Source organism: Nerophis ophidion, linkage group LG10 (genome assembly GCF_033978795.1).
Source record: "Nerophis ophidion isolate RoL-2023_Sa linkage group LG10, RoL_Noph_v1.0, whole genome shotgun sequence".
In the NCBI taxonomy this organism is placed as follows: domain Eukaryota; kingdom Metazoa; phylum Chordata; class Actinopteri; order Syngnathiformes; family Syngnathidae; genus Nerophis; species Nerophis ophidion.
Window position 1 is genome coordinate 14,679,023 of NC_084620.1, and position 72,089 is coordinate 14,751,111.

General features: G+C 40.1%; 1 protein-coding gene and 1 long non-coding RNA gene across 2 annotated transcripts; both read left to right on the forward strand.

The window, feature by feature from the left end:
* The first annotated feature begins 6,856 nt into the window (after window positions 1-6,856).
* LOC133560248 (uncharacterized) lies at window positions 6,857-49,603 on the forward strand. Its single transcript, XR_009808408.1, has 2 exons — window positions 6,857-7,079; window positions 47,620-49,603. It is a non-coding gene; the product is annotated as an uncharacterized LOC133560248 (long non-coding RNA).
* LOC133560247 (caspase activity and apoptosis inhibitor 1) lies at window positions 39,872-46,109 on the forward strand. The gene is made up of 6 exons (XM_061912564.1): window positions 39,872-40,045; window positions 40,207-40,398; window positions 41,367-41,451; window positions 41,533-41,572; window positions 41,644-41,702; window positions 45,596-46,109. Exons 1-6 carry the CDS (start codon window positions 39,941-39,943, stop codon window positions 45,958-45,960), a joined length of 846 nt encoding a protein of 281 aa, XP_061768548.1. The 5' UTR covers window positions 39,872-39,940; the 3' UTR covers window positions 45,961-46,109.
* Window positions 49,604-72,089: the final 22,486 nt, after the last annotated feature.

Below are 72,089 nucleotides of genomic sequence, written 5' to 3' on the forward strand. Positions count from 1 at the left end.
TCGTTACCAGAAAATGTTTCTGAAAGACAAGAGCAGCAAGTCATTCCCAGCTATCCGTAAAGACTCAGGCTCTGCCTCCAAGAGACAAGCTGGACCCAATTCACTGGCTTTTCCCTCCTTGTTTCCACATAAACCTCCTGTTGGGTTTACATTGCTGGGGAACCTACTTAGGAGGACCATGTAACCCATCTCCTAAACTCCCCTTTCCAACCTTTACGTCTGCTCCTGCAATCTCCGGGAGCTTCTGGTATCCACTTACTGAGGCGGGGGGGCTAGGAGTAGCAGCTGTGCAGCTGAGGACGCAGTAGAAAAATGGATGGATGGATATATAGAAGTCTCTTTTTATGCATTATATTTGGTTAGTACTTATTTTTCTAATCAGCCTGACCTAAGTCTGAGGTTTATGTGTAAAATAGATAATCTTTGTGTCCAACACATGGTTTCATATCATATGACAAGGTTGTAAACTGTAAGTAGGTTAGTGCATGTGCCTCACAATACGAAGGTCCTGAGTAGTCCTGAGTTCAATCCCGAGCTCGGGATCTTTCTGTGGGGAGTTTAGCCAACTCAGTGGCCTACTGGTTAGAGTGTCCGCCCTGAGATCGGTAGGTTGGGAGTTCAAACCCCGGCTGAGTCATACCAAAGACTATAAAAATGGGACGCATTACCTCCCTGCTTGGCACTCAGCATCAAGGGTTGGAATTGGGGGTTAAATCACCACAAATGATTCCCGGGCGCGGCACCGCTGCTGCCCACTGCTCCCCTCACCTCCCTGGGGGTGATCAAGGGGATGGGTCAATTGCAGAGGACACATTTCGCCACACCTAGTGTGTGTGTGACAATCATTGGTTCTTTAACTTTTTTGCATGTTCTCTCCATGACTGCGTGGGTTCCCTCCGGGTACTCCGGCTTCCTCCCACCTCCAAAAACATGCACCTGGGGATAGGTTGATTGGCAACACTAAATTGGCCCTAGTGTGTGAATATGAGTGGGAATGTTGTCTGTCTATCTGTGTTGGCCTGGTGATGAGGTGGCGACTTGTCTAGGGTGTACGCTCCCTTCCGCCCAAATGCAGCTGAGATAGGCTCCAGCACCCCCGCGACCCCAAAAGGGACAAGCGGTAGAAAATGGATGGATGATTAAAATTAACAATAAGATGACTAATTCAATATTTGAGTGGGTTCCGGACTCCTGTAGTGGAAAAGTTGGTTCCTGAGGTCAAAAAAGTTAAGAACCCCAGCAATAATTGGTTGTGATGCTACATTTTTAAGGTCGTAAAGGGTAATAAACTTTACTTGGTAGTCCTGCAAACAGCCCTATGGGGAACATGGTGACTGTCTGTGTTGTCATTTGCAGGTCTTCGTGTCAGTTATTATATTTTTAAACCTCTAAACAGTTGAAGCTCAAAAGCCGTTCCCAGAGGACTAGAATCTTCTCTTGTGCTGTCCGTCGTCAAAACCTAGACCAAATATTTGCATGAGAGCCCTGAGCGATGAGATCTGTGTTGGCAAACGTCGGCTAACTCTTCTGCAGCTCTTGCAAGTCGGGCCAGGAGCAGACTATTTTGGACGCATGGCTTGTCAAACTCCGTATGAGGTCTGTGCTCTGAGGAGCGCTTAGAAGAGGGAGCATTTTTTTTTAGCTACGTACAGTAAATGTAAAAAAAATATCTAAAATAGAATAATGAATGTGAATTACTTAAAGAATAATACATTATGATTATTATTATTATTGTTGTTGTTGATAATGCTAGAGATGATTCCTAGAGCCCAAAAAAAGTCTGCGGGCTATAGAGCGTTTTCTGTTCGGGCTCCAGTACTCTGGAATGCCCTCCCGGTAACAGTTCGAGATGCTACCTCAGTAGAAGCATTTAAGTCTCACCTTAAAACTCATCTGTATACTCTAGCCTTTGAATATACCTCCTTTTTAGACCAGTTGATCTGCCGCTTCTTTCCTTTTTTCTCCTATGTCCCCCCCTCCCTTGTGGAGGGGGTCCGGTCCGATTATCATGGATGAAGTACTGGCTGTCCAGAGTCGAGACCCAGGATGGACTGCTCGTCGGGACCCAGGATGGACCGCTCGCCTGTATATCGGTTGGGGACATCTCTACGCTGCTGATCTGCCTCCGCTTGAGATGGTTTCCTGTGGACGGGACTCTCGCTGCTGTCTTGGATCCGCTTGAACTGAACTCTCGCGGCTGTGTTGGAGCCACTATGGATTGAACTTTCACAATATCATGTTAGACCCGCTCGACATCCATTGTTTTCGGTCCCCTAGAGGGGGGTGGGGGGGGGCCGCCCACATCTGAGGTCCTCTCCAAGGTTTCTCATAGTCAGCATTGTCACTGGCGTCCCACTGGATGTGAATTCTCCCTGCCCACTGGGTGTGAGTTTTCCTTGCCCTTTTGTGGGTTCTTCCGAGGATGTTGTAGTCGTAAGGATTTGTGCAGTCCTTTGAGACATTTGTGATTTGGGGCTATATAAATAAACATTGATTGACTGATTGATAATGCTAATAGGAAGCGTGTAGCATTTTTTTTAAATTTACCATATATGTTACTTTTGTGGTAAAATATGTTGTTTATAAACCTATTTGTCATGTCTTGTGATCATGGTTTGTTTAGTTATGTTCTGTTACTTCAAGACTCCATTAGTTCCTGTTTTTTTCACTCACTTGCTTTGTCACCATGGCGACCCATTAGTTTCACCTGCCTCACGTGTTGGACTCACGCACCTGTTTTTAATCACAGAGACTATTTAAGCCTGTCACTTTCTGTTGGTCGTTCTGGCGTCATCACTCTGTTTGTGCTCACTCCCACTCTGCTTCATGCCGTGTTTACTCTTTCATGCAATTTCATAGTTCATGCTACCCTGCTCACGTCATCGCAAGTAAGTTTTGTTTATTCATGCCACAGTTAATGTCTTTTGTTCCATGTCCACAGTTTACGTCATAGTGCTTTTTTGTTTCCTTAGCCAAGTTTTTGTCTGGGCCTTGTGCGCGCCTTTTGTTTTCACTTTTTATACTATTATTAAATCATGTATTTACCTTCACGCCATGTACAATCCAGTTCTTTTGCATCTCGGGAAAACAATTTACGCAGGAAACTGCACCATAGTTCAAGTTATGACACTATTAAAGTATTATGGTGGCAATACAGTGTTTTTACCAAGTATAGACATCTTTAGGCAAAATATAGGAGGGTAATGTACAAACCCTGTTTCCATATGAGTTGGGAAATTGTGTTAGATGTAAATATAAACGGAATACAATGATTTGCAAATCCTTTTCAACCCCTATTTGATTGAATGCACTACAAAGATAAGATATTTGATGTTCAAACTCATAAACTTAATTTTTTTTTGCAAATATTCATTAACTTAGAATTTCATGGCTGAAACACGTCCCAAAGTAGTTGGGAAAGGGCATGTTCACCACTGTGTTACATCACCTTTTATTTTAACAACACTCAATAAACATTCAGGAACTGAGGAAACTAATTGTTGAAGCTTTAAAAGTGGAATTCTTTCCCATTCTCGTTTTATGTAGAGCTTCAGTCGTTCAACAGTCCGGGGTCTCCGCAATTGTATTTTACACTTCATAATGCGCCACACATTTCCAAAGGGAGACATGTTTGGACTGCATCCGGGGGTGAAATGAAACTACCCGCACTCTTTTACTATGAAGCCACGCTGTTGTAACACGTAGCTTGGCATTGTCTTGCTGAAATAAACATGATAACGTTGCTTGGATGACAACATATGTTGCTCCAAAACCTGTATGGACCTTTCAGCATTAATGGTGCCTTCACAGATAAGTAAGTTACCCATGCCTTGGGCACTAATACACCCCCATACCATCACACATGCTGGCTTTCAAACTTTGCGCTTATAACAATCCGGATGGTTATTTTCCTCTTTGTTCCGGAGGACACCACCTCCACAGTTTCCAAATATAATTTGAATTTTGGACTCGTCAGACCACAGAACACTTTTCCACTTTGCATCAGTAACCTATGGGATTTTCCAAATAAGTGTTTGCTGAGCATTCCTCAACTTTATTAGTATTTATTGCCACCTTTCCCAACTTCTATGTAACGTGTTGCTGGCATGAAATTCCAAAGTTTATGATTATTTGCAAACAAAAAATACAATGATTTGCAAATCATTTTCAACCCATATTCAGTTGAATATGCTACAAAGACAACATATTTGATGTTCAAACTGATAAACTGTTTTTTTTTTTTTGCAAATTATCATTAACTTTAGAATTTGATGCCAGCAACACGTGAGAAAGAAGTTGGGAAAGGTGGCAATAAATACTAATAAAGTTGAGGAATGCTTATCAAACACTTATATGTGTCAAAGTTAGTTGTTGTCTAACTCCAAGAGACAGAGAAGGAGGGAGGCATTTTGCTGGAAAACATGATTTAATTTAAATACTAAGACATAAACAAACAAAGGGTTTGAACAAAAAGCGTGCACGTGGGCGGATAACAAACAAAAGGCCTAGCGTGGAAGCTAACAGGTATCTAGCAGGAAACAGAAGTCGTACTTGTAAGATGAAAGAACAAACTGGAAGCAGGGAACAAATAACAGTAAGCTACAAACATCAAACGAATATAGCTTACTGCTACGCTGCAAAGACACGACAAGGTACGACACGACAGGAGTGATAATATTTGACGAGCGACAAGAAGTGAAATTGACAAATCAATAATCCAGCACAAACTGGAGGAACAAAGCAGGTAAAATAGGAGCGGACTGATTGACAGCAGGTGTGGCCACGTGCCAATCAGCCGCAGCTGAGAGGAAACAAAGCACTCTGGGAGACAAACAGGAAGCTGAACCAAAATAAGAGTGCTGACAGGAACTAAGGACAGGAAATACTAAACACACAGAGGAAAACCTAAAACACAACCAAACTGTCAGTGGCAAGCCTGACAGTAGTCCCCCATCCCATAACGGATACCAGACGTTTTACGAACCCCTCCCTTCCCAAGAAAAAAACAACAGTCCAAAGTCAAGGGAGGGTGGAGGGAAGACAAGGCGGTGGGCTGCCAGGCCAAGTGTCCCCGCACCCAGCGGGGATGAGTAAAGTGGCAACGGCGAATAGAACGACGCTGCAATTTGCGAAGCGGTCGCCCATGAAACGACCACCTCTGTGGCCGACAAGGGTATGGTGGCGCCCTCAGCTGGCCCACCGGAAAGGATGGTGGCGGCCCCTGCTGCTGGCCCACCGGAGAGGATGGTGACGCCCCCTGCTGCTGGCCCACGGGAGAGGATGGTGGCACCCCTGATGCTGGCCCACCGGAGAGGATGGTGGTGGCGCCCCTGTTGTTGGCCCACCGGAGAAGATGGTGGTGGCGACCCCTGCTGCTGGCCCACCGGAGAGGATGGTGGTGGCGACCCCTGCTGCTGGCCCACCGGAATGCATGGTGGAGTCTGCTGGCCCACTGGAGTGCGTGGTGGAGTCTGCTGGCCCATTGGAGTGCGTGGTGGTGCCGTAGGTTGCAGACCCACCGGAGATGATGGCGCCGTAGGTTGCGGACGCACCGGAGGTGATGGCGCTGTAGATTTCAGACCCACCAGAGGTGATGGTGGTGTCTGCCGGCCTACCGGAGATGATGGTGGTGTCTGCCGGCCCACCGGAGAGGATGGTGGTGGCGCCCCTGCTGTTGGCCCACCGGAGAGGATGGTGGTGGCGACCCCTGCTGCTGGCCCACCGGAGAGGATGGTGGTGGCGACCCCTGCTGCTGGCCCACCGGAATGCATGGTGGAGTCTGCTGGCCCACCGGAGTGCGTGGTGGAGTCTGCTGGCCCATTGGAGTGCGTGGTGGTGCCGTAGGTTGCAGACCCACCGGAGATGATGGCGCCGTAGGTTGCGGACGCACCGGAGGTGATGGCGCTGTAGATTTCAGACCCACCAGAGGTGATGGTGGTGTCTGCCGGCCTACCGGAGATGATGGTGGTGTCTGCCGGCCCACCGAAGATGATAGGCGCCGTCTGTTGCAGACCAACTGGGACGCAAAGTAGCTGTGCCTCCCCATCTGCACAGCTACTGATAGCCCCCCCCCTCAAGGGACTGATCCAAGACATCCCCCGAGAAGCTAACATAGGACAGGGATGGGTGGGAGGGATTGCAAAATGATGCAAAGTGTTTCCTCGATTTGTCCATTAATTCTAAAACTTTGTTTAGCCTCTTCGACAGACAACTCTGCAGGGTTTGGATTTGGTTGGATTATTCTGTCAAAGTTAGTTGTTGTCGAACCCCAAGATGCAGAGAAGATGGGAGGCATTTTGCAGGAAAATATGATTTAATTTAAATACTAAGACAAAAACAAAAAAGGGTTCAAACAAAAAGCGCGCACGTGGGCGGATAACAAACAAAAGGCCTAGCGTAGAAGCTAACAGGTATTTAGCAGGAAACAGAAGTCTTACTTGTAAAATGAATGAACAAACTGGAAGCAGGGAACGAAAAACAGTAAGCTACAAACATCAAATGAACATAGCTTACCGCTACGCTGCTAACACACGACAAGGTACGACACGACAGGAGCGATAATATATGACAAGAGCGACAAGAAGTGACATCGACAAATCAATAATCCAGCACAGACTGGAGGAACAAAGCAGGTAAAATAGATAATTCTGGGAAATCCCTTATTTTTCTATTGTGTTGCTAGTGTTTTAGTGAGTTTAACAGTACCTGATAGTCGGAGGTGTGTGTCCACGGGTGTCTTGACGCCAATGTCTCAGGGAAGTCGATGGCAGCTTTATGGGCGGCACAAGCTCAGCTGACCTCCGGTAAGAAGCGACTTTTTACCACAATTTTCTCAAAGAAACCTCCTGGTTGACATTCGGTCGGGTTCCATGTTTGCTGTGATCCATAGTAAAGCTTCACCTCTGGGAATTTTAAACAAGGAATCACCGTATGTTTGTGTGGCTAAAGGCTAAAGCTTCTTAACTCCATCTTTCTACTTTGACTTCTCCAATATTAATTGAACAAATTGCAAAAGATTCAGCAACACAGATGTCCAAAATACTGTGTAATTATGCGGTTAAAGCAGACAACTTTTAGCTGTGTGTGTGTGTGTGCAGCGCTCACATTTCCTAACAGCCCGTGACGTCACGCGTACATGTCATCATTCCGCGACGTTTTCAACAGGAAACTCCGCGGGAAATTTAAAATTGCAATTTAGTAAAGTAAAAAGGCTGTATTAGCATGTGTTGCAACGTTAATATTTCATCATTGATATATAAACTATCAGACTGCGTGGTGGGTAGTAGTGGGTTTCAGTAGGCCTTTAAATTAACATGTTTTTTTGGAGGCAAACTGTAGTGTTTTTGAAACATTTGTTGTATTAATACAGATAAAAATATTGGGTTTATAAGCAATGTTTGTAGCAAAATAGTGTGTATTTTGAACAAGATATACATTTCAGCGAGGCAAAATCTGCATGTCTTGTAATGTCACAAAGATATATGTGGAAAATGATGCTGATTCTGGTTGCTATAGCAATCTGCCACACACGTTCTTGTAATTGTGATGATTGATCCCCTGTTGCTTTACTGCTCTCTAGTGGCGACTTTGTGCATCACCTAATGTTCTTGTTCAAAAGATAAAATGACACCTTGTTCTTATATTCAACAGTTTGTAATGCAAACTCTCTATTCACCTATTTTTTTACAGGCTGTGAAACAAACTGAGTCAACATTGATCAATGGACAACATTATTACTTACTGATCAATCAATAAATACAAAAAGTATGTCTTTACAGTACACAGACACATGGTGAAGTAGGAAAAGGTGACTTAGAAGGCATCTATCTATGGTAAATTATTCAATTAATAGTGTCAAATATGATGTTTTTAGAGCAATGTATCATTGTATTGTTCGAGGCAAATATATTTGATGGCAAAAAATAGTAGACTGATGTATTGTTTTCTAATATTTAGTGCATTGTGTGGCTAAATAAATGTCAAAAAATTGCTAGTATTTTGTGATTTGAAAAAAAAACAACTGCAAAATGTGACAAAGTACAGGAATTGTTGTTAATTATCGAATTGCTTTGTGAAGATATATAAAAATGTGGCATTTTTGCTACCTGGTCATTACAAATTTGATTTTTTAATTTTTTAATTTTTTTACTAAATTGTTGATAGCAATGATAAAAAAAAAGAATTTAAGAAAATGAGAGAAATTATGATTTTCCTCTTGTGGCTTGGTGGTAAATTCAGCTTTTTTTTTTACAGCAGAGTGTGAAGCGGCATGAGAGGCATGCACAGGGGCGTGCCCAGAGATGCGCTTAGTGGAGCGCCCTGAGGAATGCACAGCGCCATGCGCTTGCGCCGTGACAGTACCCGCTTCCTTATGGATTTAATCCAGATGTCCTAGGAAACGAAACAACAACAAAAGCAGAAAACAAGATTAAGAGTCAAGGGAGGGCAGGAACTGGTGGTGAAGCGCCAGCCCAAGTGTCCCCGAACCCACCGGGGACGAGTCTGGTGGCGACTGCGAGTAGAATGCCGCTAAAGCAGGCGAGGCGGGCGACAATGGAACGGCCACCTCCTTGGCCGTTGGGAAGGCAGACGCGAGTGGCGCCAGAACCACAGCAGTCTAAGACTTCCACGCCTACGTCCTGGGCATCGCTGGTGTTGGCGCAAAAAAGCGTCCATGCACCTGCAACAGAGTGCGCCACGTGCGGGCGCTTGATGTCCGCCTGTGCGGCCGGCCAGCCGGAGGTTACAAGTGCGGCACCGTGGGATGTTCCGCCGAAGACAAGGAGGATGGCGGTGCCATGGAAAGGCGTGCCGGAGACGAGGAGAACGATGTCATCGGAACCAGAGATAAGGAAGACTATGTCGTCGGAGCCAAACACGAGGAAGACTATATCGTCAGAACCAGAGACGAGGAAGACTATGTCGTCGGAGCCACAGACGAGGAGGGCGCTGTCATCGTAGCCAGAGATGAGGAGGACGTCGTCGTCGGAGCCAGAGACGAGGAGGGCGCTGTCATTGGAGCCAGAGATGAGGAGGACGTTGTCGTCGGAGCCAGAGACGAGGAGGACGTCGTCGTCGGAGCCAGAGACGAGGAAGACGACGTCGTCGGAGCCAGAGACGAGGAGGACGTCGTCATCGGAGCCAGAGACGAGGAAGACGACGTCGTAGGAGCCAGAGACAGAACAGCATGCTGAGGAGGTTGCTGAGGTGCTGAAGCAGGAGCTGGCCAAGGTGTTGGCACGGAAACCCGCCTGGTTGTTGGCGCGGGGACCCGCCTTGTTGCTGGCACGGGGATCTGCCTTGGAGCGGGTGCTGGCGCGGGGACCACCCGCCTTGGAGCGAGTACGGGAAGCATTCTTGGAGCAGGTGGTGGTGGTCTGGCTGGAGGTTGCGACTTAGCCTGCCAAAGACGAGGTAGTGGTGGTCTAGCAGGAGGTAGCCGTTTTGCTGGTCGCAGCTGTGCCACCCCACCAGGACAGCCGTCAACACCATCCTCCCCCTCAGAAAGCGGATGCCAGATGCTTCCTGTCAAATGCAGAACAGTCGCAAAGGGTGGGAGGCAGTAGGACAGGAGGCGGGTAGATTCCTCCTCCTCTCTAGATTGTTTAAACCGTCTTTCTGTCCTTCCCACGGGAGACTGTCGAGCAAGAGTCACTAGAGGTGAAGCTTGAGACAATGGGGCAGAACATCCCGGTAGCAAGTCGAAGCCCTTCTGAATTGTCTTCGTCCTTGCCAACGTGACCGGCACAATGGTGCGGACCCCACATCATACTCTCAAGCTCATCCAACGAATAGCGGAGGGCCTACGCTACCATTGCGTTTAACGCACGCCACGTACCTGGTACATACCCGCAGTCTGCGTCGTGAGGATTGGACACTAGGCGGTTCCATGCATCCAATCCCTTGGCCGCGTGGTATGCCTTCATACACCTCGTCCTCTGAGGAATACCACAGTGGCAGCAGATCTGCCTTCAACTGTTGAAACATGTTCTGTTTTTCATGGTTGGAGAGAGCTACTCCGCCTGGCCAGGTCAATCCACTGCGTTTAGGGCTCATGGCCGAAAGGTAGGGAACCGTGGGGGTCGAAAAAGGGGCGGGGACTAAGGTGTATTGTGCCGTCTGGTTCTGGCCAGAACGTATTGTTATGGTACGGTGGAGAGGGAGACGACACAGCATATATATATATATATATATATATATATATATATATATACATACAGATAATGAAGTGCACGGTTAAACCAAAATGTATACGGTGTGACTATGTGTAGCGATTATCTGAGAGTTACCAGGAGTTGTTGAAGGTGCGTGTTGGGCGAGGTGCGGAAGTCCAACGAGGGCAAGGCAAGCTCAGCAGTCCAGGGACAGGCAGGAGGTCAGGGGCAGGAGTGAGGCGTCAACATTCAGGAAGGCAGCCAGGGAACCAGAAGGAATTTGGAGAGACAAGACACACACCTTGAAACCAGGAAATGGAGGAATACTGCTGGATGGTGACACAGAACACAAGACGATGAGCACAAAAGAGGGGAAACACAGAGCAAGTAAATGCACATAGAGCCAGAGACATGTAAGCTAACTGGACAGGAACAGGTAGCTACGTTCTGGCCCCGGAACGCTGGTTGCGCTGGCTTAAGAAGCATGGAGCCTCATCAGCGTCAGGTGTGTAGTTTGCAGGAGAGGAGTGCCCGTGGGTGTGTCTGGAGGTGTGCTTCGCGCAGCACATAGCAGAGTGAGAGGCGGCAGGAGAGGCACGCGCAGAGGTGTTCCTGAGGAGTGCGCAGCGGCATGTGCTGACAACTATGTTGTCTTTTTTGGGTAAGGGTCACTTGTTGGACCAGCCTGGACAGACTATACAGTAGAAAAAGGATTTACAATGACCCATTCCAGGGTGGTTCTCCCGTGAGAGGAAGAGGGCGGATTAATCATTTTGCAATGCAGTCTTCTGAAAATGATGGAAAGCGTCACTCTACATAGCAACTGCCGTTGTGGTTAAAGTTGGAATTGCCACAAAACACACTTTAAGATATTCAACATCTACTGCCCTCTGGAGAATAAAGTGGATAGTGCAACCTCCCCAATTTGTCACTTTTCATGTGTCAGGTAAACGGCAATGAATGCCACCATATGAATCCCTTTCCTATTGTACATACACACAATTCACACATTATTATGAACCTGAGAAAGGATCCATGAGGGGAAAACAAAGAAGGCAGAATTACATAAAGCCTGTGCTTCTCTACGGTGTAAAGACCTGGAGAACATCAGTCATCTTCGTGAAGAAAATCCAGTCAACACCTGTCTCAGACGAATCCTAAGAGTACGCTGTCTGAACACCATCGATAATTTAAGGCTGTGGCAGCAGCGTGTAAAGGAAGAGATCCTCAGAAGACGCTGGAGTTGGGTTGGCCATACCCTTTTCAAACCTGCATCCAACACAGCAAGAACACAATTAAAGGAGGCAGTGCAGGCCAAGGAACAGCTGGAGCTGTGACCTGGATGCAGATGTGAAGAGGTCTGGCCTTACATGGGCACAGCTGGACCGGGATGACTGGAGAGCTCTTGCCTGTTCCCAAAGCTGGGCGCTAGGCGTCAGTAAGTAAATATGTATGTAGTAGTTCCACCTTCAAATACAGTTTATTATTCATTTTGAAGGTAATCATTTTTAATAGCATGCTGTATGTTGCCATGGAGACCCCTAATTACCGACATTGGTAGTCTATAAGAGTTTTTGGACAAGCCAGGGTACTTTTTTTTTTTACATTTCATTTTCTTAAGCTGTGTTAATTGATGTGAGTGTTAATGCTAAAAATATCTTTATTGCATACTTTGGTCGGTCTTTTGCTGTTTGTTGCCATGGATACCCTAATCACAAGAGTGTTAGACCAGCCAGGAAACCTATTGGGTTTTCCTTGCCAGGGTTTTTGAGCCACATGTACAAAACACAAAACCAGTGAAGTTAGCATGTTGTGTGATTTGTAAATACAAACAAAATACAATGATTTGCAAAGCCTTTTCAACTTATGTTAAATTGAATAGACTGAAAAGACAAAATATATAAAACTTTATTTTTATTTTTTTTGCAAATAATCATTAACTTAGAATTTTATGCCAGCAACACATTGCAAAAAAGTTGGCAGAGGGGCATTTTTACCACTATGTTACACGGCCTTTCCTTTTAACAACACTCAATAAACGTTTGGGAACTGAGGAGACCAATTTTTTAAGTTTTTCAGGTGGAATTATTTCCCATTTTTGCTTGAAGTACAGCTTTATGCAACAGTCCGGGGTCTTCGTGGTGGTATTTTACGCTTCATAATGCACCACACATTTTCAATGGGAGACAGGTCTGGACTAAAGGCAGACCAGTCTAGTACCCGCACTCTTTTACAATGAAGCCACGCTGTTTTAACACGTGGCTTTGTGTTGTCTTGCTGAAATAAGCAGGGGCGTCCCTGATAACGATGCTTGGATTGTCATACATGGACTTGGACGAGGATAGTTTTCCCGAGGTGCGAAGCGAATGGAGTGGAAAAGGCGATGGCGTGAAAGTAAAGACATCTTTATTTTCACACTAAAACTAAAATTAGGAACCAACAAAAAGCGCGCATAATGGCGGTACAAAAACTGACTAAGGAAACAAAAAACTAGCACAAAGGCAATTGACTATGAATTATAAACAAAAACTTACTTGACATGGAAACGTGAACGAGATATAGATCATAGCACGGTGCGTAGCAGGTGGTTGATGTGAGAAGGAGATGATGTTGCCAGGCTGACTACCTGGTAACTGTGGCTTAAATAATACTATGGTGATTACAAACAGGTGTTAGACATGAGGACAGGGGTGTGGCATGAGGACAAAGTGAAAACTAATGAGTTGCTATGGTAATAAGACAAACAAGGAAGTGCATCAACAAGAACTGAATGTCCAAAAAACAAAACCAAACATGACCAAAACAAAATACGATCCCATGGGCGTGACATGGATGGCAACATATTTTGCTCCAAAACCTGTATAGACCTTTCAGCATTAATGGTGCCTTCACAGATGTGTAAGTTACCCATGCCTAGGGCACTAATACACCCCCATACCATCACAGATGCTGGCTTTTGAACCTTGCGCCTAGAACAATCCGGATGGTTCCTTTCCTCTTTGGTTCAGAGGACACAACGTCCACAGTATCCCAAAAAATTTTTAAACGGGGACTTGTCAGATCACTTTGCATCAGTCCATCTTCCATGAGCCCAGCCCAGCAAAGCTGGCGGCTATTCTGGGTGTTGTTGATAAATGGCTTTCGCTTTGCATAGTAGAGTTTTAACTTGCACTTACAGATGTAGCAATGCACTTTAGTTACTGACAGTGGTATTCTGAAGTGTTACTGAGCCCATGTGGGGATATCCTTTACAGACTGATGTCTGTGGGATCGAAGGTCACGGTGTTGGTTTTCAGCCTTGCTGCTAACGTGCAGTGATTTCTCCAGATTCCCTGAACCTTTTGATGATATTGTGGACTTTTATTATGGAATTTTGTTCTTAAACAATTTGCTCAGGCATTTGTTGAAAAAGTGGTGATCCTCGCCCCATCTTTGTTTGTGAATGACTGACCATTTCATGGAAGCTGCTTTTATACCCAATCATGGCACCCACCTGTTCCCAATTAGCATGTTCACCTGTGGGATGTTCCAAATAAGTGTTTGATGACCATTCCTCAACTTTTTCAGTCTTTTTTTCCACTTGTGCCAGCATTTTTTTTAAACATGCTGCAGGCATCAAATTCCAAATTTGCGAACAATAACATAGTTTACCAGTTTGAACGTTAAATATCTTGTCTTTGCCGTCCATTCAATTGAATATAGGTTAAAAAGGATTTGCAAATCATTGTATTCTGTTTTTATTTACGATTTACACAACGTGCCAACTTTACTGGTTTTGGGTTTTGTAGATTTATTGTGATAAAATATAATGTTTTTATGATTTATTTTAATGTTTCAAAAATATAATTTTTATAGACAAAATGTTTCCTTGAGTACGTGTGGTGTTTTTGTGGCACAGTAGGTATAACAAAATGTGTTTTTCAAAGGAAAAACTTGGTATTTTTTGTTTTTAAGCCTTGCACAGAAACAAATACCTGAAATCAGTGATGTAGCATTTTGACCATTAAAAAAAAACACATTTCAACAAGTGCTTTTGTGCAGGTAGTATATTTTTTTGTCAAAACGTCAGTTTTTATGTCAATGCCAGGCATTTTTGTAACAAAATATAATGAGCATATCTGGAGTTTGTGACTTTTTTATTGGGTTTCCTTTTGTCAAAGTAAATTGCTGACTGTTGTGTTACTATCAATATTTGTGTAGATCACACGTCATTGCAGGATGAACTTCATTGCTCTTTTACAATGTGCTTCTTCAGAATACAATAGAATTGAGTTGTTAGGAGGGACGTGCCAACAAAACCAACGTTGGCAATGTCACCTTCTGCTGCCTCGCCACGTAAAGAGCATGCTGTGGGCGCTGCGTGACCTTCGGCCTCAGGACAGATGGCAGGTCCGGACCCTTGGACTAGCTAATGAGCGAAACGTGCCAAGTGTTGTAGGACACTGGGGCATGGCCCGGGTCGCTCACCTTGGCCTCGGAAACCTTTATTCCATACTTTTGGTATTGGATACATATACTGTACACTTAGTTAGAGCAAAGATATGCAACAATCCCACCTTAAAACTACAGTATATGATGATATAGAATGATAACATTTGAAAACCCTAATTTGGAGTTTGTATGAGTGTTGGACCAGCCAAGACCAATCTTAAGGTTTTACAAAAAAATATACAATTATAGCTATAATATGTAAAAATTCTACCTTTATAATACTACTACATTGGAGTTTGAATGAGTCTTGGACCAGCCAAGACCAACCCTAAGGTTGTACAAAAATTATACAATTAAAGCAATTGTACGTATTATAACAATCCTACCTTGACATGCCGCTATATACAAACCGTTGTCATGTGAGTTGGGAAATTGTGTTAAATGTAAATATAAACTGAATACAATGATTTGCAAATCCTTTTCAACCCATATTCAGTTGAATATGCTACAAAAACAACATATTTGATGTTCAAACTGATTAACTTTTTTTTTTTGCAAATAATCATTAACTTTAGAATTTGATGCCAGCAACATGTGACAAAGAAGTTGGGAGAGTTGGCAATAAATACCGATAAAGTTGAGGAATGCTCATCAAACACTTATTTGGAACATCCCACAGGTGTGCAGGCTAATTGGGAACAGGTGGGTGCCATGATTGGGTATACAAGCAGCTTTCATGGAATGCTAAGTAATTCACAAACAAGGATGGGGCGAGGGTCACAAATTTGTAAGCAAATTGTCGAACACTTTAGAACATTTCTCAACGAGCTATTGTAAGGAATTTTGAGATTTTACCATCTACGGTCCGTTTTTTCTAGGCCTTCACTCTAAATTTCCTCATCCACGAATCTTTCATCCTCGCTCAAATTAATGGGGAAATTGTCGCTCTCTCGGTCCGAATAGCTCTAGCTGCTGCTGGCTATGATTGTAAACAATGTTCAGATGTGAGGAGCCCTACAACCAGTGATGTCACGCACACATCGTCTGCTACTTCCGGTACAGGCAAGGCTTTTTTATTAGCGACCTAAAGTTGCAAACTTTATCCTCGATGTTCTCCAGTAAATCCTTTCAGCAAAAATATGGCAATATTGTGAAATGATCAAGTATGACACATAGAATGGACCTGCTATCTCCGTTTAAATAAGAACATCTCATTTCAGTAGGCCTTTAAGTACAGTATCTAGGCCTGTCAAAAAAGCTTTAGTTTCCGATGTATTTCAGCATCATAAACTACAAGTTCAAGAGTCACTAACTGATGAGTTGTCCACTGTCCTATGCAAATCTAATCAATTAGGCGTAGCTATGGCAAAGGATGGCCCCCTTTCTACTGCATTTAAACGTAAACAGTACTATACATCTCACTTTTCTGTTTTAGAGCCAGTTGAGTACGTATTAGATGCCCAGTGGAATAAGACCAAGGCAAAGCTGTAGCCAACATCTAGAAAGCCAGGAGAGCTGAAGTTTACAACATACCACTGCACCCAAAAGGCGAAACCACAGAAAGCTTGGAAAGAGAGAGAATGGCTTTGTTGTCAGAAATAAAAAAAGTGTGTCAATGAAGTGCTGATAAAATGGAAAAAACCTTCTCCCACAGACGACGAGAGGTTGTTGAACAGAGACCCATGATAGAAAAATTCAAAAACCGGTGACCTGCCCTATTCCAGCCGAGTGAAGTCATTTAACTTGTATTTTTATGTATTGATATTTAACTGTAAGAAAATGGCAAATTTTTCTAAATGAATTTTATCAAAATGTTTTTGATTAATGAGGAGTTCTTGCAGATCACTACAAAGCCACTGCAGTCAAAGTTTATGTCACAACTGGACCACGTTTCACTCAAGCTGATGCAGATCTTCAAAAGCAAAGGAGGAGTGAACGGGCAACGAATCAAAGAAGTTCTGGCAAACAGATTTGGTAAGTAGAAAAGGTAGAACTGTTGATATATGTGTGTGTTTGCGTGTGTGTGTCTGTATATATGTATATATATATATATATATATATATATATATATATATATATATATATATATATCAATCAATCAATCAATGTTTACTTATATAGCCCTAAATCACTAGTGTCTCAAAGGGCTGCACAAACCACCACGACATCCTCGGTAGGCCCACATAAGGGCAAGGAAAACTCACACCCAGTGGGACATCGGTGACAATAATGACCCAGTGGGACGTCGGTGACAATGATGACTATGAGAACCTTGGAGAGGAGGAAAGCAATGGATGTCGAGCGGGTCTAACATGATACTGTGAAAGTTCAATCCATAATGGATCCAACACAGTCGCGAGAGTCCAGTCCAAAGCGGATCCAACACAGCAGCGAGAGTCCCGTTCACAGCGGAGCCAGCAGGAAACCATCCCAAGCGGAGGCGGATCAGCAGCGCAGAGATGTCCCCAGCCGATACACAGGCAAGCAGTACATGGCCACCGGATCGGACCGGACCCCTCCACAAGGGAGAGTGGGACATAGAAGAAAAAGAAAAGAAACGGCAGATCAACTGGTCTAAAAAGGGAGTCTATTTAAAGGCTAGAGTATACAAATGAGTTTTAAGGTGAGACTTAAATGCTTCTACTGAGGTGGCATCTCGAACTGTTACCGGGAGGGCATTCCAGAGTACTGGAGCCCGAACGGAAAACGCTCTATAGCCCGCAGACTTTTTTTGGGCTTTGGGAATCACTAATAAGCCGGAATCCTTTGAACGCAGATTTCTTGCCGGGACATATGGTACAATACAATCGGCAAGATAGGATGGAGCTAGACCGTGTAGTATTTTATACATAAGTAGTAAAACCTTAAAGTCACATCTTAAGTGCACAGGAAGCCAGTGCAGGTGAGCCAGTACAGGCGTAATGTGATCAAACTTTCTTGTTCTTGTCAAAAGTCTAGCAGCCGCATTTTGTACCAACTGTAATCTTTTAATGCAAGACATGGGGAGACCCGAAAATAATACGTTACAGTAGTCGAGGCGAGACGTAACAAACGCATGGATAATGATCTCGGCGTCTTTAGTGGACAGAATGGAGCGAATTTTAGCGATATTGCGGAGATGAAAGAAGGCCGTTTTAGTAACGCTTTTAATGTGTGCCTCGAAGGAGAGAGTTGGGTCGAAGATAATACCCAGATTCTTTACCGTGTCGCCTTGTTTAATTGTTTGGTTGTCAAATGTTAGAGTTGTATTATTAAATAGAGTTCGGTGTCTAGCAGGACCGATATTCAGCATTTCCGTTTTTTTGGCGTTGAGTTGCAAAAAGTTAGCGGACATCCATTGTTTAATTTCATTAAGACACGCTTCCAGCTGACTACAGTCCGGCGTGTTGGTCAGCTTTAGGGGCATGTAGAGTTGGGTGTCATCAGCATAACAGTGAAAGCTAATACCGTATTTGCGTATGATGTCACCTAGCGGCAGCATGTAGATGCTGAAGAGTACAGGGCCAAGGACTGAACCCTGGGGAACTCCACACGTTACCTTAACGTAGTCCGAGGTCATACTGTTATGGGAGACACACTGCATCCTATCAGTAAGATAAGAGTTAAACCAAGACAGGGCTAAGTCTGACATACCAATTCGTGTTTTGATACGTTCTAATAAAATATTATGATCGACTGTATCGAAAGCAGCGCTAAGATCGAGGAGCAGCAACATAGATGACGCATCAGAATCCATCGTTAGCAATAGATCATTAGTCATTTTTGCGAGGGCTGTCTCCGTGGAGTGATTTGCCCTGAAACCGGATTGAAAGGTTTCACATAGATTGTTAGACGCTAAGTGTTCATTTAAGTGCCCCGCAACAATTTTTTCAAGGATTTTTGAAATAAAGGGAAGGTGAGACACCGGTCGGTAGTTTACCATGAGGTCAGGATCGAGGTTAGGTCTTTTAAGAATAGGATGAATAACCGCTTTTTTGAATGCTAGGGGAACAGTGCCCGAGGAGAGTGATAAGTTTATAATATTTAGCTCTGATGGACCTAATAATACAAAGAGCTCCTTGATCAGTTTCCCAGGAAGAAGGTCAAGTAAACATGTTGTCTGTTTTATTCCATTTACACGTTGTAACAATTCCTCTAATGTTATTTCCTCAAAACGAGAGAAACTATTTTGGAGGGCAGTATCCGCCGTATATACAATCGTATCTGTGTTACTATAACCCCGTTGTAGCTGGGACGCATTGTCTTTAATCTCCTTTCTAATGACTTCAATTTTCTTACTAAAGAATTGCATAAAGTCATCAGCTGAGTGGGTTGAGCTACTGGAAGGGGTCCCTTGTTGGGTTAGCGATGCTACCGTACTAAACAAAAATTTAGGATCGTTTTTATTACGGTGGATGAGATTTGAGTAATATTTAGCTTTAGCTAAGGTAAGCATGCGTTTATAAGTTATTAAACCATCACTCCATGCTTGATGGTGCACCTCAAGTTTAGTCGTGCGCCATTTGCGTTCCAGCTTTCTACATAATAATTTCTGAGCTCTAGTTTCTTCTGTAAACCACGGGGCGCGCTTTTTTTGGAGCCTTTTTTAACTTTAGCGGTGCTATGTTATCAATGGTTTCACGCAGGGCGTCGTTAAAGTTGTTAGTGAGGTTATCAATAGAGCCCACATACTTTGGGAATGGTGCCATTACCGAGGGCAGTAGGTCAGCAAGAGTCGTCGTTGTGGCCGTATTAATGTTGCGGCTGCTATAGCAGTTATTATTATTATTAGTTTGACGAACATGCGTCTGAACCTCGAATTTTATAAGGTAATGATCGGACAATACTTTAGTATACGGGAGTATCGTAACTTTGGAAACGGTGATACCCCTGACAAGCACTAGGTCTATCGTATTACCGTTGCGATGCGTGGGTTCATTTATTATTTGTGTGAGACCACAGCTATCAATTATAGTCTGGAGCGCTACACACGGTGGGTCCGATGGGGTATTCATATGGATATTAAAGTCCCCCATTATGATTATATTATCGGCGTGTGTCACTAGATCAGCAACAAACTCTGAGAATTAATTGATAAAGTCCGAACAGGGCCCTGGGGGGCGGTAGATAACAGCCAGGTGTAGAGGCAGCGGTGTGACAGACCTCATACTAAGCACCTCAAACGATTTATATTTATTATTTATGTTAGGACTAAGATTAAAGTTTTCGTTGTATATTAGTGCGACCCCCCCACCCCTTTTAAGCGGACGGGCAATATGCGCATGTGTAAAGTTAGGAGGACATGCCTCATTTAGCGCAAAAAAGTCGTTTGGTTTAAGCCAGGTTTAGCTGAGACCGATGACGTTAAGATTGTTGTCTCTGATAATATCATTAACTAATAACGTTTTGGGAGACAATGATCTTATGTTTAAAAAACCTATATTATAGGTAGTCGGCTGTTTTAGGGAATTTTTGATCAAATTATCCGTAGTAGCAATATTAATTATGCCCAGTGCATTTAGTATAGTTACGACCATATCTAGGAATTGATACGACAGGAATTTTCCGATTGTTTGATTGTTGCTTTGATAAACTGCACGCATCATGGTTAGCCACCTCAGTATATATATATATATATATATATATATATATATATATATATATATATATATATATATATATATATATATATATATATATATATATATATATATATATATATACGTATATATATACACATATATATATATATATACGTATATATATATATATATATGTGTGTGTGTATATGTATGTATATATGTATTAGAGCTGCAACAACGAATCAATTAAATCGATTATAAAAATTGTTTTCGATTAATTTAGTCAATTCGTTGGATGTATGCAATGCGCATGCGATGAGGCTCTTCCCCCCCCCCTCCCAAACCTTTATCTATAAACTGCAACATTTACAAACAGCTGAAAAACAATGATCAACAAAATATAAATGTAAGTTCATAAACTGTGAAAAGAAATGCAACAATGCAATATTCAGTGTTGACAGCTAGATTTTTTGTGAACATGTTCCATCAATATTGATGTTAACATTATGTAACATACAAAACTCCACTTGGAAGAGTTGGTGTTTTGTCGCAACTTGATCATAGTTTACTGCGACAGGTTCACTATTATATGCTATTGGGGCCCAAAATCTGTTCTTAAGAAGACCCAAGAAAACTGAGTGGTTAACACCAATAACTGTTAACCAAGGGGTACTGGTTTCTAGTCCTGGTCAGGTCAAGCGCCAACTCGAAAATTTCCAGTTGGAAAAGCTGAGTGGTTGACACCGTTGGTCAACAAGCAAGGGGAACTGGGTTCAATTCTCGGTAAAGAGTAAGTGTTTTGTTTCACTATCATTGTGGTTTAGTGTAACCGGTTCTCAAGCCGAGTGGTTAAAGCAGCTATCTTCCAATCAAAGGGTAGGGAGTTCATCGGTCAGGTTCATCCATTGGTAACTTGGAAATCTCCAGTCACAGTTTTATATCATAGTTTACTGTGAACGGTTCGCAATTAAATATGTTATTGGGGCCTGAAATCTCTCTTTCAGTAGGCCAAGGATAGCTAAGTAGTGGAAGCAGCTACTTCCCAAACAAAGGGTACAGGGTTCAAATCCCAGTCATGACCATCCATAACCAGGAAAGCTCCAACCGGATGAGGTAGTATTTTATATCATAGATTACCAAGACAGGTTTGCAATTAAATATGTCATTGGGGCCCGAAATTTGTCTATATGAAGTACAAGGGTAGCTGAGTAGTTCAAGCAGCTATCTACAACTCAAAGGGGTCTGGGTTCAAATCCCACCCAGGTCCATTGGTAACTATGAAAGCTCCAGCGGCAAGAGTAAATATTTTATCTCATTGTTTACTGAGACAGATTCGCAAATACATATGTCATTGGGGCCCGAAAACTATCTTTAAGACATCCAAGGATAGCTGAATGGTGAAAGCAGCCAGCTCCTAATCCAAGAGTACACGGATCAAATCCCTGCCAGGTTCACTGGTGATTATGAAAACTCCAGCAGCAAGAGTAAATGTGTTATATCATACCTCACTGAGACAGGTTCGCGATTAAATATGTCATTGGGGCATGAAATCTTGTCTAAAGAAGACCAGGGATAGCTGAATGGTTAAAGCAGCTAACTCCCAATCAAAGGGCACTGGGTTCAAATCACAGGCAAGTTGATTGGAAACTAGGAAAGCTATTGTTTTGTATCATAGTTTACTGAGACAGGTTATCAATTGAATATGTCAATGGGGCCCGAAATCTGTCCATAAGAAGACCAAGAATAGCTGAATGGTTAAACAGCTAGTTCTCAATCAAAGGGTCCCGGGTTCAATCCCAGTCAGGTCGATCGGCTTGTCAAATTGACTATTTGTTGGTCAGACCGAGGAGAGCTGATTGGTCAACACTCACACTGATTAATTATTCATGTTCCTATTCCCACCCATCCCAGCCAGGAATTACCGATGGTACACTTACCAACTTTAGCCTCAGACTTTTGGACTATAGACTATCGATTATTACCCATACTTACCTTTTTAACCATAAGTTAATTAACCAGCTACCACTTAGCTTTACTATATGAGGGGGAGGTGATACACCCCCACATTGTCCAGCACCCTACACTGTCCTACATTCCCACCCCTGCATTCTTTGACTAGGCAAGCCAATTGACCTGACTAGGATTGAACCCAGGACCCTTTGATTGGGAGCTAGCTGTTTAACCATTCAGCTATTCTTGGTCTCCTTATGGACAGATTTCGGGCCCTAATGACATATTCAATTGACAACCTGTCTCAGTAAACTATGATACAAAACAATAGCTTTCCTAATTACCAATCAATTTTCCTGGGATTTGAACCCAGTGCCCTTTGATCGAGAGCTAGTAGGTTTAACCATTGAGCTATCCTTGGTCTTCTTTGAATGGGATTTCGGGCCCCAATGACATATTTAATCGCGAACCTGTCTCAGTGAGCTATGATATAAAACATTTACACTTGCTGCTGGAGTTTTCATAGTTACCAGTGAACCTGGCAGGGATTTGACCCTTGCACTCTTTGATTGTGAGCTAGCTACTGTAACCACTCAGCTATTCTTAGTCTTCTTAGAGGAAGATTTCGGGCCCCAATGACATATTTAATTGAGCACCTGTCTCACTACTGAAAAAGAAACACTGAGTCCTTACTGAGATTCGAACCTAGTTCCCCTTGCTCGATGGTCAACAGTGTTAACCACTCAGCTGTCCTGGGTCTTATTAGGCTGTGATTCGGGGCCCTAATGACAATCGTAATCAAGGACCTCTTTCTCTCTCATTTTACCAAAACTATTGGAGAGGAAGTACTAGCAGACATTCCATGCAGTGTAGACCGACATAAAACCCACCCAGAGTTAAATTGCTCTCACTACTGATGTTTGGACAAGTGTAGCCTACCTTGGCAATACATGCCACTACATTGGAGACGAATGGAACATGAAGTCAATCTCCCTTACCACCATGCCACTAGAGGAAAGACATTCAGCATCCAACATTGCAGAATGGTTGGAATAGGTAAGTAGCCAGGTTTGAAATTCCCCTAAGCAAAATAATTGCTATTGTGCAGGACAAAGGTGCACTTTATAAAAAAACAAAAACTTTTTTGTAACACTTGCCTTGTTTTATTTGGCAAGTCGAAAGGACATGGTGCCAGTATGCTGTTTTTTTAAATAAAGTATTGGAAATGTTAGAAATGTAGTTTGTCTCTTTTATCCGATTATTAATCGATTAATCGAAGTAATAATCCACAGATTAATTGATTATCAAATTAATCGTTAGTTGCAGCCACAATATTTATATATGTATATATATATATATATATATATATATATATGTGTGTATACATATATATATGTATGTGTGTGTATGTGTGCGTATGTATATATATATATATGTATATATGTGTGTGGTTATATGTATGTATGTATGTGTGTGTATATATATATATATATATATTCATATTTATACTTACTTTATGGTTGTGTGCCCTAGTCAGAAATGTGTCAAAGATGCTATGCTCTAGTCTTCAGAAAAGCTGTATTGGTTTATCTAATTTTCTTTACACAGTCTCATCAACTTGCCCCCCCTCCCTGTTCCACTGTTGCACCAATATTTAGCTAAATTCTGTTTTGATTTTTCACCCCTGCTTTAGTGTGACAACATAGACATCAGGAGGGAGTGCGTCCTGAGAAGCCTTGTTGTCTATCTCAAAGAAGATCCAGACACTTTGTTCAATGAATATCTGGTAAGTTAATAGTTTTTGTTACTCAGTAGCATGAAATAGTGTTACCCATTCTTATTTACATATATTTTGGTCCTTTGAGCTCAACACACTACAACTTTTTGAATAACTGGCATTTTGTAAACAATGGGGTTCATTGAATTTAAATATTTTGTTTGAAATCACTGGTAGTTGCAAGAAAAGACAGAGTCAGAGTCTACTAAGCTGGTAGTGGCAAACGGGCAGAGGCTCTGTGGAGTAAAACAACTATTTCTGTCCCACAGGTCCATCTATCGGGATGTGGTTGCCTAAAGGATCGTGTTGCAGCAATTGCATGTTCATGGCTGCTTGCTGAAGTTATTTACGGGCCAATTTCAAACATTATATTATTATTATTTTATATATATGGTTAACTTTCCAATCACGTTTAACTCGTGATACATAAATGATTGATTTGACAAGCAATGAGGACTTAAAAAAAAAAAGCTAACTGATTTTCTGCTAGCGGTGTTCAGCATTTTACCTAACACAAGTGTTCTGTTTTTGTGTGGTTGTTCAGGCCTCCGCCACTGAGGATGCAGAAAGGGACATTGCCCTCACAGTCATGGGGATAAACATCATCCATGGAGATGGCGATAGGCAGCCAGAGGATGTTGGAATTGTTATGGAAGGCATCAAAGTCCTGAGCAAGGTGGACACCGTCATCATGGGGATCATAATGATGTTTGGGGCTCATTTATGCCCTTGATCTAAGCGTTCCAGACAACCTCAAGTACACATTTGAGTTTTTCCAGAAGATCCAAATGAACCTGGATGGTCACAAACTGAACACAAAGATACAGAAGCTGAAAATCAAGTTGTTTACATGAGAGGTGAACACTTCTTGACAAAAGTTCATCATCGGATCTTTATTTTTGGTTGTATTTTTTTTTGCCTTCATTTTCACCCCATTTAAAGACAATCTATGACCTACAACATTTTGAACTTGAGAATTGGACCTAACTTTACCTCCCCATTTTATCTCTGAGTGTGACTATCCTGCACACTTCTCGCATCCATTTCTCTTCTCCGTTTCATCACTCAACCCTGGATAAATGGATTAAGTTCGATTCAAGACTTTGGAATTTTATTTTGTATTTTTTGAATAACTAGTACTGTTCTCATGTTTTGTTTTTACTTGCTTACATTCAAAGAATATTTGCTGCTAGCATCCCATTAATATCAGATTCCTGATCTGTGAATGTTAAGTTTTTCTTATTTATTTTTGTTTGTTGCCAATTTGATCCATGTTGTTTTCTTTTCTTTAACTCTAGTACATTGAGGCTAATGGCTGCATTAGCACACTTGTGCAGGACTCAAATGTGTTTTTGCAGTTTCCTTTGTGGCGCTGAGTGTTAATTTTACACCACTTTAAGCTATTTTGGAGAACTGTTTCTCGAAAAGTTTTCCTCGAGTTATTTAAGAAAAGGTAAAACTGTTTCTTGGTTTTTTATATCTGGGCTTTCTATCAAGTCAATTTGACATATTTGTTCATATAATACTAAGTTATTAGTCTGTGTTGGTACGCAAATCTGACATTGGTCTTTATGTAAAATTGACTTCTTGATGTTTTGTTTTCACTGAAACTCAACATTTTGGTTTGTGTTTTCAAGTAACTTTGACATCCTGTGGTGTTATATTCAAGATTGTTGAATTAAGGATTAGTCTACATTAAAAAATACCAACCAGGTTTTGTCTGATGTGTTTTATGGGATCAAGGGTGATTTTTAGCTTGCTTAATTTCCAATAAATTTTGAGTCGGGCACATATAAATATATTTCGCTTAGTAACCAAAATAATTTCATTTTAGCTGTATTTGTTAAAAATTTGTCTGACAAATGTAAATCAACTTCGCTTAGTTATTGCAATAATTTCATTTTGGCTTTATTTAATAAAAATTAGTTGGACTAACTCATTTTTATTGTGTTGTGAGAATGTACTAATTTTGAGTTGGGGCAACATGTATTTGTTGGACGGAAATCCTGCCCTCATTTTAATCGAGTTCATCAAATGAGTCATTTTTTTGAGTGTAGCAAAATGGATGAATATTCCTCATCATCAAGGATCCTCAGGAAGTGATCACAAGATCACCTCCCGAGGGCCTGTCCACCGTACACACTTAAAAAGGAAAAAAAAAATAAGTAAAAATTACAGGGCTTGATCAATACAAAACAATAATCACAACAAAAAAAAAGAAGCAAGTCATCCATGACAAAACCATATCAAAAGTGACACAAAAAAACAATTATAGTGTAGAATCAATACAAAAAATAATAACAATAAAAAAAAAGGAATACAACTGCAAAAAAGATGGCAGTTTTGTTTTTATTTAAATGTCTATAAGTTATGATTCAAGTAAAGGTTTCCAGGTTATTTCCCATTTATTCAAATTTGTAGAGTTTATAAATCTTATTTTTTCAAGAGACATTACATTCACAAGTTCATTTAACCAGTTCCTGAAGTTGGGTGCAGATGGGGTTTTCCAGTCTCTGAGAATTAGTCTTTTGGCCAAGACCGTCCCAAGCAGCAACACAGTTGTAATATATTTTGGAAGCTTTTGTGTTTCTAAAGACCACCCAAACAAGATTTTATCCCTGTCAGGGACAAGTTTTCTCTGATATACCCCCGAGTAAAAAAAGAAAATGCTGGACAAAACGAGTGAGACAATGATCCTTCAGCAGATTTACATTTATCACAAAGTAGAGATGTATCAAGATAGAATGTGTGTAATAAAATTTTAGAATAGTAAAAACGATGAATCACTTTAAACTGCATGAGCATTTGTCTGCTGTTAATTGAGCACTTGTGAATTTGAAAGATTGTCTGTTCCCATTGCTGATTGGGTATTGTTTTTCTTAGTTCCTGTTCCCATGCTCTTTTAACACTGTCTGCTGATGTCACGGGCATAATGAAGCAGCTGGCAAATTTAGCGATAAGTTTTTACTTGTGAGTGATAAATTTAATAATTCCAAGAGAGGGTGTTTTTCATTTACCAGCTGAGACTTTGAAATGTTTTCTTTAATAAATGTTTTTACCTGCAAATAGCAAAACCAACTGGATTGGGACAAATTGAATTTGATTCGCAATTGCTCAAATGACGCAAGACTGTCCTCGACATACATGTCTTTTATGCATTTATTTCCATTTGAATACCAGTCAAAAAATGTTTTGTCTGTTATCAATGGAATAAATGTGTGATTGTGACATATTGGTGAATACATAGTTACATTGGAAATATTCAATTGTTTTTTAATTTGAGAAAAAAATTGATAGAATTTCATACTCATACACTATGACTTATTGATTTAATTGAAGAGACTGGTTTAGTAAAAAGTAGAGATAGCAATGATGTATAGGCAGTGCCGGCCCAAGCCTCCATGGGGCCCTAAGAAAAATTAGATTTTGGGGCCCTCTATTTCTGCCAGTAGTATTGATTTTTAATGATTCACTCCCCTACTATAAACTCATTGCGGGCCTGGCAGTGTTGTTTACATTATCCTATTGTCAGCCTGGCATATGGGGGTGGCCCAGTTAAGAACATAAATAATACCAATGGATGAACAAATGATGTCCAGAGTGCCACATATGGTTCCTAATCTTAAAATGTAGAAAACATTCAGCTACAAGAGTGGCCTGGGGTGGAACAGTCCAAGGGATAAAGCTTTGTAATTACTGTAAAAGTGTCATCTTGTCTCATCAGTCTTGCACATATTAGTCTTTAATTACTAGTTTATATTTTTAGTTAATTGTTCATATTTAATGTTTACTTTGTACAAAGAGATCACAGTCTACTGAAGTTAAATTCCATGTGTGTTAAACATAACTGGACAATAAAGCTGATTCGGATTCACTTTATTATTTTTGGTAACAAAAACCTGAAACAGCAATGTGCAAAAATAATTCGTAGTGCAAGAAAAACAATAAAGTGCAACAATAAAATCACTTAAATATATATAAAAAGGAACAAATTCGATTGTACAAAAAACAACATTATTAAATTCAATATCAAGCAAATACTTAAATAATATTAATGAACATAGTTACCAGAAACAAGGTAACATAACGGTTTATAAACAAATATAAAGTTACTACATGTTCAAACTATGTAAATGTTCATAACGATGTGCAAACATTTTGGGGGGAAAAAATCCGAATAAACTACCTTAATTCACACATTTGACCATCACATCACAGTTTTGTCCCTCTGTTCTTCACCACCCACACCACTCCACCCACTCCTTAAAACCGGTCCTCGCTGGCTTTTCTGGAGGCAAAGTCATTTATGACATCACTGTAAGAAATCTGATGGCCGACTTTGTTATTAATACTATTCACTGCCAGTCCACTCAGTCTTTCTTGAGCCATGGAAGAGCTCAAGTAGTTTTTTATTCATTTGAGCTTGGAAAAGCTCCGCTCTGCAGATGCAACAGTCAGAGGAAGAGTGCAGGATATCCGCAGAGCTACCCAAAGATTTGGGTACAGCTCAAAAAATAAAAAATAAGAATTTTTTGTTAATTGCTTTTGGGGGCCCCCTGGTGGCCGCGGGACCCTAAGCAAGTGCTTAGTTCGCTTATGCCTTGGCTCTGTGTATAGGGTTTGACTAATGACTGCAGTTCCGATTTCAACCATTGGGGAACAGAATTAAAGGCCTACTGAAATGAGATTTTCTTATTTAAACGGAGATAGCAGGTCCATTCTATGTGTCATACTTGATCATTTTGCGATATTGCCATATTTTTGCTGAAAGGATTTGGTAGAGAACATCGACAATAAAGTTCGCAACTTTTGGTCGCTAATAAAAAAGCCTTGCCTTTACCGGAAGTACAGGTAGCAGACGATGTGCGCGTGATGTCACGGGTTGTAGGGCTCCTCACATCCTCACATTGTTTACAATCATAGCCACCAGCAGCAAGAGCGATTCGGACCAGGAAAGCGACGATTTCCCCATTAATTCGAGCCAGGATGAAAGATTCGTGGATGAGGAAAGTTAGAGTGAAGCACTAGGAAAAAGAAGAAAAAAAGGCGACGGCAGTGGGAGCGATTCAGATGTTATTAGACACATTTACTAGGATACTTCTGGATAATCCCTTATCTGCTAAATGTGTTATTAGTGTTTTAGTGGGATTATAAAGTCATACCTGAAAGTCGGGGGGTTTGGTGACCGCCAGTGTCTCTGATGGAAGCCATGGAGGAGCCAAGAAAGTCGTAGCTGCCTCTGACAGCTGCAGGAGGACACAAGCTCCGCTCATTTCTCCGGTAAGAGCCGACATATTACCACAATTTTCTCACCCAAACCTGCCGGTTGACATGTGGTGGAGAAAAATGTTCGCTTGACCGCTCTGTTCCATATTAAAGCTTCACAACTGACAAAGAAACACCGGCTGTGTTTTGGTTGCTAAAGGCAGCTGCAATCCACCGCTTTCCACCAACAACATTCTTCTTTATAGTCTCCATTATTAATTGAAATAAATTGCAAAAGATTCAGCAACACTGATGTCCAAAATACTGTGTAACTAAGCGATTAGAGCAGACGACTTTTAGCTGTGAGTGGTGCTGGGATAAATTGTCCGCTCCAACCAATAACGTCACAAGCACGCGTCAACATAAACGTCATAATTCCGCGACGTTTTCAACAGGACTCATCGTGGGAAATTTAAAATTGTAATTTAGTAAACTAAACCGTCTGTATTGGCATGTGTTGCAATGTTAATATTTCATCATTGATATATAAACTATCAGACTGCGTGGTCGGTAGTAGTGGGTTTCAGTAGGCCTTTAAGAGATTCATTCTTTGGGAACCCCATCTTCCAGTAGGTCAATGCGTTCGGATTTCATGCCCAATAATAATTTTTGAACATTAGGGGCTTCGCGGTGGAAGAGGGGTTAGTGTGTCTGCCTCACAATACGAAGGTCCTGCAGTCCTGGGTTCAATCCCAGGCTTGGGATCTTTCTGTGTGGAGTTTGCATGTTCTCCCCGTGAATGCGTGGGTTCCCTCTGGGTACTCCGGCTTCCTCCCACCTCGAAAGACATGCACCTGGGGATAAGTTGATTGGCAACACTAAATTGGCCCTAGTGTGTGAATGTGAGTGTGAATGTTGTCTGTCTATCTGTGTTGACCCTGCGATGAGGTGGCGACTTGAGTGTAAACCGCCTTCCGCCCGATTGTAGCTGAGATATGCACCAGCGCCCCCCGCGACCCCAAAAGGGAGTAAGCGGTAGAATATGGATGGATGGATGGAAGACCCAGTCCCCCTTCCTTTGTAGATCTAAATAAGTGCTTTTTGTATATTCTGCGTATTTTACATCCCCACACAAAATCTAGAACTAAAGATTCAAGTTTTTGGAAAAAATCTGCAGCAATTAGAATTGGTAAATTTTGAAAAAGATAAATACATTTTGGCAGAGTGATCATTTTGATAGCATTCACTCTGCCTAACATAGAGAGAGGTAGGGTCTTCCAATACTCAATACATGCTTTCAGTTTCTCAAAGGCTTCAGTAAAGTTCAACTTTAGTATTGATTCAGAATTTTTAGATATTTTTAAGCCAAGATAGGATATGTAATTTTCTGAGACTTTAACTTGATTTTGACTGATCTTAACTCCTAGGAACATAAGCTCACTTTTGGACCAGTTTATTTTATAACCAGATATTCTACCAAAAGAGTCTACATATTGTAAAAGAAGTGGTAATGCAATTTCTGGCTCAGTAAGTGTAACAAGTACATCATCTGCATAAAGTGAGATGAGACTCTCTTATGAGCCCACTAAAAATTATTTAATATTAGAGTTCATTCTTAAACCAATAGCTAGGGGTTCGAGGGCCAAATTGAAAAGTAAGGGCGAAAGGCAGTCGCCCTGTCTCACGCCGCGATGTAATTCAAAACTATCCAAAATAACATTATTAGTTATGACATATGATTTTGGTGCAAAATTAATTATTTTAACCCATTTAATAAAATGTTCTCCCAACCCAAATAATTTGAGAACATGAAAAAGATAAGCCCACTCAATTGAATCAAAAGCTTTATGAGCATCCAGAGTCAGGACGGCGGCCTTTTTGTTTCCTGTGCAGTCTGGGTACAACAAGTTCAGTAATCTCCGTACATTGCCAAAAGAAGGTCTGTCCGGGTTGAAACCGACCGGATCCGGATGAATCATTTCTGTTATGTGGTTGCTTAACCTTGTTGCGAGTACCTTAGTTAGAATCTTATGGTCTGAATCATGGGTGTCAAACTCTGGCCTGCGGGCCAAATTTGGCCCTTGAGGCAATATCAAATTAAAATTAGAGATGGTCCGCCGCTGTAACACCACATTCACCGCTAATACTCATACTTGTCAACCCTCCCAATTTTACCGGGAGACTCCCGAAGTTCAGTGACCCTCCTGAATTTCTCCCGATTTCCACCCGGACAATAATATTGGGGGCGGGCAGTAAAAGCACTGCTTTTGGCGTTCTCTACATGTCGCCATAAAAACAGCGTGCCAGCCCACTCACATAATATATGCGGCTCATACACACACAAACTTGGTCAACAGCCATACAGGTCACACTGAGGGTGGCCGTATAAACAAGGTTAACACTGTTACAAATATGCGCCACACCGTGAACCCACAGCAAACAAGAATGACAATCACATTTCGGGAGAACTGTTGCGATCCGTGACTCGGATCTTCACATATCATTGTTTATTTTTCCATCTTTGTTCTCATTATCCGTTTGATCCGTTTATTTCCCGTTTAGTCCATCACCATGGTTACTTATTAGTTTCAGCTGCTACTCCCGGTTCCTGTACACCTGTTCTTTGTTAATCACCTTCCCTTCATAAGCCAGCCTCTTCTGTTTATTCTTTCGGAGACTCTAGTTTGTTTTCACGCAACGTAACGTCAGGTATGCTTTTCTCGCTAGCTCATTAGCTCAGCCACCTAGTCATCTTTAACTCACATGCTAATCATCTTTGTTTTTACTTTTTATGCCTTCATGCTAAGTCTTAGTTCTTTATATTTCCTAGCTTTCACGCTAGCGTCTTTTGTTTCCCTCTTTATTAGCTCCAGTGTTTTTTTTTCAGAGCTCACCTTTTGTTAATAAATTTGTTAGATCCTACCTTTGTTGTGTTCTTCGTTTGACGCATCCACGAGGGAATCGAACCCGGTACCGCAATGCCGAACCGGCGTTACAAGAACATCTGCACCGTAACACAACATACACACAACCGGACAAATACATAGAAACCCTTGCATCACTAACTCTTCCGATACGCTAAAATATACACTACCGCTACCACCAAACCCCGCCCCAACTCAAACCCGCCGCCGAAAAAAGGCATTAAATTTGTGTTTTTGTTTTATTTGACATGCCATTGATATGTTTTAATTATTATTATTTGAAACTGGATTTTGCATGTCACTATAAAGTTATATAAGGTCAATATTCAATGCAAAACTTGTTTGGGTCCCTATTAAAGAGTTCATTTGTTCAACCTTGGCCCGCGGCTTTGTTCGGTTTTAAATTTTGGCCCGCTCTGTATTTGAGTTTGACACCACTGGTCTAAATTGAGCAGGGAGATAGGTCTATAATTGGCTGGATCAAGTGGATTGTTTCCTTTTTTTGGTAATATGAGCTTCATACAAATAGCTTGGAAGTTTATTGTTCACGAAAGACTCATTTAACATTTTAAGTATTATAGGGGACAGTATTTCACTAAAAGCTTGATAAAACTCTGCACCAAATCCATCTGGACCAGGGCTTTTATTCACGGAGAAAGATTTCAGTGCTTTTTGCAGTTCTTCAGTTGAAATTGTGTTGTCTAAAGAATTCTGATGCTTTGGACTCAGTTGAGGTAGGTTTAATGAGGTAAAAAAAATATTTTAAATCATTAGCCGAGATTGCTAAACTAGATTTATACAATTCTGAATAAAAGTCTTGGAAGACATTATTGATATCCTGTAGATCTGTACATGTTTCCCCTGTTTTTGAGCATAGTTTTTGAGTAGCAGCTTTGGCTTGATCTCCTATGAGCTGTCTAGACAGAAGTTTTTGTGGTTTATCGGATATTTCAAAATGTTTTTGTTTTTTTTCAGCAAGGGTTTAGATACTTCCCCGTGAAGAAGAGAGTTGTATTCATTTTTCAGTTTCAGAATCTTATTGTAGTCAGACTGCAAAAGATAATTTATATGAATTTCTTCCATTTCTTTTATTTCTTTTTCTAATTCTTTCTGCCTTTTTCTTGTTTCTCTTTGTTTTGAGCTTTCAAATGAAATGATATATCCTCTCACAGTAGCTTTGTGGAGTCTGAGACTGTTGAACGACTGAAGCTCTACATCAGGGGTAGGGAACCTATGGTTCGCGAGCCAGATGTCGCTCTTTTGATGACTGCATCTGGCTCTCGGATAAATCTGAGCTGACACTGTTTAACATAAGTAATGAATAATTCCACTTGTAATCAAAGTGTTAAAAATAACGTTCAAAATATAAAACATGCTCATGCATTTGAATCCATCCATCCTTTTTTCTACCGCACTTGTTCAAGAAGTTGCATTAAGGGTAAGAAGTGATTTATTTATTATTGATTAGTTTAGGGTTTGCCCTCCGGGGGGTTCTTCAGACCACCAAGCACCGACATGAGAGCCTGTTTCAGGGTTGCAATATTTTTTATTTTTCAATAAGTCTCTCTGTTGCTTTCCAGGAGTTGTATTTTTTTCTTTCGTTCTCGCTCGCACTCTGGCTCCAGCCCCAACCCCCGTCTCTCCTCCTGGCTGCTGCTTATAACAGAGCGACAGGTGATTAGACAACAAGGCCCAGGTGGGCCATTTACGCACCTGCCGCTGATTTCGAGGCCGGTCCTGGCACACCCTGCTTCGCTGCAGGCCCGCAGGCCACGCCCCCTCCACAGTTAGCTTCAGAATAACAATTCTCTAATTCTAATTAGGGCTTCACGGTGGCAGAGGGGTTAGTGCGTCTGCCTCACAATACGAAGGTCCTGCAGTCCTGGGTTCAAATCCAGGCTCGGGATCTTTCTGTGTGGAGTTTGCATGTTCTCCCCGTGAATGCGTGGGTTCCCTCCGGGTACTCCGGCTTCCTCCCACTTCCAAAAACATGCACCTGGGGATAGGTTGATTGGCAACACTAAATTGGCCCTAGTGTGTGAATGTGAGTGTGAATGTTGTCTGTCTATCTGTGTTGGCCCTGCGATGAGGTGGCGACTTGTCCAGGGTGTACCCCGCCTTCCGCCCGATTGAAGCTGAGATAGGCGCCAGCGCCCCCTGCGACCCCGAAAGGGAATAAGCGGTAGAAAATGGATGGATGGATGGATAATTCTAATTAATAATAATTAATAATTAATTAATAATAATTAATAATAATTAGAGCGGTCGGGCAAACATGTTTCTCTGTGTCGGCCAGCAGGTTTTTGGATGGAGAAGTTGTGGTATTGGGTCGGCTCTTGCCGGGGACTTCGGTGGATTGTGGGACCTCCTCCTGCAGCTGTCAGGGGGGCGTCTGTGGTCTTGGCTCCTCCGTTGGCTTCTCTATGGGACGCTGGCGTTTGCCGCGGCCATCCGACTTTCAGGTGTGGCTTTGGAATCCCACTGGAACACTATTGAAACGGTGAGCGGATGGGGGATTTTCCAGGGTTGTCCTTGTAGATGTGTCTAGTAACATCTGAAACGCTACCAGGACGGCGTGGCGCAGTGGAATAGTGGCCGTGCGCAACCCGAGGGTCCCTGGTTCAATCCCCACCTAGTACTGATCTCGTCATTGTCGTTGTGTCCTGAGCAAGACACTTCACCCTTGCCCCTGATGGGTGCTGGTTAGCGCCTTGCATGGCAGCTCCCTCCATCAGTGTGTGAATGTGTGTGTGAATGGGTAAATATGGAAGTAGTGTCAAAGCGCTTTAAGTGCCTTGAAGGTAGAAAAGCGCTGTACAAGTACAACCCATTTATCATTTATTTATTTAACAATGTTATTTCAAATAATAGGAGAGCTATTATACTCTAGAAATGTTGGTCTTACTTAAAAATGCACACGTTTAGTTGTGTTCGGTGTTGAAAAAAAATATTATATGGCTCTTACGGAAATACATTTTAAAATATTTTGATTCTTGGTTCTCTCAGCCAAAAAGGTTCCCGACCCCTGCACTACATAAAACAAGAATGGGAAAGAATTCCACTTTCAAAGCTTCAAAAATGTGTTTTTTCAGTTTCCAAACGTTTATTGAGTGTTGTTAAAAGAAAAGGTGATGTAACACAGTGGTGAACATGCCCTTTCCCAACTACTTTGGCGCGTGTTGCACCGATGAAATTCTAAGTTAATTATTATTTGCAAAAAAAAAAAAGTCTATGAATTTGAACATCAAATATCTTGTCTTTGTAGTGCATTCAACTGAATATGGGTTGAAAAGGATTTGCAAATCATTGTATTCTGTTTATATTTACATCTAACACAATTTCCCAACTCATATGGGAACGGTGTTTGTAGGAGCGTTGGACAAGCCAGTTCCCGTCTTAAGTTATGTTAGCACCAGCTTTACATGCCAACATTACACCATCCTCTTTCTTTTGATGCTATAAAACCAGTTAAAGCCCCAAAACAGCGCCATCTTTGGAGCACGTGGTGCACTTCTACTGTGTTGCCGGGATATTGGGCACGTCTCTCAGAATAATGCATGACAGTTGAAGACCACAATCACTTTTCTGAGCGCCCTGAGAATAAATACCTCTCTTAGAGCGTCAATCAAAACTCTTAAGTTACTAGTGACCTCGTTCTTTTCATTTGCCGCCCATAGGAGCCGATTCGGTCTGGGGGAGTCTTTCAGTGATGGGAAGGGACGGACGAAGCAGTCGGAATATTAGTCACGGTTAAATCAAGGGGCTTATGGGACTTTAAATAACATGTGTGACAGTTTAGAATGACAGTAATATGTCAGACGGGGCCGTGTCAGTCATGCTTAGCGGCTGCCTGTCGACTTGATATTTGGAAAAATGCAAAATGTTGTCAACTGCATATTGCATACTTTTACTGTTAAATGTCATCAACATCTGTCTATGCTAAAACGTATTTTGTTTAGGAGTTATTTGATATAATGCAAAATTACAAACTACAATGTCCGTGAAACAAGTACAGTTTATACTTTGGTAGTAAAATAATGTTTTTTTTCACCACCACTGTGTCAAAAAAATAGCACACATTCACGTTTCCATAGTCATAAAAGGCATTTTTGTGTTATGTTTCGATGTGGGTGTTGTTGGTCTGCACCCCAGGATGCAGAGGCGGCAGGCAAAATGCAGGTACAAATGTATTTAATGAAAAAAACTAAAATAGTGGAGAGGAAATTAAATAAAATACCGGACGCTAATAGCGTGTTATTGGGGGGAAATATTGTCGTATTTTGTTGTTAAAATATTGTTTTTGAGTCTAGTATAGCAATTAGGTGATACAAAATATTGTTGGTTAGCCACCAGCAATACTATTGTGGCAAAATATTGCGAAATGTGGTATTTTCCTTTCTGTAGTTGGCTATTTCCTGCTGTGTTTCACTTGTACCTATTATTTTTTGCCTTGAATGTGGCCTATGCACTACCAATTCCTCCGTTTCAATAAAAGACAACATTACAGTTTGTGCGGTCTGCATTCCTCTCTGATACAACATCAGTGCCAGCTCCATCATTGCCTTCTTAACAGGGTGCACAGGAGAGCAGATGTTGCAAAGAAAACAGACCGTTGTGATGGTGATCGATGCGCAACCGCCCACCCGATGCAGCACATAATGCTACGGATGCCATCAGGGTAACAACCTGCATTATGTGGAGACAGCTGTCGCCATGGCGCCCGGGCCGGACTAGATCGCCGAGGCTTCTGGGCCTTATTTCAGACAAAGGCGGGAACGGCAATAAGAGTGATTTATGACTTGCGTATGCCGAAACCACCTTGAAAGTTTCATCTTCTCTATCCATCTATCCACTTTTTACCGCTTGTCCTTCTTGCAAGGCGGCTAGAAATAAATATGCAAATAAGCAGTGACCTTCAAACTGTGGGACGTGGGCTCCATCTAGTGGTATCTCAAATAATCACTTAAAGGTCCTGCAGTCCTGGGTTCAAATCCAGGCTCGGGATCTTTCTGTGTGGAGTTTGCATGTTCTCCCCGTGAATGCGGGGGTTCCCTCCGGTTACTCCGGCTTCCTCCCACTTCCAAACACATGCACCTGGGGATAGGTTGATTGGCAACACTAAATTGGCCCTAGTGTGTGAATGTGAGTGTGAATGTTGTCTGTCTATCTGTGTTGGCCCTGCGATGAGGTAGCGACTTGCCCAGGGTGTACCCCGCCTTCCGCCCGATTGTAGCTGAGATAGGCGCCAGCACCCCCCGCGACCCCAAAAGGGAATAAGCGGTAGAAAATGGATGGATGGATGGATAAATGTTGTAATGATGTGACTTGAGCCATTATCAAAGGTTAATCAGCCTTCCCACTATACAATCAAGACACATCCATCCCGTCCATTTTCTACTCCTTGTCCTTAATTTAAATTTTAAGTATATTTTAAGTCACTAAAACTGCATTTTGCCATTTTAGTACAATGTTTATTTAACTTTTATTTCCAATATATTGCAATGTATTCATTATTTAAGTGCAATATTTCATTGTCCTATATTCAAACAGTGTTACTGTTCACTGTGTATAATGTTACAATGGCAAAAAATATTAAATATAATTGTCAAATGAAATGCTGCCTTGTGTTTAGTTAATACTTAGGCCTACGACGCTACTGTATTTTACTGTTGTTCAATGTGGTGGTATACGGAGAGACATTTTTTTCCTGAGGTGGTACTTGGTGATGAGAACCAATGCAGTACAGCAATGGTTCTCAAATGGGGCTACGCGTACCCCTGGGGGTACTTGAAGGTATGCCAAGGGGTACGTGAGATTTTTTAAAAATATTCTAAAAATAGCAAATATTCAAAAATCCTTTATAAATATATTTATTGAATAATACTTAAAAAAATATGAATGTAAGTTCATAAACTGTGAAAAGAAATGCAACAATGCAATATTGATTTTTGTGGACATGTTCCATAAATATTGATGTTAAAGATTTATTTTTTTGTAAAGAAATGTTTAGAATTAAGTTCATGAATCCAGATGGATCTCTATTACAATCCCCAAAGAGGGCACTTTAAGTTGATGATTACTTCTATGTGTAGAAACCTTTATTTACAATTGAATCACTAGTTTATTTTTTATGTCTCTGGTTATTTTTTTATATTTTTTTCCAAATAGTTCAAGAAAGACCACTACAAATGAGCAATATTTTGCACTGTTATACATTTTCATAAATCAGAAACTGATGACATAGTGCGTTATCTCTTTTTTTCAACCATCAATGCTTTGCTCTGATTAGGGGGTAATTGAATTAAAAAAAATGTTCACAGTGGGTACATCACTGAAAAAAGGTTGAGAACCACTGCATTATAGTATATTATCATCATTATCAATCTTTGTTGCAGACCTTAAGATCCATTAAACATATAAAAAATAAAATAAAAAACATTAAAAACAAAACAAAACACTAAAACATTAACAAACAAAACAATAAAAAGAAACATAAAGCTCTAATGTCAGTTTCTAACATACAAACATGTGTGCCAATGGTTCCACAGTCCAGATGAGTATCTAGCAGAACTGCAGCCAGGGTTCGTTAACACAGTGATTATGTCATTTTCAGACTCAGATGCCCTACACATAAACTTACACATAAGGTTGCGTAGCAACGCCGAGAAAGTGGGCATCATATATGATATCTGGATGGTGGAAAAAAAAAGAAAAAGTAAGATTTTAAAGAGGTTGATTTAGGTTGATTGGCAACACTAAATTGGCCCTAGTGTGTGAATGTGAGTGTGAATGTTGTCTGTCTATCTGTGTTGGCCCTGCGATGAGGTGGCGACTTGAGTGTAAACCGCCTTCCGCCCGATTGTAGCTGAGATAGGCACCAGCGCCCCCTGCTCCCCCAAAAGGAATAAGCGGTGGTAAATGGATGGATGGATGGATTTAATAGAATTAGGAACCACATTTAGTAGCGTAGACGGATGTCAAAACTTGATTCATATCAATATTATGGAATAGTATTCTTTATTTTAAAAATTGATTTTACATCATTAAATGCTTCAATTGTTTTCTTATATTCTTCTGAAAAATATTATTTCAAACCATTATTTCCATGGTTCTCGTACCTAGGAGTCTTGTTCACGAGTGAGGGAAGAGTGGATCGTGAGATCGACAGGCGGATCGGTGCGGCGTCTTCAGTAATGCGGACGTTGTACCGATCCGTTGTGTTGAAGAAGGAGCTGAGCCGGAAGGCAAAGCTCTCAATTTACCGGTCGATCTACGTTCCCATCCTCACCTATGGTCATGAGCTTTGGGTCATGACCGAAAGGACAAGATCACGGGTACAAGCGGCCGAAATGAGTTTCTTCCGCCAGGTGGCGGGGTTCTCCCTTAGAGATAGGGTGAGAAGCTCTGCCATCCGGGAGGAACTCAAAGTAAAGCCGCTGCTCCTCCACATCGAGAGGAGCCAGATGAGGTGGTTCGGGCATCTGGTCAGGATGCCACCTGAGCGCCTCCCTAGGGAGGCGTTTAGGGCATGTCCAACCGGTAGGAGGCCATGGGGAAGACCCAGGACATGTTGGGAAGACTTTGTCTCCCGGCTGGCCTGGGAACGCCTCGGGATCCCCCGGGAAGAGCTGGACGAAGTGGCTGGGGAGAGGGAAGTATGGGCTTCCCTGCTTAGGCTGCTGCCCCCACGACCCAACCTCGGATAAGCGGAAAAAGATGGATGGATATTATTTCAAATATCTGTAACTAATTTTACTTCATAACAAAAAAAAATAACACCTAGTAGAAGTACCACCATATTGTGGTTAGAGGGCAGCATTTCCCTGTCCTTGTCCCTAATATTGACGAAGGAGAAACAGCCGCTGTCTGATGACGTCACCAATCAGCGACGCTCACCCCAGCGTGACCGATGTATTTTGAGTTCTCTGTCGCCCTAAAATGCTTAAGAAGAAGTCAAATAGCGGCGAAAAGAAGCGAAAACACACTTCGTCCGTTGAACGGCATCGTGGGAGTAAACGTAGAAGCGCTGAATGTAACGTAGAGGTGAGATTTCCTAAGCGTTCATAGAAGCTCAGTGTCGTGTTGCGTTTGGAGACCATCTGTAGTTTACGTCTCAGAAGTTATTTAGGTTTGCCTTAAAACTCTCTGAAGGCAGTTTTAGTTTGACGTGTAAAATTCATGGCAGGACACGTTTGTTCACCCAGGACTCGAAGGAAGAGCTCGCCGAATCAGAGCTGGACAGGGTCGGCAGTGACATCGAGGAAGGGGGACTGGATCTCGCGGTGCCATTTCAACCCATCACGGCGTATACGAGCGACAAAAAGGAGATGTTGGAGCAATGCTTCCGCGTGTTAGGGGAGAAGAAACTACGGAGGATGATTCCCGATGAATTTAAGGTGAAATTAATAATTATCCTATTGTAAAGATTTTTTCTAAAAAGGCCAAGGAAAGGCTTCGTTAAAGAGCTGTCCAAAATACGAGGGACACTGAACGCTGCATATGCTGCGCTTGCTAGCTCTGTACTGTACTTAAATGTATATCAGTATTTATTATGATGTATACTATTGAAGTAAAATCGTTTGTATAACAATTAAAATACGCTTATGTTATGTAATTGTGAAATAATCGACTTTAAGTTTAGATCTTCTTTATGTATATGTTCCACTTTCATGCCATGATTTTCGCCTAGTCAAGGCTCTCTAAGTGGCAAAAATCAACTAAAAAACAACATGCTTTTATGTAATTTGTATTCGATTTAAATTAGTTAATCATTAAATGTATGATTGTACTTTTGCCTTAATTTGATGAAACTATACAATCAACATACACTATCATGTCACCATGTTTTTAATTTAAAAATTATATTTCTGTTTTTAGTTTGAATGTATCATCAGTTCTAATGGACTTGTAAATGAAAATAAATCATGCACCTGGGGATAGGTTGATTGGCAACACTAAATTGGCCCTAGTGTGTGAATGTGAGTGTGAATGTTGTCTGTCCATCTGTGTTGGCCCTGCGATGAGGTAGCGACTTGTCCAGGGTGTACTACGTCTTCCGCCCGATTGTAGCTGAGATAGGCACAAGCGACCTCAAAGGGAATAAGCGGTAGAAAATGGATGGATGGATGAAATTTTTTAAAAATAACTATATGTTTTGATATATATGTTTGTGTATGTGTTTATATTAAGAAGTTATATCTATTTTTAACTAAAATATCTAATCATAACATTGTTTTATTTTATCAATAGATTTAATAGTTAATATCATATTCAAGGTTCATTTATTTTGGACAAATTAAGGACATTTAAAAAAAAAAAAAAACTATCCCATTAGCTTCTCTGCATTTGTTACTTTGACCCGCAGGATTGTAACTTTGAGGAAATCCGAAAACTGTGTTGGGATCAACTTGAACCAATTTCGGAGCGAAACATCATGCAGATCCTATCTGGTATGGCTATTTTGATGTTTTTTTGTTTTTAAGCTTTTCACATGCTTTACACTAATAGCTTTACGTTTTTGTTGTATTCAGGAGAGCAAGTGACGAAAGAAAATCAACCCTCAGAAAGCCAGTAAGTTCCTTAAGCAAAGGTTTGTAGTTTTTTATGGTAACAATTTTCAATGAGAGTTTTGTTCTGTTCAGACAAGAAGACATTGCGCTGTGCGTGAAAGACTCAACAAAACGTGACATCACCAAACAAGGTAAGTTTACGCATGTTAAATAAACTTGTAAGTAATTGTACTGGGAATAATTCACAGCAAAATGACCAGAAATTTATTTTATATTTGCGCGCGGTTTGCGTTTTCGTTGGATTTTTTTCCGCGGCACTTGAGAAGCAGCCTCGACAACAGAGAAGACAAGCACAAGAAAGGAAGAAGAAGAATATACGTTGGATGTTATCGCGTTCAAAGCAGGAAGTTGGAGTACGCGTCACTACTCTTTGTCAAAGTTCATAAGGTAGAGTGGCTTACTTCTTTTTACACTTAATGACATGTTGTAAAGTCACAATGCTATTTATGTTAACCTAGTGTCTTTTGCGTTTTATGGCTTGCAGTACTTGACTTCTTTTTACACTTGAAGAATCTTGCAAAGCAGCAATGTGATTTGGTTTTATACAAACTGTTTTCATTGCTAATAGAGGTGAGCGAATGACTTTTGTCATTGAAATCCTACTTTCGGTATAGTTTGTAACCGATAAAACTGTTCGTGTGCCAACGTGACTCTGTCATTTTTTAACATTGTAGACCAAATAGTGGTTAACTTTATATATATATATATATACAGTGCATGTATATAGGTGTGTGTGTGTGTGTGTGTGTGTGTACGTATGTGTATGTGTACATATATTTATATATATGAATGCTAAACATTTTCTAAAGTAGCATGCGATCCCTTATGTCGTGTTTTTGTGTGCGAACATTTTTTTTACAGTTTTGTAACGCTTTGTCACGAAAGACCGCAAGACATGCATATATATTTTTTCTAGCTTGTAATGAACAATATTACTTTTTTCAAGCTCATACCAATAACTTCCTGTTTCTTAAGATTGATACCAACCGTATGTATGTAATTTTTAAACATTTGGGTTTCACTGTAGTTTGTGCACACATGGAGGTAAGAAAGACTCAAAGGTGGATTTGATCATTTATTTTAAGAATTACAATGCATGAAAAGAAGACATGTTTTTTTGTTGTACATAGGGATTGTGGATGTTAGAAAAGTGAAGTTCCCGTTTAACAGAACACATTGTCTATATTTTTCACGATTATTAAATGTATCAATCAATCAAAGTTTACTTATATAGCCCTAAATCACAAGTGTCTCGAAGGGCTGCACATGCCGCAACGGCATCCCACATCAGGGCATGAAAAAACTCAACCCAATTGGATGACAATACAAAACCATGGAGGGGACCGCAGATGTGGGGACCCCCCACCCCTGGGCAACCGGTACAATGGACGTCGAGTGGATGTAGTTAATAGTGTGAGAGTCCAGTCCATAGTGGATCTAACATAATAGTGTGAGAGTCCAGTCCATAGTGGATCTAATATAATAGTGTGAGAGTCCAGTCCATAGTGGATCTAACATAATAGTGTGAGAGTCCAGTCCATAGTGGATCTAATATAATAGTGTGAGAGTCCAGTCCATAGTGGATCTAACATAATAGTGTGAGAGTCCAGTCCATAGTGGATCTAACATAATAGTGTGAGAGTCCAGTCCATAGTGGATCTAACATAATAGTGTGAGAGTTCAGTCCATAGTGGATCTAACATAATAGTGTGAGAGTTCAGTCCGTAGTGGATCTAACATAATAGTGTGAGAGTTCAGTCCATAGTGGATCTAACAAAATAGTGTGAGAGTCCAGTCCATAGTGGATCTAACATAATAGTGTGAGAGTCCAGTCCATAGTGGATCTAACATAATAGTGTGAGAGTCCAATCCATAGTGGATCTAATATAATAGTGTGAGAGTCCGGTCCATAGTGGATCTAACATAATAGTGTGAGAGTCCAGTCCATAGTGGATCTAACATAGTGTGAGAGTTCAGTCCATAGTGGATCTAACATAATAGTGAGAGTCCGTCCATAGTGGGGCCAGCAGACGATCATCTTGAGTGGAGACAAGTCAGCAGCGCGGAGAAGTCCCCAACTCATGCACAGATGAGTGGTCCGCCCTGGGTCCCGACTTTGGACAGCTTGCGTGTCATCCGTGGTTTCCGAATATGGTATTATTTCGTGAGGAGGGCTTTTCACAACCCTGAATAGGCAGGCGCGCACAAACATACACATTCACACAACACCATCCGTGGTCTATATGGCGTACTGTCCTGGAGCAGGGTGGACCAAACTGTTTGGTATTCTACCGAGTACTGTTGCATCCCTTGGCAACACATGGGCTGTCTTCCTCTGAAGTAATAAATACGTCCCGCACAATCGATGCCATGTTTAACACTGTGAGCTCAGGGCAAGTTTAGGACCTCCTACCAAGTTGGAGTGCTTGATTTGTTCATCTTCACAGCAAAGTATGGCTACACTAGCATCATTAGAGGATTTTTTAAATTTTTATCTGAGCTACTTTTTTATGTTATTTCATGTATCAGTGGACCGTATTAATTCCTAATATCAGCCCAATAATTATCATTTACCCCTAGTTTTTGCAACCTTTAAACTTTAACAATGCACTAAAACAACACAACTCATTGCATGTTTGTTGTTAGGTTGTGTGCGTTTTGTTTTTGTTTGCCAATATTGATTAACTTTTAACTTAACTTTTTAATTTTGAAATGAGCATGTCCGAAATACTGTTATCAGTTATAGAGGTATTTGAAAAGAACATGATTTATTAAAGCCTTTTGACATATCAGCGCCATTTAATGATAACTTGACATTAATTGTTTACATATGGCTCCTTTAACTAAAATTACAGTAGATTTTGTCAACTAAAGTATAAATGATAAAGGATAAGGCATTTTTAAAGTTTCCTTGAAACCACCTTTTTTAGACGACCTGCAAAGGATCTCAATAATAAAGATAACAAAAGTAGACCTGCTCTCAATGAAAATATCAAGTCAGTTTCACAATAATAATAGTATATATGTTTAATATGACACAGTACAACAACAGAATAAAGTAACAAATCAAATCTGCACTGCACTTGGGATCAATGCAACTCTACTGTTTCTCAGCAATAAAAACGACAGTAAACATAACATATGAATATAATAACACTGTCTTGTTTTTTATATCGCCATTTATGAAATGTGTCCATATGTCTACGCTTCATCTTTCTCCAGGCGTAGACATTGCAAGGTAACCTGTTGAAATATTGCAACATAGGGTATTGTTTTCACAGTGGAAAATCCAACAGGCCTACTTCACAAAGCCGCCACATCTCTCATATTTGATACATTTCCACATCAAAACAAATTGGATTTCCTTTCTGTCAATATTTTCGTCTCGTTTTCATTTGTTGATGAAACAGGTCAGTTCCTTTCATCAAATTTGTTGTGAAGGTGAAATTGGTTTTATTAGTTGTCTCCTTTGTTGTCAGGTAGTAAACAGGTTTTTGACAAACACTATGATGTCAGCTATTAATCAACAAAATGAACGCTGCCATGTAGCAACACAACCCATTTTCTGTTAGTCATCATAAAACGATATGTAGTATATCTATATTTTGTATTGTTTTTCTTTATACTAATAACAATTTTTAACATTTTACATTTTCTGAGAAATGATTTCTGACTAGTATTGCAACTCCTTATTTGTTAGTCGTAAAAAGAGGCTAAGTTTTATTTGTTTAATTGTGTTTTGCCAGTCCTTTTAACATTTGTGCAATATTTTTGTCATTCCAAAAATGTTTCATATGTTTGTGTTTTTTATGTAAATAGTTGTGGTTAACATATTTTTACACTAACTAGTTACTGTTAACAATTTTCTGTTAATGTTGCATGATCGTCACGATTTAACCCTGAAGCAAAACATTTCCATTAATTTAAATGGGAAAACCAGTTAGATAATCTTTACTAAACTGTATTAAAATACTGTAATGCTGTATTTTGTATTGAGCATTACCCAGAATATTTTTTTTTTCAGAGGCTGTTGCCTCCAGTGAGGACAGTGACGTCCTAAGCATCAATGCCGACACTAGTGACATCGATGCGCCCAAAGATGAGCAGCCCGGGGACAAAAATGTCGAAGAGCAGTGTGTGCCGAAAGCTGAAGCCATTCAAAGCGACATCGACCGAAGCGTCAGTGAGATATTAGCGTCCAAGGACAAAGAAGCTAAAAAGGCAAGCCCAGCTTTGTCCGTCCATGACGCTCCGGACTGTGCTGCTGCCTCTGTTAGCGCTGCAACATGTACGCCATCACTTCGGCAGCTGGAACTTCTTGAATTGGAGATGAGGGCGCGCGCTATAAAGGCATTGATGAAAGCAAGCAATGGGAAAACAGCTAGCTAGGGATAAAATGCTAAAGTACTGTGCAAACAAAAAGTATTCACAGCACTTCAGTTTTTCCACATTTCCAAAATGGAATAAATTATTTTTTGTCCTAAAAGTTCTACAGACAATACCCCATAAAGACAAGGTGAAACTTGTTTTTTTTTAAACTGAGAAATCTCATTTACATAAATATTGACTGCCTTTGCTCAATACTTTGTTGATGCACCTTTGGCAGCAATTACAGTTTCAAGTATTTTTGAATACAATGCCACAAGCTTGGCACACCTATACTTGGGCAGTATCGCACATTCCTCCCAAGCTCCATCAGGTTGGATGTCAAATGTTGGTTTTCATCCACAATGTCTCTGTACATGGCTGCATTCATCTTTGTCTAGTCAGGGAGGTGACCAAGAACCCGATGGTCACGCCGTCAGAGCTACAACATTCCTCTGTGGAGAGGGGAGAACCTTCCAGAAGGACAGCAATCCACCAGTCAGGCCTTTATGATATAGTGGCTGGACAGACGCCATTTCCTAGTAAAACCGTTGCTAAAATAATCCTGAAAGACTCTCAGACCATGAGAAACAAAATGCTGTGGTCTGTTGAGACAAAAGATTGAAACTCTTTGGCGTGAATGCCAGGTGTCATGTTTGGATGAAACCAGGCACCGCTCATCACCAGGCCAATACCATCCCTACAGTGAAGTAAGGTGGTGGCAGCATCATGCTGTGGGGATGGTTTTCAGAGGCAGGAACTGGATAAAGGGAAATGAGAATGCAGCAATGTACAGTGACATCCTGGATGAAAACCTGATGGAGCTTTAAAGGCCTACTGAAATGAGATTTTCTTATTTAAACGGGGATAGCAGTTCCATTCTATGTGTCATACTTGATTATTTCGCGATATTGCCATATTTTTACTGAAAGGATTTAGTAGAGAACATCCACGATAAATTTCGCAACTGGAAAAAAGCCCTGCCTCTACCGGAAGTCGCAGACGATGACGTCACACGTGTGATGGCTCCTCACATATTCACATTGTTTTTAATGGGAGCCTCCAACAAAAAGTGCTATTCGGACCGAGAAAACGACAATTTCCCCATTAATTTAAGCGAGGATGAAAGATTCTTGTTTGAGGATATTGATAGCGACGGAGTGGAAAAATAAGAAGAAAAAAATAATTTAAAAAAAAACCGCGATTGCAATCGCGTTGCATTGAGACGGATTCATATGTTTTTAGAGACATTTACTAGGATAATTCTGGGAAATCCCTTATCTTTCTATTGTGTTGCTAGTGTTTTAGTGAGTTTAACAGTACCTGATAGTCGGAAGTGTACGTCCATGGCCGGGTGTTGACGTGCAGTGTCTTGGGGAAGTCGACGGCAGCTGTACGGGAGGGAGGCACAAGTGGCGACTTTTTAACCACAATTTTCTCACCGAAACCTGCTGGTTGACAAGTGGTCGGGATCCATGTCCGCTGTGATCCATAGTAAAGTTTCAACTCTGTGAATTTTAAACAAGGAATCACCATGTGTTTGTGTGGCTAAAGGCTAAAGCTTCCCAACTCCATTTTTTTGCTTTGACTTCTCCAATATTAATTGAACAAATTGCAAAAGATTCAACAACACAGATCTCCAAAATAATGTGTAATTATGCGGTTAAAGCAGACGACTTTTAGCTGTGTGTGTGTGCAGCGCTCATATTCATAACAGCCCGTGACGTCATGCGTACACGTCATCATTACGCGACGTTTTCAAGAAAAAACTTCCGGGAAATTTAAAATTGCAATTTGGTAAACTAAAAAGGCCGGGTTGGCATGTGTTGCAATGTTAATATTTAATCATTGATATAGAAACTATCAGACTGTGTGGTGGGTAGTAGTGGGTTTCAGTAGACCTTTAAAGGTGCTGCCAAGAGAAATGTGCGAGACTGCTCAAAGTAGGTTGTGCCAAGCTTGTGGCATCATATTCAAAAAGACTTGAGGCTTCAATTGCTGCCCAAGGTCCATCAACAAAGTATTGAGAAAAGGCTGTCAATTCTTATGTTTATTTGACTTCTTAGTTTTAATACATTTGCATTTATACCATGTTAGAATGAGGCTGTAACGTATCAAAGTGTGGAAAAGGTGAAGCACTACTAATACTTTCCATATGCACTTTATTTGTTTTGGTATCTTATTTAAATGTTTCATATCTAATCACCCAAAAATGGACCATTGGAAGCTCTTTTGGCCCTCAGGTTTACACCACCATGTTTTTTTAGTTTCCTACCATCCGAGTGTAGCTGGGATAGGCTCCAGTCCCCCTTCGGTCCCAAAAGGGACAAACGTTAGAAAATGTATGAATGGATGTTTTTTTTTTTTTAAATGAGCTGTTGTAAATAAAAAAAACAACTAAACGCCATCTTGTGCAAATAGTGTATTTTTCTCTCTCCACGAGGTGGCGTTGTTACTCTGCCTTAACACATTGCAGGGTTTCCTCTGCATTCTGCAATAACTTTGAAGCAATTGTGTGCAGATGCATATCTCCCTGGAGGGGATTTTCATTTAAAAGGCTTATTTCAGCTCCCTGCAGGGTTAAATGTGTTATTATATATGCAGTTCATTGATTTCTGGGGGATGGATGCAAAATAGTTCTACTGAATGTGCAGTTTTTTGTCATTTTACTGCTATTATGACGAAATAGAAGCATGACGCATAGATCAATATATATTACATTATACATTCGACATTATTACTATACTTTTTTGTGGTGGATTACTAAAATTCAACTTTAAAGAAGTGTAGTTAATTTGACCTTTATTATCTAATTTTTTTTTAATTACATTTTTTAACTTTAACAGCCCGCTGTATTAATTTGTATTTTTTAGATGAATTCTCTCAACAAAAAGAATAATGGAATAATACGTACCCATAATACATTAATAACAGTCTTCAAATATATTACTTATTTAAGATCAACATTTTAAATACAGTACTATAAAACTACAGTCCAAAAATATTTTAATTGAGTCCCTTTTTATTTGCTCAAAACAAAAATTGTTTTTGTGCGTCAGGAAATTGAATGGAACGACATGCTGACAGGCAATAAGTAGCAGCCTTTAAGCGAAATTTAATTTTCTGGCAGCAACATTTTCTTTTCAGTTTTTTTTTTTTTTTTTATATCAAAGGGGTTATATTTTCTATTAAATAGCCAATTTTGCAACAAGGTTTATTGCTGTTCATGTCCTTTTTTTGTGCAAATGTAGGTATAAGTCATGCAATTTGGAATCTTTTTTTTAATTTTTTTTTTTACGTTGTTTCCTCTCGTGTGTAAACACCACCAAGTGGTTTACCGAAACCACTGGTTTTAGTTCTGGATAGTGATACTATATGTAATTATGGTGACTATGTGTTTGATTTTGTAATGAGCAAACCATTTGAAACACTTGTTCCCATTATGTATGCCATAATGGTACTCCCAAGATTTGCCTCTGTGTATACACCATCCACTCTTTGGGTGGCCAGTGGAAGTAATTTGCATACTCTACACTAAACTTGTGAAATGATGTTTGCATAGTCAATGAATCAGCCTCGCAAGTGGCGTTAATGATCTTAGGAAATTAACCATTTGTCAGGTGTGGGCTAAACGGTTTTGCACACTAATAAATGTATTTCTGGGCGATTAAGCATGGTATGCTGAAGGGACTCAAGTATTAATCAGAACATTCCCCTGTAAGCCTCAGCAATTACAGTTTTGTTCCACCTTTCACAATTAAAGGTCACAGCAAAGTAATAAGTCACTTACAAACGTAAAAGATACATCATGTGTCGAGTGGTCCAGTGTTGATAAATTAAGCAATTCAGAGCTGAGAACTAACGACCTGTCAGAAAGAGCAATCAGATGTGTGAAGGATGGTAAGTTTTTTAAAAAATTTTCAAAAGTCAAGATCCACTACCTTGTGCAAAAGAAGCACCTTTCCACGCCAAGTATGTTTAAATGCCAGGGGACGATCCCAAGAGACAACGCAGGCTGGAATCTGGTCATATCCAAATGTGTTGTAGAGGTCATCTGAGTTGGAAGCACCTGCAACCCGCCACCCTTTCTCACTAACTATGATTCGTATCACTCTCCAGAAAGCTTGATTGGCAAAGGAAACTATTCAAACAAAGGGGTCCCATGAGGACCTGAGGATTTTCCATCGGAATACCAAGTTCTTTGCGTCGTCAAATATGCACGTACTGTACATGCCAGAGCATGATCCCTAGTGCCTTTCCAGACAGTAATCTGGTCACATCCGGGTGTTTCTCTGACATCCCCTGGGTTGTGACAACCTGTCAGGTGTCCGTGTGAAGAGTTGTATCATTCTCTGTCAAATTTAGTTGTCAAAGATAAAACTAACTCAAGTTTGTTTGAATTTTGGTCTTGGTGTAATGTCACTGGTTCCGTTATGTCAGTCCTTTGGATCTTTTTAAATATCTGCCTAAATATTGAGGAATAATTTGGTCTCATGAAAGTGTTCTGTGGGTGCCCTCTGGCTGGTGACCGCCTGTTATACGAAAGAATAGTTAAGATTTATAATGGGGTTTTTTTTCTTTTATGTCGACTTGGTGCCTCAATGCTCCATAGTGACAGTCCAGGCAAGTATTTGGTTACATTGTTTGGGTGACTTCTGGACCTTGATCACTCATCAAATGCCTCTGTGCACAGACAAAAAGTCATCCAATATATACTCAAGGATTTTCCCACACAGACTCTAAAGGGGCTACAGAGTGCTCATTTTTAGTCAACTTTTTAAATAAAAGGTCTCGTGTAACCTCCGACGTACAACTTTAATTGTTTTGATCATATGAAGGTAAATTAAGGAATATCTCCACAAATGATAGACTCTGGTGGAATCTCATTGGAATGGGTGTCTTTCTGCCAAACAGGCTACCCCAGTGGAGCGTTTCCATGGTAATGCAACGACTGCTTGATGCCACTCTCTGAGGGGGGGCGGATTATATGCCTTAGAAATTATAATAAAAAAAGACCTTAATATGTTGGATAAAACTCAACTATCACCTTTCTTCTTTAGCATAGCATATAACCTTTTTGCTATTCACAGAAGCTGCAACCTTTGCGGTGACCGTGACCCATCAAAGTCTTTTATGCATTAAGTACAACCTTTGGAGTCAGAAATGCCAGATTCATTCCCATCACATTACCACCTGCCAAATGTAATGGACTGTCATAGCTGCTAATGTGTCAATTTGGTGTATTTGATATGTCTGAGAAAATTACCCAAAGGGCTTGATAAGTGACCTGAACCACCCCTCTGGGTAATTTCCAGTCTTCATTTAGCAACAGGTGCTAGCCTGTGCCCTTGTAACCCATTTTAGAATTTGTAGAAAAACTAGACAAATGATTACCTCTGTTGTTTAGATAGCTTGTGTGTTTATTTTTTTTCTAGGTTTTGTTCATTTGGTTGTTCAGTTATTTTTACATAAATTAAGTGCCTTATGGAAAATAAGAAGTTTTTTTTTGATAGTTGTTAAATTATTTAGTTCAGAGTTTTTTAAACTGTAGGATGTGCACCCCTGGATGGGGCATGAAGAGGTGTCACGGCAGGTGTCCGGGAGTGAGAGCCTGCGGAAGCCTGTTATGTTAAATGCAAGAAACGCTGGCCTTTTAGATGGTTAAAATGTCAATGCAAGGATCTGCCAATGTGCTGAGACTGCTACAAGCTCCTCTATACAACAGAAGCACTCTAGCGTTTTTTGGAATTGACTGCAAAATAGTCCCACCATTTTTGGAGCTGAATTAGGGGTCCGGTTTGGTATCACTCTTGAGCCTCTGGGCTGCCAGTTGAATAGCACTGTTGTACACAAACTGTTTACTTGAAATTATGGTTAGGGCAAGAGGTTTTGTTTTGATTGTTTTGTTTTTTTTGTAACGATTATGCAAATGAAAACATTTATTTCAATAGCCTTGTTTGGTTTATTAGTTTTACGTAATAGATTTCTGTAAAATTTAGTGAACAATTTCATGTTTTTTTGCCATTTTGTATATAATCTGCTATGAAACCCTCCCACATTCTCCTTACCCCACTTTCGACAGCGCTTTGTAGCCGCACATGTAGAGCACTCTGTCGCACATAGTCAAGCCTAAAAAGAAATAAATAAAAGCGTTGTCTGTTGACTTTCTGCTGTCGGCATCAGCCTCTCCTAAATTGTCTGGGAGAGCGTTGAAGCATGAAATTGAGTTGAGAACTGTATGCCTTGCAGGGGGGAGAGCACACAAAAAGAGAGCTTATTTTTATTCATACTGTATGGCAAGAAAGGGTCAGTTCACGTTGATTGCTTAGGAGGTGGAGATTTTGGCAATTTTAAAAGGTAAATGCCATTTTTGCACAAAGTATTGTGACAGTTTGAGCTCATTTTAAAAATTGTTTATCTTTATCCGGCTCCTGTGAATACTTCCTGCAATTTTTCCAACTATGGGCAGTGGGAAAATAGAGCGGTATGGCAAAGTGGGGACTATGGTGTAATGGCAACTGAAAATGATTGTACCATGCACACTTCAAGCTGTGTATTCTCAAATGTTCAAGTGTGATGAGTGACCATTGACTGAATCACTGAGTTGTAATTGAATAGCCTTATGAAAAAAAGGTTAGTTTTATTGGAGAAATACCACCTGTCAGCCTTTCCAGTACTCCTGAATAGACCTTTCCAGGAAGGCTGAATTGTGATCCCACGATAGTTGGAGCACACCCTCATATTCCCCTCCTTAAAGAGAGGAACCACCACCCCGTTCTGCCAATCCAGAGGCACCGCCTCCAATGTCCATGCAATGTTGCAGGGTCTCATTAACCAAGATAACCTTACAGCATCCAGAGCCTTTAGGATTCCGGGCCGATCGCATCCGCCCCCGGGCGCCTGCTACCAATGAGTTTTTCCAACTACCTCGGCAACCACGGATCCAGAAATGGGAGGCCCCCCACCGATTCCTCACGCACTGCTTCCTCATAAGATGTGTAGGTTGGATTGAGGAGGTCTTCGAAGTATTCCCTCCACTGATCCACAACATATTGAGTCGAAGTCCGCAGCACACCATCCCCACCATACATGGCGTTGACAGTCCACTTCTTCCCCCTCCTGAGGCGACGGATTGTGGTCCAGATTCGCTTTGAAGCTGCCTAGAAAATGTTTTTAATGACTTCCCCGAACCCCTCCCATGTCAGAATTTTTGCCTCTGCGACCGGCAAAGCTGCAAGTCGCTTAGCCAGACGGTACCTGACCACTGAGTCCTATGGGTCAAAAAGACCCAATAGGACTACTTATTCAGCTTGACGGCATCCCTCACTGCTGTTGTCCACCAGTGATTTCTGTGATTACCGCCACGACAGGCACCAACCACCTTGCGGCCACAGCTCCGATCGGCTGCTTGGACAATAGAGGCACGTAAGATGGTCCACTCTGAATCAATGTCCAGCGCCAGCTGACTATTGATTGCTTTTAATACTTAGAATGCATTAAAAACAAATACATTTGTCATGTCTTTCATAATATTAGTTAACGATAGACAAAATTCCAAAAAAGAATGCAGTTCCCTTTTAAGCTTGGCTTGTCAGTGGTACGGTTAATCTATTTCCACAAAAATTTGAGTGTTTCTGCTCCCCGTCAACCATGTTGTAGCTCTTTGGGTAAAATCTTACCATATGTGGGGATAGCTGCTGATGTCACCAAAGTGAAAAATGTTACAAAATGAGGAAAATTCCAAACAGCATGTTTGGAGGAAGTATGCAGAACGAGATTGTTTATTTTATAAATATCTCCGCCATGCCTCTGTGATTTGATTTCAAATTTTCGGGACTTACACAGATCCTAAATACATAAAAGCAGGTACCAATAGGAGAGAAAAGTTGGTTTTGCATAATAGGTCCTTTTTATGTCACAAACTTTCTTGACGATGTCTGCGTTGTGTTTTGTTCATTGATGTTGACGCTTGTGCCTTTCAGCTTTCCTCTCTGTTTCAATATCAACAACATCTATCAATGTTGTTGATATCCACCCCTTTGGATTATAGAAAGTTTACTTCCTATTGGTCTTTTGAAGCAGCATTCTCCTGTTATCTCTTGATCTGGCCTAAGGCCTGTGTTCTTTTATGACATTAAAACATCCATTTTACAATTTGATTGACTTGAAGTGGTGGTGACTTAAGAATCCCTGAAACCTTTTTTTTTTTTTAGCACCGAATGCCTCCAAACAAGTAAACTCAAACAGCAATTCTCCCTGAAACTTTGGGCATTGAAGGCAATTACAGAACAACTTAAACTGACAAAGCATGTGATGGAAGGCCATTATGGTCGTCTTGGGCTGCAGCTGGTACCTGGCCCATGCCCCTGCCCCCCTCGAGCAGTGCCCCCATGGTGACTCCACGCTATAGATCACCACAAGGGTCACGCACACACACACACACACACACACACACACACACACACACGAAGTGTCCTGGAATACTGCTCATCAGGAATTAATGGGGCAGCAGTACAACGCATCAAAGACAAGTAGGTGATACTTGCCCTGCTTCCACCCCTCATTAAAAGCCCCTAATGGGCCATGAATGGGGACAAATTGTCTACTTTATTTTTTTTGTTTAAGGACAAACTTGCCATTGTGCTCTGAAATATCAATGCAAAACCTGGGAGATGTTGCCAAGTATGAGCATAGTAACAGTTGAGGATCTCAGTTGATGAATAAGCCATGGATATTGAACTAACTCACAAAATATTCGACAATAGAAACAATAACTCTCTTCTTGCACAAAATTACAAACACTTAAACAAAATTAACGCAATAAATGAAAACATTAACTTGCAAATATATAACCAACTCACTAACTAAATTACAATAGTAAAGGTCTAATTTTACATGGTATTCTTATTGTGATTTTTAAGCAAACACACTTTGGTTCGTGTCATGGTGCGCTCTACTCGCGTCGTCACCTGAAAACCGCCACGCCCCTCTCTCTCTCTGGCAAGGAGAGCGAGGACACACCAGTGTTCTGAAACAACGTGCTACCCGTTAACATTTGCTAGCCAGCGCTAGTGAGCATGTGCATCAACACTAAAGGTTTCCTTGAACAAAATAACCACAGCAATTACGGTAAAAAAACATTGACACATTGTGATTCATTTTTGCATTTTTCTTAAATACCGAGAAAGAAACAAAAACAGTAGAAACCTTGATCACCCTAAAATGCTTGGCGGGTTGTTTGTCTATACCAGGGGTCACCAACGCGGTGCCCGCGGGCACCAGGTAGCCCGTAAGGACCAAATAAGTAGCCCGCTGGCCTGTTCTAAAAATAGCTCAAATAGCAGCCCTTACCAGTGAGCTGCCTCTATTTTTTAAATTGTATTTGTTTACTAGCAAGCTGGTCTCGGTTTGCTTGGCATTTTTAATTCTAAGAGAGACAAAACTCAAATAGAATTTGAAAATCCAAGAAAATATTTTAAAGACTTGGTCTTCACTTATTTAAATAAATTCATTTATTTTTTACTTTGCTTCTATAACTCTCAGAAAGGCAATTTTAGAGAAAAAATACAACATTAAAAATGATTTTAGGATTTCTAAACACATATAACTTTTTACCTTTTAATTTCCTTCCTCTTCTTTCCTGACAATTTAATTCAATGTTCAAGTATTTTTTTTAATTATTGTAAAGAATAATAAATACATTTTAATTTAATTCTTCATTTTAGCTTCTGTTTTTTTGACAAAGAATATTTGTGAAATATTTCTTCAAACTTATTACGATTAAAATTCAAAAAAATTATTCTGGCAAATCTAGAAAATCTGTAGAATCAAATTTAAATCTTATTTCAAAATTGATTTTAACCTATTTAAAACATGTCATCAAAATTCTAAAATTAATCTTAACCAGGAAAAATTACTAATGATGGTCCATAAATTATTTTTTCAAAAAGATTCGAATTAGCTAGTATTTCTCTTAATTTTTTTTCGGTTGAATTTTGCATCTTAAAGAGTCGAAATTGATGATAAACTATGTTTCAAAATGTAATTTTCATTTTTTTCGTGTTTTTTCCTCTTTCAAACCGTTCAATTAAGTGTTTTTTTATTCAAGTTTTCTCTACAAAAAACATTCCGTAAAAGGAAAAAAAAGTATGACAGACAGAAATACCCATTATATATATATATATATATATATATATATATATATATATATATATATATATATATATATATAGACTTATTTATTAAAGGTAAATTGAGAAAATTGGCTATTTCTGGCAATTTATTTAAGTCTGTATCAAACTGGTAGCCCTTCGCATTAATCAGTACCCAAGAAGTAGCTCTTGGTTTCAAAAAGGTTGGTGACCCCTGATCTACAGCATAATCGACAATACAAGGTGTATACAAATGGCCAGAACCTAATCTACTGATATCAGTGACCAACAATTTCATATTGTGTCATTTAAAAAGAGCATCACAGTCATTGTTTGCCCATTTTTGAGGGACAAATAACTAACGTTTGCAATTTGATAGACTTGAAACCAAAATACTTGAAAAGCCATCACATTTATTTTATATTGATTCCTGTTGAAAAGTCAACAGATATGATGCCATGGAGGGAAGAAACACAGCTATATTACAGGGAGATCAATTTCTGGCACACAAGCCTTAATTGGGATTACCGTAGATGTCTTTTCTACAAAACCTTGAGGCATTTACTGGTAGAGGGCCTCATAAAATATTCAGTGATCGGAGCAATACTGGATAATGTTTGTCTAGCTTCTTCCTAATAACACTAGGTGCTGTATTTAGTCAATGAATGAGTGAACTTCTGCTTTTAAGCAGGCACTGCTAGTCAAAGATCCCCAAACTGACTTTTTTTTATTGCATTGAAGAACGTGTTTTTAGTCATCTGCAGGATTGTGTCACTCCTTTTTTCTTTCTTTCTTTTTTTTTTTTTTAAGCCGGTGCAGACTACATCCAAGAAGGTGTTAGGTTCCTTGCACGGAAACAGACCGTTGCATCATTTAGGAAACTTAAATGCCCCTAATGTTGTTTCTGTCAGCGTATTTTTAGCTTCCACTGCCGTCGGCGCTAACTGGTACAACATAACACACAGAAGTCTGGCAAGAGTATGTGATTAGGGTCGAGCATGTATTGGGGAAACATTTTTTGAGTAGGATTGGAAATGAATGAATTGGATATTGCATTTGCTCTCAAGCATCCTAAGGTTTTTAGGCAAGAAAGATGTGACAGTGATTTCATTTGTCAAAGTCGATAAATCATATATATTGAGCTTGTATCGCTGATTTAATTTGTTACGAGGAGCCACGCTTAAACATCGACTCTGAAGGTTACACTGCATTCTGCATGTCAATTGGTTGTTTTTGCAGCCTTCAAGAAGACTTTACTATCTAAAGTGTCACCATTGTTGATGCCTCTGCTTACAATCACGGTTTAGCTTTGAATATCTGGCCAGGGGTGTTTGTTAAACGCCAACGATTGTATTCAAATGAAATTTCAGCAAATGTTTAGGGTTGAAAGGTTTGTTTTAGAACAATTATTTCCTTAATATTCCATCCATACATCCATTTTCTACCGCTTGTATTTTCTACCATACAAACTAATTATATAATGATTATTTATTTAGTCTGTGCGTACCATCACCAGTGGTTCCAATGTGGAGTAAAAAGGTAAGTCAGAATATTTGGTTGTAGGGCTGGGCTATTTATCAATATATACGATATCGCAGGTTTGTCTCTGTGTGATATAGAAAACGACTATATCGTAATATTCGATTATATGTTCTCACACCGTTGCTTTTAGCTGTGGGCATTACATTACTGGCGTTTCTCACTCCTTCTCGTCTGTCCTTCTCACAGAGACGTAAAATAAGCCATCATTCTTACATACGTCACATACTCTCGCGCATCTAGCGTCACACGCTCTCGCCGAGAGCTAACGTTAGCATGGCTAATGTTAGCTGAGGCAGGTCGAGTTGCTTTTAGCTGCAAGCATTACACAACAGACATTTCTCACTCGTCTCTCATTCTCACAGATACGGAAAAAAGCCCGCCTTCTTACATACGTCACATACTCTCGCGAGTCTAGCGTCATAGCTCTCGCCGATCAGAAAGGTAGCAGCATGGCTAACTTTAGCTGAGCCAGGTCGAGCGGAGCGGAGCTTGTGACATTACAAGAGAGAGATGGTGTGAAACTTATCACAAATGGAGGAAGAACAATAAATGCCAAACATAAAGAGCAGGGGGTCCATCATCTGGCGGTGGTTTGGCTTCAAGTGGGAAGATATTCAGCAGACAACAGCAATATGCTGTTCAATGTATATACTCTGATTATTAACCTGTATTATGCTGATAGTATATATTTGTACCATGAATTGATTAACGTGGACCCCGACTTAAACAAGTTGAAAAACTTTTTTGGGTGTTACCATTTAGTGGTCAATTGTACGGAATACGTACTGTACTGTGCAATCTACTAATAAAAGTATCAATCAATCAATGCAAAGTATGCAGCAGAAGTGTTACTACAAAAAGATAGCAACACTATTAATTTGTTCTTTCATTTAAAAAGTCACTTGTGAGAGAATGAAGAGTATTTAATAAATACAGATTTGGTCAATTGACTTAGTTGTGATTTCCCTCTCTGCATGAAAGTTTAAAATGAGCATATATTAATGCAGTATGAAGAAGAATGTTTTAATGTAGACAAATAGAATCGTCATACTGCTGTGATTATATGAATCAAGTGTTCATTCAAGGCCAAGGCAAAATATCGTAATATATATCGTATATCGCAATATGGCATAAAAATATCGCGATATTAATAAAAGCCAATATCGCCCAGCCCTATTTGGTTGGTTGATTTGTTTGTAGTTGTGCTAAATTTATAGAGAACTATGCAAAAACACACTATTCCATATTTTGTATAAAGTGTTTGTTTTGTTTTGGTTGGTTGGTGAGGCCAGTAGTAGAACTACACCAACATACGCACTAGCCTTTATTTTCAAAAAACCTGGTTTGTTGGTCTAGCTTACTTCTTTTGATTTTGCATTTTGGTTTTGTTTAAACCGTTTCTTAGTCACATGGACGTCTGTCGACAAATCAAAGGACTGCATTGCGTCTTTTAGTTAGCCTCAGTGTTACAAAATGCAAGGCCACACCTTTTGTCTCTATGGACAAAACAAGGCATAGGCTACCTTGTTCCAACAAGCTATAAATAAACAAATTAAAAAACAATTAAATACTTCACCCGTAATGTCAGATGTAAATGCGAGGTTAACCCGGGCTAACATTAACATTGATTAGGCTGCGACCTCCCTCCTCACAGGGTGTCAAAGCCCCCACTGCTGTCCAACCGTCTGCATTAATTATTCCACAAGCCAAGGCTTTATTTGACTAATCAGCAGTTATGGGACTGGGAGCACCCCTTGAGTGGCAAATGCCAATATCCACTCTGACAGCAAGGACAAAGCAAGGCGTGATGATAGATCAACAAGCCGATATGGAAGAACCCATCCATCATCGTGTCAGCCGATGTAGCGCTTTCAGAAGTTAGTTAGCTAGCGGGGAAAGTCAACAAATGTAGCGTGCAAACAAGTACCTCTTTGAACTTTTAATTACAACAAAGCTGGTGATGGATGGTAAAAACAGTGGATTGCGTACTGCGATATATTTATTATTACTATCATTAGTAGTAGTAACAGTAGTAAAGATATGATAAAATATAAAAAATGGCTACAACAAGTGCCATGTTTTAAAATAAATTACGTTATTACTAGGGCGATTATTATTGATTATGATTATTATTTTATGTCAGATGAATTACATTTTAAAATTTGCAATAATTATGATTAATCGTTGGCTATAACTCACTCGCTTAAATTAAATCAGTATTTCTCAAATAGTCGGGGTGGAGGGGGTTTGTGTGATGCCGATGGGGTGCGTGTGAACATGCTTTATCACTTTCATACTTCCAACCCTACTTCGAAAAACTGCACTACAAAAAAAAAATCTCCACAAATATTTGTATTAGTTTTTGTCTTGTAGATTAAAGTTTTTTACATTTTGTGCTCCTTGAATTTATTGCCATTTATTGAGTTAATTTTATTTTATTTATAAATGCCGTATCCCGTAAAGACACTTAACATTTGTTGAACAGTTGGCGAACAATTTTTGATTGGACTCTCAGATCCTAAACGTGCTTTAACTACATAGTATACCTACTACCACCATATTCTCTTATAGCAAAATAAATGACATGGCACTTTATGACACTGACTCCTTACGTTTGTTGTGCAGTTGGCTAACAACTTTTGATTGTGCATTGCGATTCTCTGGCGCTATATACGATATAAACACAGTAGCATTGATAATTACAATTCAGAATGATACGATAACTATCTTGTCTCGGTATATCCAAGTAAATTATTTACAGTAGCACCATAACATGCATTGTCTTTACACATTTCTTTACGGCAGGAAAACAACTAGCGCTGAATGTAATACAGCAGACAACATGTTAAGATCATTTTGTACATTTAAAAAGATAACCTTTAATATAATTTTGATAATTTTACCATTTTAACTTTTTTTGGAAAAAAATTTACGATACAAATAAACATCACAAACTGAGGAAGATATAGTTGTGTTCAATAACATAAGGGAGATGGAGTCACTGTTATAACCTTGGGTTATTTTCACAAACGTGCTCACATTGCGAAGGATATTTGAATGACTTCCAGCTACATTAAAATTGGATGTTTTTATTTTTTTATTTTGAGTGCATGAAATATTCAAAGGACAGATGCATGTTTGACCTTAAAAGCCAGTCCTGTTATTATTATGATACATAAACTACACAATTAACTGAGGAGTCTGTATTTCTTTGTACTCAAAAAAGGCTTCCTGGAGTAAATACTATATTATCAAGGCAATTTCCGGAGTGACATGTTAATGGAGATGTGGGCGGCTGTGAAATGATGGTGTTAGAGCTATGGAGTGGGTAAACTAGAATTCTGAAAACCTAGAAAAAAACTGTTATAATACATTTAAGCTAAAAATACTCATCCATCCATCCATCCATCCATCCATTTTCTACCGCTTATTCCCTTTGGGGTCGCGGGGGGCGTTGGTGCCTCTCTCAGCTACAATTGGGTGGAAGGCAGGGTACACCCTGGACAAGTCGCCACCTCATCACAGGGCCATCACAGATAGACAGATAAAATTTACACTCACATTCACACACTAGGGCCAATTTAGTGTTGCCAATCAACCTATCCCCAGGTGCATGTCTTTGGAAGTGGGGGGAAGCCGGAGAACCCGGAGGGAACCCACGCATTCACGGGGAAGACATGCAAACTCCACACAGAAAGATCCCGAGCCCAGGATTGAACCCTGACTACTCAGGACCTTCGTATTGTGAGGCAGACGCACTATCCACTCTGCCACCGTGAAGCAAAAATACTCATATTTAATGATAAATGATGGTAAACATTGCAAACTAGTACTGTATGATTTTGTTGGCACTCATAGTAGTAGCTCGACATGCTATCACGCATTTTTTGCTGTTTCCATTGAAAAGTGTTCTGACCAATGCCTCCCACTGTTGACCCTGACTTTGTTAGCAGTTTGAAATATTTTATGCATTATCCATCGCAAAGTGTCACAATACATCTGAACAGTATCGTGCCATTTATTCAGCATATCTTTGTTAGCGGTTGCAGTAGTACGATGCAAGTAACGCGAAACACGCACATGCACATTTTCCATTGTAGGGTGTCCATTTCTATATTAAAGGGTGCCATGAATGTTAATTTAGAATTGTGCGTGTTTTGTTAGAGGCCGCTGTACTATGGTGCTGGTAGCGCTTGACATGCTGCTATGCATTTGTTGCTTTATAAGCTAACACATGTCTGAGCAGCCCTATCCTACTTTTAGTGTGTGTAAAAGAAAGTGCATCTCTATCCTCCTTCAAATCCGCACTAAAAGCAGACCTCCAGGCAACTACAACCCTAGAATAACTCCCTTCCCCCCACCACATCCCACCTCCCTGGATTGTAAATAATCAAATGTAAATAATCAAATGTATGTACTTGTTCTTATGATTTCTGAACTCACTATGTTCACCGCTCGCTGTACATATCCTACCAAGTCAGACCTACACTGTTACAAGGTCCATTTCTCAGATGATATAATTGTTGATAACTTAAGTTTTCATAGCAACCCAACCTAACCCCACTGCCCCAACCCCTTCACCATCCCACCCCCCCGGATTGTAAATAATGTAAATACTTCAATGTATATACTCTGATGATTAACCTGCGTGATGACTGTATTATGCTGATAGTATATATTTGTACCATGAATTGATTAACGTGGCCCCCGACTTAAACAAGTTGAAAAACTTATTCAGGTGTTACCATTTAGTGGTCAATTGTACGGAATATGTACTAAATTGTGCAATCTACTAATAAAAGTTTCAATCAATCAAACATGTTCATGAATGGTTGCAGTAGGGTGACAGTACAAGTTGGGCTAACCATGCAGTGTTGCCAATTTGGTGACTTTGGCAAAATCTGGCAACTTTACAAATTCCTATGCTGACTTGTTTTGTAAACAGCTACTAGCAACTTTTTCAGGTGATTTTGGAGACTTTTCTTGTGTCAAGTAAGTTGTAGCTAATGTCTTCAACATGCAGCAGCGGGTGCTGCAATGGGCCCCTCCCTTGTTCCAAATCACTCACAAGCGGTCAGTGTGCAAAGCTGCTGCTGTTTTTGTCTTGGTTTCTAGAGCAAGATAAAAATGTAAATGCTTCTTCACTGTTATGTCATTCTAAAATAACTCACAGCAATGTCCGAATTTCATTGTTCATGTTAATGAGCCAGTCTATCAATCAATCAATTAATCAATCAATCAATGTTTATTTATATAGCCCTAAATCACAAGCGTCTCAAAGGGCTGCACAAACCACAACGACATCCTCGGTAGAGCCCACATAGGGCAAGGAAAAACTCATCCGAGTGGGACGTCGGTAACAGTGACAATGATGACTAACAATTTCATAGTTATAGAGTGCAAGTCGTGCACAAGGCAATTCAAAGTGCTTTACAGTTGCATAGAAATAAAATCAAATCCTGAATAAACATTTTGAATTTTAAAAAATCCAGATAAAATACTTTTAGTTATCTGAATACAGCTGGGATAGGCTACAGACCCAAAGAGGGACAAGCGCTAGAAAAGGAATAAATGGGTGGATGGATGCAGAGTTAAAAAGTGTTTTCAGCCTTGATTTGAACATTGTCAAGGTTTAGGCCGACTCACATCTTCTGCTCGACTGAGAGATTGATAGTTGAAACAGACTCTCGTCAGCTATTTAAAGACAACTCTGTAAAGAAGAAGGGAAAAGAAGACAAAATCAACCTATTTATTAAGAGCATAATATACATGTATATACTTTGTCTCAAAACAAAGTACTGGGACTTTAACGCATCACGCTACGGTACTGACACATCAACATTTGATACATGTTTCCCTCAGTATAACTATAAATCACCTAATAGTGTTGCAGCTCTAACATCAAAGTCCATTTCAATTTTATTGTGCTGTGTGCTAGCAGGTTGCCAACAAACCAACACATGGAGCGCAGTCGCCAAGATATGCACGTTATCCCCTCTCCCAGTGACAGCATGATTGATGAAGTCAGACACCTGTTTAATTGCTATGTCTAAATGTTTTATGAAATCAAGATGGAATTTTAATCAATCCCAACTGCTGATTCATCCTGAAAACCACGGCCGACATTTTGATTTATACGAGTCGCCTAGGCTGCTGGACAGACTCAAGGGGGGAATGATGCCCACCCATGAATTTAACCACGTTAAATGATGGCATATGATCAATGTCGTTCCCTTTCGTTGAATCAACGAGGTTAATTCATGGCTCAGTGTAAATTCCAGGCTATAAAGCTTTGCATACAGCAATCACTTAGTTTATCTTTTTGTAATTGTTTATGTGAATCACTTGGTATAGTATTAAGTTATGCCTGTGATGTACAGTATAAACACATCGATACTAAATGTACGGGTGTTATATTTTTTCATTACAGAATTGATGGACTAATGGACATAATTTTGTAGAAATTGTAAAATCTGAATTATTCAGACCACAATTTGCCGTTGAAGGGAGCGTTTATATACAGTGGGGCAAAAAAGTATTTAGTCAGCCACCGATTGTGCAAGTTCTCCCACTTAAAATGATGACAGAGGTCTGTAATTTTCATCATAGGTACACTTCAACTGTGAGAGACAAAATGTGAAAAAAAAATCCAGGAGTTAACATTGTAGGAATTTTAAAGAATGTATTTGTAAATGATGGTGGAAAATAGGTATTTGGTCAACCATTCAAAGCTCTCGCTGATGGAAGGAGGTTTTGGCTCAAAATCTCACGATACATTGCCCCATTCATTCTTTCCTTAACACGGATCAATTGTCCTGTCCCCTTAGCAGAAAAACACCCACAAAGCATGAGTTGAGTTTATACCAAAATGGATACATGGATGATACAGCAGAGGATTGGAACAATGCCATGTGGTCAGATGAAACCAAAATATAACTTTTTGGTATCAACTCAACTTGTTGTGTTTGGAGGAAGAAGAATACTGAGTTGCATCCCAAGAACACCATACCTACTGTGAAGCATGGAGGTGGAAACATCATGCTTTGGGGCTGTTTTTATGCTAAGAGGACAGGACGATTGATCCGTGTTAAGGAAAGAATGAATGGGGCAATGTATCGTGAGATTTTGAGCCAAAACCTCCTTCCATCAGTGAGAGCTTTGAATGGTTGACCAAATACTTATTTTCCACCTTAATTTACAAATATATTTGAAATTCCTACAATGTGAGTTCCTGGATTTTTTTAACTTTCTGTCTCTCACAGTTGAAGTGTACCTATGATGAAAATTACAGACCTCTGTCATCATTTTAAGTGGGAGAACTTGCACAATCGGTGGCTGACTAAATACTTGTTTGCCCCACTGTATAAACTATCGTTATATGAAACAGTACGTCTAACGTACATTCAAGTGCACCGTGAAAATGATGCTTGTATTTTCTCCATTGCAACCATGGCTCAACCGATGTTCATTTTATAATGTTTACATTTCCTAAATTAGTCTTAGACTTGGACAAACTTTAATAATCCACAAGAGAAATTGTTCCACACAATAGCTCAGTTACAAAAGATGGAAACGATAATGCACACAAGGGCACTAAAAGAGAGCGAAAGCAAAAGGTATAAAATAGATTAAAAATGTACCATAGTAGCATCCATCCATCCATCCATCCATTTTCTACCGCTTATTCCCTTTCGGGGTTACGGGGGGCGCTGGCGCCTATCTCAGCTACAATCGGGCGGAAGGCGGGGTACACCCTGGACAAGTCGCCACCTCATCACAGGGCCAACACAGATAGACAGACAACACTCACACTCACATTCACACACTAGGGCCAATTTAGTGTTGCCAATCAACCTATCCCCAGGTGCATGTCTTTGGAGGTGGGAGGAAGCCGGAGTACCCGGAGGGAACCCACGCATTCACGGGGAGAACATGCAAACTCCACACAGAAAGATCCCGAGCCTGGATTTGAACCCAGGACTGCAGGACCTTCGTATTGTGCGGCAGACGCACTAACCCCTCTGCCACCGTGAAGCCACCATAGTAGCAAAATAAATATAACATATATGTAATATTTACATATTATATATACAGTGTATAAAATGTATGCTGATATAGTATATTATTATATCATATATACAATGAATAAGAAATCTCCAATTACCATGTACAATATTACAGTATATGTAACAGCTGCAGCAAAAAAAAAAGGGGCAGCATTAAATAAAGAGTAGATCCAGCAGAAAATACACATTATAAACAAAGAGAGGTAGCTAACATAGAAGCGCTCAGGTAGTAGACAAATAATAATATTAATAAAATAAAAAATAATAAACTTGATCCGTGTTCACAGGTGTAACTAAATGCATCTCAACAAACCATGCTAGTATGTAATGTTTTCTTCTCCTACTGGTCGCAAGAAAATCAAATGTCTTATTTTTTTAATTAGGATGAGCACAGGAAACTAATAAACTCCTAAAACCATTTATCTGCCAATCAGATGACCTGCTAACCACATACCAAATATATGATGTATACTTCCTGTAGTTAAGTCCTTGTGATACGTTGCTAATAAGTTGCCAGTTCTGTTGGCATGTTTAGACCAAAACCAATTACAGTTAGATTACAATGTAACCAAAAGTACTACTCTTTCTATATTACTCTATTTTCTCCGATAAAAGGCCACAGTGCAGTTGAAGACTTCCTCGAGGGTCTTTCACCACATTACACAGACGAGTACTCGCGCTCAGGTGTCGCTGAGCCTCAATCCAATGTGACAGCATCGTTTTTATGTCCAAACATCAGGATGGCTGCAGACTAGTGGTACTTTGGAGTTGGCCGACCTTAAAACGCTTTTATGTAGTACTACTACTAATAATAATAATAACAACAACAATAATAACTCCAAATAAGATTGAATGTGATGAGGTGGCGACTTGTCCAGGTTGTACCCCGCCTACAGCCCGAATGCAGCTGATATAGGCTCCAGCGACCCCGAAAGGGACAAGCGGTAGTAAATGGATGGATGGATGGATGGATGGAAAGAGTATTTAAGCTTTCATCTATCCATCCATCCATCCATCCATCCATCTTCTTCGGCTTATCCGAGGTTGGGTCACGGGGGAAGCAGCCTAAGCAAAGAAGCCCAGACTTCCCTCTCCCCAGTCACTTTGTCTGGCTCTTCCGGGGGGATCCCGAGGCTTTCCCAGGCCACCAGGGAGAAATAGTCACTCCAAAATATATTGGGTCTTCCCTATGGCCTCCTACTGGTGGGACGTGCCCTAAACACGCCCCCAGGCATGCGTGTTTAGGAGCAGTGGAGGAGCACTGGCTTTACTCTGAGCTCCTCCCAAATGACACAGCTTCTCACACTATCTCTAAGGAAGACCCTCGCCACCCGACGGAGGAAACGAATTTCCATTCGGTCATAACCCAAAGCTCATGACCAAAGGTGAGGATAGGAACGTAGCTCAACCGGTATATTGAGAGCTTTGCCTTCCGGCCCAGCTCCTTGTTCACCACGATGGATCAATACAGGGTCCGCATCCCTGCAGACGCCGCACCAATCTGCCTGTAGATCTCACGATCCACTCTTTCCTCACTAGTGAACAGGACTCCAAGGCACTTGAAATCCTCCACTTGGGGCTAGATCTCCTCCCCAAACCACAGATGGCACCTTACCCTTTTTTTTTTGGCGAGAACCATGGACTCACACTTGGCGGTACTAATTCTCATCCCAGTCGCTGTGAACCGATCCAGTGAGAGCTGAAGATCCTGGCCAGATGAAGCCAACAGAACCACATAATCCATGAAAAGCAGAGACCTACGCCTGTAGCCACCAAACCAGATCCTCTCAATTCCCTTACTGCACCTACAAATTTTGTTACGAACAGAATCGGTGACAAAGGGCAACCCTAGAGTCCAACCCTCCCTGAAAACGGGTCCGACTTACTGCCAGTAATGCCGACCGACATCTGACACCGATCATACAGGGAACGAACCGCCACAATCAGGTAGCCCCATACCAGTTACGTTTTGAGAAATACCCACAAGACTTTCTGAGGGACATGTTTGAATGCCTTTTCCAAGTCCACAAAACACATTTAGATTGGTTGGGGAAAATAATGTGCACCCTCAAGCACCCTGTCGAGAGTATAGCGCTGTATAGAGCTCTATTTAAGCTTTCAATAGAAGAAAAAATATTGCGCAAAACCTCTAATGGAATAGTGCTTATTCATCTATAGCAGTGCTTCTCATATTGTTTTTCTTCAAGTACAACCTCAGAAAACACTTTGCTTTACAAGTACCACCACAATGATTTACATTAGAATAGAGGAGCGTACTAGGCCTGAATATTCATTAAAAAGAAGGCAGAGGTTTTATTTAACAAGTATATGAAATATTTTTGGCCACTGTAACATAACACACAGTTTGAAAAGTAATAGTGTTAGAATATGTAAGTGATTCTTTGGCATACAAATAGATTGAGCCTGCACACCACCACAATTTGAGAATCACTGGTCTTCAGTTTATTTTTTCTAGGGTTAATTGCTAATTCCCGACTGATGTTTTTCGATAATTTTACTGTTATACCAAAATATTTGCATCGTACATGTTTATTCAGTAATTGTTCCAATCAACATCGTCCAATGGTATTAGTCCTGTTTTGTTGCAACTTTGATAATCGAACCAACATATCAAAACCAACTCATATATTGTATTGTATTATGGTACTGAAGTTTTTTGGACTACTTCAAACAGTATATTTTAGTTAATTACATCATTAAGACACAATATCCCAAAATGGAATTATGGATTTTGAAATAATGTTCGGGTTAAGACGTTATCTACTTCTAATCGTAAAACGTACAAACATTGAAATACTGTATTGTAGTATTGAACGTGAGCCTACAATCTCAGAAGTATGTTTTTAATGAGTTTTTTAAAGAACACTACAGAAAACCAAAACAAAAGTTTAAAGTTAAATTTGGTAAATTTAATGTCAGAATCAGAAATAATTTATTAATTAATTAAAAAAAATCTGCTATCTTCAAATCTCAAGTTTTGTACTAATTTAGAGGTATATTTTATCCAAACTGTATTCCCAGTTGTAAATAAAATACACTTTTGCCCTTGGAGCAAATGTTGTTCTACTTTATAGCAAATGTTATCCATATTTTCTGAATTGTGTGCGGTTGTGCTCTGGGTTAACAATTTCCTCTGCATACCAATTACAAGTTTATTTGCTTAATTTTTATATTGCAATTAAATCAGATATTGCAATTGAAACAACATTTTCATAACCTTTATTGCATATTTTTAAAGTGTTTGGCAATATTTTCTATCGGCGACATTCTGGTGTGAGGGCTTCCACTGTATAAGAATTACGTGTTTATTTGTTCACAACAGTATTGCAACGCTAATCCCAGAAAAATTGTATGACTTTCAAGGAATCTTTTTTTGCTAAGATTTTGACTGTATTTTCCTAATTGTACGACCTTGAGATGCTGCATTGTAAAAAATATTATGAGAATATTTACTCATAATAATGTCACAATGGTACCGCTAAACCCCGTGTTTTGTATGACCTAGAGGCATATTTTTCTAAAAAATATATTGTCCATATTTTCTAAATTGCACAGCTTGAAGTGTGTAATCTTTTGGGGTTCCACTGTATATATTTTTTTAAACTTTGTAATCAAAGGTTGATATTTACTTTCTGTTGAAGGTCGGAGGTCCAGAATAATTTGTAATGGCATAACATTTATTGGGCTTTTCGACAGTAACTGTTTTTTCCAACATACAGAAAAATGATAATATCAATAATACCAATGAACAAATTTAAATTAACTTAGGAGTCAAATTTAGGAAATACATCTTCATATTGTTCAAGCTTTCACGTCACCTTACTTTATTCTTTCTGTGTCATTAGCAATATGCACCTCGACACATTTAATCAGATTAAAAACCTAACTGGAATACCAATTCTTCATGTAAACACGCCGTTTGGAATATTCTGACCCAATCACACACGTTCAGATAAAAATTTAATTCCGATAGAGACCGGTGGTTTATGGCAATAGTCATCCGGGTTGTTGTGAATGAAAACACAACTTCTGAAATTCCGGTTGGAATTATCCTTACAATTCATGTCTCTGATAGCAGCTATATCCTGGTGGGACTAAATTAATAGTCTCCGAATTAACCAATTTTCTTGCTGCGGTAATGTTATATGATGTGGAATGTTTTACTTTTAAACGAGACTAGCAAAAACAAAAGTATGGTATGGAGTGTCAGGTGTCAATGTAACAATAAAAGAAGGGTTGTCATCTTTACGGTCTGTTTTATTTACGACATTAGAGCTACTCCAAATTCTAACTGCTAGCCTCAGACACATACACAGAATGTCTTAGTATGAAGATGTGCGGCAAGTTATAGATATTCTAACCTAAATGGCACAGAACAGCTACATTTCAAAAAGAGAGGTAAAACAAAAGTAGTGAATAGAAGGAAAAAAATTCTAAATAAATACGTGATAACGTTGGACCAGCAGAAATGCACAAAGCTGTGTTTGATAACAGTGGAAGTGTAATGCTTCTTCAGCATCTGCAGTGAGTGAGCTCGTCTAAAAGATGGTACCATAGCACTTAATTAATACGTACAGACCTAACTGCTAGGCATCTTTGCCTGTCGCACCTCCTCCAGTGCACTTCGAGGTCAGCTGCAGGGTCGTCAGCTGGTGCCACCGTTCACTGATGTTTCGCTCCCAGGCCAGGAGACCTCGCGGTGAGGGGCAGTGGCTAAGCGGGGACGTCTCCCCACGCCACTCCCTGCAACTGACCTCAATGGGGTGTTGAGCCCCAAGTGTTGTCCCTCCTTCTTAACCACATCCAGAACCTTTACTTCTCTGCCTCCTCTGCCAACTCCTTGATGGCCCTCCTCAGGCTGGAACAAACAAACAATAACACACCTTTCCATGTGTTAGGTTCTGTGCATGTCCACGTAAAGTATTACAATTTTAGGTGCAATGCATGAAAATTCATGTCACAATTACATAATTTTTTCAAGGTCCATGTACACAGTAACATTCTAATCCAAATGTTGATCAGATTAAATGAATGCTGTCCATGTACACGTGGCTTGTGTTTTGTTTAAAGAAAGACTCAAGTGTTGAAGTTGTGTTACTATCAACTTGTTGTGTGGATACTGATGTTACTCAACACATTGTTTTTTAATATAAATCAGTTTGGTTTTGTGCTAATTGGGGCAAGCAAAAAAAAAATTCTGTTCATTCATTTTTGAGTTTACTTTTCTTGATCATTTTTTCTATTCTTTCAAGACTTTTTGAAGGTGACATCCTCTTATCTTGTCTGACAAGTCTTACCACAACTGGTGTACTGATAGACCTCTTTCTTTGTCTTTCATACTTTATAAGCACTGCATATTTTTTTGCTATCATACAAAAAGTGGTTAAGTAAAGAAAAGAAGATTTTGCCCAAAAATAATCGATTCGAAATATGAATTTAAAACCACAAACTCTTTATTGCTTTTTTGTTTTTTTAAACGGTAACAAAAAAACTTTTAAGAGCATTTTGTATTTCATAATAAAAAGGCTTGGCCCAGATTGACATCCCCCACAGTCCTGATATGCTCTGAAGTCCTGCAAAAGAAACCCTGGAATGAGTATTACAACAAAATATCCTAATTGGATCGAATTTTGTGCCACTTAAATACACACAACAATATTGCAATTGAATTGCCATCCTCTGAAATATTGCACAACCTCATTTATTTTCCCAAATTCCCATCCATATTCTAAGAATTATACAACAGGGGTTTAGGGTAACTGAATAGGACTCAAATGTTGAATGTATGCGTGTTTATTCATTTAAAATACATTGAAGTTAAACGAATTTGACCAAATTTAATATTAATGCTGTCCTCTGAAATTTTGCATCACTTTTACCAACAGAGAAGCTTCACATGTTTTGAAATTGTTTTTTTAAATAATTGAGGCCATACATCCCTTCTCTTCCTCCTGCTAAGGTGATCCAAAGGTCTTGCCTTATTCTGTCATATTCATCGCCTACTTACTGGAAAGCATTTAATTGATGGATGAGGACATTATGGGAGATGGCAGAAGTCGTTATGCTGGCTATTTCCTTTCAAATGTATCCTTTGGAGCGGGTGGCAATCAAAAGTAAAAAAAAAAAAAAAAAGAAAAGTAAATGATTGATGGGGAGTTAAAATAGAAAAAAGAAAACTAGATTATCAGGCGGAAGACCTAAAATTTCTTCATGCCAAACGCCTGAGCTCTCAAACCAGCTCACTTTGATCCACAAGTTTTCTTTTACATAAAAAAAAAAATGCCTGTTTATTTTTTAATTGCAGCCTAAAAACAGCAATGTATGATTAAAAAAAACAACTTTGGTTAGATTTTTAGATGGCTGGGAATGGTGG

Excerpts from the sequence above, each read along its gene's own strand:
- LOC133560247 (XM_061912564.1), top strand. The coding sequence starts at position 39,941 with ATGCTTAAGAAGAAGTCAAATAGCGGCGAAAAGAAGCGAAAACACACT. Across the intron at positions 40,046-40,206 it reads GCGCTGAATGTAACGTAGAG|GACTCGAAGGAAGAGCTCGC; the intron begins GTGAGATTTCCT and ends TTGTTCACCCAG. Across the intron at positions 41,573-41,643 it reads AATCAACCCTCAGAAAGCCA|ACAAGAAGACATTGCGCTGT; the intron begins GTAAGTTCCTTA and ends TGTTCTGTTCAG.